This window comes from Bos grunniens, chromosome X (genome assembly GCF_055505025.1).
Source record: "Bos grunniens cultivar Pamir isolate PY7600 chromosome X, Bosgru_T2T1.0, whole genome shotgun sequence".
Taxonomy (NCBI): Eukaryota; Metazoa; Chordata; class Mammalia; order Artiodactyla; family Bovidae; genus Bos; species Bos grunniens.
The window spans coordinates 73,850,434-73,922,522 of NC_141194.1; the positions used below are offsets into that span (position 1 = coordinate 73,850,434).

Sequence of the window (72,089 nt, forward strand, 5' to 3'; positions counted from 1 at the left end):
TGACACTACACATGGACATCACCAGATGGTCAATACTGAAATCAGATTGATTATATTCTTTGCAGCCAAAAATGGAGAAGCTCTATACAGTCAGCAAAAACAAGACCTGGAGCTGACTGTGGCTCAGATCATGAACTCCTTATTTCAAAATTCAGATTTAAATTCAAGAAAGTAGGGATAATCACTAGGCCATTCAGGTATGACCTAAATCAAATTGTTTATAATTGATGAATAGATTCAAGGGATTAGAACTGAAGAATTATGAATGGAAGTTTGTAACATTGTATAGGACGCAGTGACCAAAACCACCCCAGAAGTAAAGAAATGCAAGAAAACAAATCAGTTGTCTGAGGAGGCCTTTAAAAATAGCTGAGAAAAGAAGTAAAAGGCAAAGGAGAAAGGGAAAGATATATCCAATTGAATGTGGCATTCCAGAGAATAGCAAGGAGAGATAAACAAAACTTCTTAAGTGAGCAACGCAGGAAAAAAAGAAAAAAAAGAAAACAATAGAATGGAAAAGAGATCTTTTCCAGAAAATTAGAGATAACAAGGGAATATTTCATGCAAAATTGGGCACAATTAAAGACAGAAACGGCAAAAATCTAACAGAAGCAGAAGAGATTAAGAAGAGGTGGGAAGAATACACATAAGATCTGTACAAAAAAGGTCTTAATGACCCCGATAATCACGATGGTGTGTTCACTCACCTAGAGCCGGACATCCTGGAATGCGAAGTCAAGTGGTCCTTAGGAAGCATTACCATGAACAAAGCTAGTGGAGGTGATGGAATTCCAGCTGAGCTATTACAAATCCTGAAAGATGATGCTATGAAAGTGCTGAATTCAATATGCTAACAAATTTGGAAAACTCAGCAAAAGCCACAGCAGCACATGCTTAGTCATGTCTGACTCTTGCGACTGCATGGACTGTAGCACACCAGGCTTCACTGTCCATGGGAATTTTCAAACAAGAATGCCGGAGTGGGTTGTGATTTCCTCCTTCAGGGGGTCTTCCCCATCCAGGGATGGAACTGTGTCTGCCTGAATCCAGCAGTTTCTTTATCTACTAAGCCATCAGGGAACTGGAAAAGGTCAGTTTTCATTCCAATCACAAACAAGGGCAATGTCAAAGAATGTTCAAACTACCATACAGTTGTGCTCATTTCACATGTTAACAAAATCCTTCAAGCTAGGCTTCAACAGCACATGAACTGAGAACTTCCAGATGTACAAGTTGTATTTTAAAAATAGTAGAATCAGAGATCAAATTGCAAGCATTCATTAGACCATGAGAGAGCAAAGGAATTCCAGAGAAACATCTACTTCTGCCTCATTGACTACAGGAAAGCCTTTGACTGCGTGGACAACAAGGAACTGTGGAAAATTCTTAAAGAGATGGGAATACCAGACCAACTTACATGCCTCCTGAGAAACCTGTATGCAGGTCAAGAAGAAACAGTTAAAACCAGACATGGAACAATGGACTGGTTCAAAATTGGGAATGAAGCACATCAAGGCTGTATATTGTCACCCTGCTTATTTAATTTCTATGCAGAGTACAGCATGTGAAATGCTGGGCTGGATGAATCAGAAGCTGGAATTAAGATTGTGGGGAGAAATATCAACAACCTCAGATATGCATATGATACCACCCTAATGGCAGAAAGGGAAGAGGATCTAAAGAGCCTCTTAATGAAGGTGAAATAAGAAAGAGAAAAAGCTGGCTTAAAACTCAATGTTCAAAAAACTAACATCATGGCATCTGGTAACATCACTTTGCGGCAAATAGATGGCGGGGAATGGAAACAGTGGCAGATTTTATTTTCTTGGGTTCTATGGTTTTTCCATTAGTCATATACAGATGTTAAAGTTGGACCATAAAGAAAACTGAGCACCAAAGAATTGATGCCTTTAAAATGTGGTTTGGAGAAGACTCTTGAGAGTCCCTTGGATAGCAAGGAGATCAAACCAATTAATTCTAAAGAAAATCAACCCTGAATATTCATTGGATGATCTGATGCTGAAAGTGAAGTTCCAATATTTGGCCACTTGATGTGAAGAGCTGACTCATTTGAAAAGAACTTCACGCTGGGAAAGATTGATGGCAGGAGGAGATGGGAACAACAGAGGATGAGATATTTGGATGGCATCACTAATTCAATGGATATAAGTTTGAGTAAACTCTGGGAGATAGTGGAGGACAGGGAAGCCTGGTTAGCTGCAGTCCATCAGGTCGAAAAGAGTCGAACACGACTTAGCATCTGAACAACAACAACCAAAAAATGAGAAAAGTAACAAGATTTGACACAAAGTTCTATTCCACTAGGAAACTGATTCACTAACCATTAATTTTTTACATGGTACAATCATTATTTAGGTGACAATTTTTGCTCATTCTCTATATCTGCACCTGTGGTATGTGTTTAAACTTCACTTTAATATCATTATCTGTGCAGGTAAGTTGACATTCTCACCTCAGCTAATCTGACTAACCTAATTTTCTACCAGTGTGAATGCTAACAATGGAAACCATGGTAAAATAAAAATTTGTAAATATATAAATCTTTAATAAAAAACACACTTTTTCTATACAAAAAGCAGAACAATCTAAACATTACAGAGTGTTTATAGTACCAGGTTTTAACTATTATTTATAACTTTGTATGGAACAGGATTTCTGAATTTAAACTCAAAACAAGACACCATCTCTTTCCACTTCAGTATTAGAAACAGACTCAGTCTTGGCAGATAGTAAGTGCATGTGTGCTAAGATGCTTCAGTAGTGTCCAACTCTTTGTGACCCTGGACTGTAGCCCACCAGGCTCCTCTGTCCATGTGATTCTCCAGGCAAGAATACTGGAGTAGGATGCAGTGCCTTCCTCCAGGGGATCTTCCCAACACAGGGACTGAACCCTCATCTCTTACGTCTTCTGCATTGGCAGGTGGGTTTTTTGTTTGTTTGTTTTTTACCACTAGGGGAAGCCCAGAAATAGCAAGATCTATGCTCAAATCTTATTTTTGTCACAGTTTCCCTGAAAGGGGATTCCTGAATGAATTCCACAGAAAGGAAACAGCATACAGGTGCAGTGGTTCCTGAGGAGACCCCTCATGCTAAGGATAGAAGCTAAAATATTTGGGAAAACCTACAGGGGTTCTTATATTAAGGGGAGAGATTTTCATCAGTGATGACTAGATTCCAGAATAAATGTCACAATACAAAGCAAGAAAACATTATTTGGGGTGCAGAAGGGGGTAATTATGATGGCATGTGAGTGGTATTAGGGGGACTAGTGATAGTAGTTTTTGAGTAGTATAACTGGCCTCATATTCATACATGGCTGTTCAAAAACTCCATATTGGGAAAGACATGCAGTGTGGAATTGATACTTAAATAAAACAAAATTTAGACAGACTATAGAAAGCTCACAGTAAAATAATAGAGCAATTATTTACTAATATAGTTAGCACTTAGTGAGTATTACCATATGTCAGGTACTATGATGATGATTTTGTATGCATTATGTCATTTAATTCTTATAACAATTCCATGAAGTAGGTTTTAATGCTATCCTCATTTTCCTAAGGGGTAGTCAGAATCTCAGAAATGATATGGGATTACAGCCACTTATTAAGTGATGGGTCTGAGATACATACTTGGGTCTGCTTAACTTTCAGCTCAGGTCATTTAAACTCTATTCTGTAAAGGCTTCCATATTTAGGCCCAAGGCTTGTCACAAATAGCATAATAATTTATACATTGAAATATTTACTAAGTGAATATCTTTAGATTTCTATTAGAAATAAACCAAAATTAGAATATCTACCTTTTTAAAAATCATTTTCGTATCTCGAATTTTTTAGACATTCCTGCCATCATATGCATCTATATTTTTGATAGATGATCATATGCATATATTTTTCAAGGATGAAATTTAGTTTACAAGTTCTGCAGTGTTCTCATTAAGAGCTAAGAAATATACAGCTTTTACCAATGACCATATCTTCCAATTTGAGAAAACTACAATCAGTCAGTGTTGAACATTTAAAAGTACATTTCAACATTCAATACTGTCTATAAATCATTCCATTCTTTCTTTGCCTCTCAACATTTGATAAAACATTTTACTGTAAACAAATTTGGGGGCCACTATGTGATTATTCTCAGTTGGAAAATATACTGTTTCTCCTCCATGAAACTAGAACAGAAGGTCTGAGAGAAAGGAAATGATTAAGCATTCTACTGAGTTTTTTCCCCATCAAAAACTAAGATAGAGGTCAATGAATAAGTATGTGCAGACTGGAACTTGAATCCTCTAGGGTGACTGTAGGCTAATTAATAATTAATGCCAGAGTCATGGTGTTTGAAATGCAGATTTGATAACTGAAGGCCTGGCAGTGCTGTTCAGAGGAAGCAGATTTAGATGCTATGGGGAATAGGCACTCCCTTGCCGGCTGGCTCAGAGAGTCAGCCTGGGTGCAAAGCAGGGCCTATGGTTTAGATTATATTCCCCTCAGCTGTTAATTACCTGAACCTACTTTGAAGTTTTTCTCTTTTTATCCTCTGCATGAAAAGAGATTGGTTCAGCCAAGGGACTTAGAGAAATGATCAAATACAAGGGACGGAGGGAAGGGGGGTGGAAATAGAACTTCAGATATAAGAAGATAACGAAGAAAAACACACAGTAGAACATACAAGAACATACATTATTAGGGACTATTGAATTGTGGCTCATTGTTTCAAACACACTGTATTTCCCTCAGTTGTTACAATGAAGTTGATTTTAAGTAAATATGCAAACTTTCTCTAAACAGGTATAATAAAGAATTTTCATCTGTATTACTATATAAAGTAGTGATTTGACAAGAGACACATGTTTTGTAATGTCATGTTTAATTTAACAAAGTTACTTAAACATCTTAATATTTGTACTTACTGATAAGGGCAATATTAATATAATCAGCCACAGTTGTTTCTGTATAACCTGTCTGTGTTCAAATCACTGATCCTTACAACACAAATAGATGCCATTACTCAGTGAGAAAAACTATAGGATATTAGAAAATTGTGGAAATATGCTGCAATTGAAAAGAATCTGAAAATAGATGATGGTGCAGTTTTAACTGCATTAAAAAGCAGTTTGTTTTCAAATTTGTGTATGTATGAATGCAATTGAAGAAGCATGGCCACTAACTCTCTAATAAGTGGATTACAGTATGTTTGGATGAGATGTAAATTCAAAGTTTGGGTTTTTTCCCCATTTTTAATTGTTATTTTTAGTGTAACTACTCCAAGAAAAGCATCTGAGATACACACTACTCACACAAGAAATATTTCTCTCTTCTGGTGAAAGATCATGAAGTTATGAAATAGCTAATTTTCAACTGTGAGAAGTATCTCTATCTTTTTGACAGGAAAATGACACTGAAAGCACCATCAAAGGAAAATGTGTACTTATATTGAAATTGACACCTGTGGATGCAATATCTCCCAGCTAAGGTGACATCAGATGCATACAACCAAGTGAGTCAGTAATGGACATTCAGCTCAGACAGAGCACACAGACCATGCAGTCATCTAGATTTGGAGTTCTATTTCTGTACTGTTCATTTCTGTTTAAAGTGGCAATTTTGTGAGCAAGGTCCATAAACTTTTAAGTCCAGAGGAAAAAAATAAAAATTTTCTCATTAGAATATATTGCTCAGAATGCAAATTGCAACAAGAAAAATGTAGGTCTTTCATCATTCTAGAATTTTTTTAATTTTAATATTGTTTTATTGTTCTTTTTTTTTTTCTTGGCTACACCACTAAGTTCCCACAACAAGAGATTGAACCCATGCCCTCTGCATTGGGAGTGCAGAGTCTTAACCATTGGACTGCCAGGGAGGTCCCCATTGTACAATTTACATTTCCTTAGGCAAGTAAAAAGTCATGTAACTAAAGGTCTCCTATCAAAAGCAAATCACAATGGGAATTTTTACAATTTGTCTGTGATACAGCTTTCCCAGTTGTAGTTTTTATTATAAGAACATATGTACAACACTAAAATTGTGGCTCAGATGGTAAAGGATCTTCCTGCAATATGGAAGACCTGGGTTCAATTCCTGAGTTGGGAAGGTCCCCTGGAGGAGGGCATGGCAACACACTTCCAGTATTCTTACCTGGAGACTCTCCATGGAGAGAGGAGCCTGGTTGGCTATAGTCCACAGGGTCACGAAGAGTTGCACGTGACTGAGAGACTAAGCATAGCACAGCAGAAGATTATGTAAAAATAACAAAAAGAAAATCCATCTTCATGCAATTTCAATTTTGATATACTGACATAAGGCCGGAGGACCAAATCACAGAAAGTAGAGTCTCCTTTCATACTGATTTTTATCACCAATCAACTGTCTTTGCAGTATTATATTGTTAGAGTTCAAAGTGATCATGACTATGTAGCAATTTTTTGAGGCTTTACATATAAACATTGTATGTTGAATTCCTGCCACTAAGAAAAAGAAAAAATAAAGGAAGTTCTTGAAAGTGTAAGCTGAAAACCAGAGGCAAAATTTTTAAAAATTAACCACTTAGATCCACACCTAAGATTTCCATGCCCATAGCTCTTTTCCCCTATGGGCATTCATGATTATTCACCTAGAACACAATTTTATTTATTTACTTTTATTTTGATAAAAACAGTCCCACAGCATTTATTGTCATCTGGTAATAACATAAGGGTGAGCACAACAATATGAATACATGTTTTAGAACTACATCTCTAACAAAGGGCACCTAAAAAACCAACTGTATTACCAAACGATTTCTCATTTCATTGATCACTTCTAGTTGGAGACGCTTTGGATCAGAGTAATGTTATCTCCTTTTAGCATGATCCGACCCAGTTGTTTTCTTGATTTTGTTTTAGAATGTATCTCTTCTGCATCATCTAATACAAGGTTCCTATACTCATCAAAACCAATGATACAGCCCTCTATCCGCATATTCACTTGCTCATAAAGCCACACCTGAATATGAGATCTATTTTGCAAATATCTGAAGATGAGATTGATGGGCTGCACCATCACCTTCTGCACCTTCTGGCCTTGGCCCCGGTACGTCTTGCTGGAAGCTCACAAGCATCACACCGCTCCACTGCAACACAATTTTAAAACATAAACACAGAACAAAACACATTTCCTCCATTAGAACTGCAATCGTCTTCCAAATTTGAATTTAAAATTTTTGAATCTTTGTTCCTCGTAGCAAAAGAAACTACATTTAAGACTGGTGACATTCAGGCTTCATTTATGTGTTTTTTAATTTATATTTTTGTTGTGTTAAAATATGCTAATTAATCAATAGATGTACATATACTTTCTATTTTGTTTTTACCACTTCTATCAATTGATCAATTCAGTTTAAAGAGAAAGATATTTGAAAACATTATCTCCAGCTTAATTTCAGTGTGAATAAATTCTAGCTTAGAGCTAATATGAGAAGAAATATAAGCTAAAGAGCACAATGGCATCACCAGGAGAATGAAGTAAAGCTTTCCACTTATTTCAACCTGTATGTTTACATACTCACCTCCCTTATACCCTACACTACTATTTCTTAACACTAACAATTGCCTGTTTTGTAAAGATTTATTCAATTTCTTAAAGCACATTTTCAAAAGTTTTACTGTAATCTATTAGCAAATGTTGCCTTAATCTCAAGGTCTTCATATATTTTAAAAGGCAATGTACACATGTTCCATACACCCATGGCGGATTCATGTTTATGTATGGCAAAACCAATACAATATTGTAAGGTAAAAAAAATAATAAAAATAATAATAATATAAATATTAAAAACAAGGCAATATAAAAAACAACTCTGCCTAACCATCAATATTTAAGTCATAGAAACTTTGAAGACATAATTTGTATGATTTTATATTAACTGGAACAACTAAAGCATTCTTTTGTGTCAACTCTATTTTAAATATATTTTTTCTTCTTGATAATATGCTTTCCACAGTTCAGTTTTGATCAAATGTTCAGATTATAAAAAAGCCTTTGACTAGAGGCTTCTAAACATGTGCACAATATTCTCATTCTCTCCACTGCAATCTAAAATGTGGTTAGATGATCGAGTTTGCTTTGTGTCCTTTTTACCCGAAGCTACAGAGAGACAGAAATGAAATTCTCAGTTCTTTATTAGTAAAAAGCACTGGAAAAGTGAAAAATCTTGACAGAAATATTTTTATGCCTCCAGTATGAGTAATGTATGTTGCATAAGCTATGCACTGCAAAGCAGAGGAAGACTTCTTTGCCCTGCAAAAGGAAAAGTAAAATATTGAAAAAGGATTTTAATGAAATCATAACATTAAGATAGTTTTACATTAAATCCTGCTAATTTTCTATGTGAAGGCTGTGTAGTAAATGTGAGGAAACATTAAAAGGGAATTGAATTTGCATTCCTTATGTTACAGGCACATGTTTACATGACCTTTAAAACAGAATTAAAGCTGTATCATCAGCAGCTGTAGGCAATTCACATTACTAAGACAATCAAATCAGAATGCTAAACTAACTATAAAACATAAATTAAACTGATAGAGAATGATCTCAATTTACTGGGTTTACTTGCAATATACTTGCATACAACTGGTCATTTCAAAGCAGTTTGCAGATCCACCAAGCCAGAAATACTCAAACATATTTGAAAACGGAGTGTCCAGCTGTAATTATGTAAGCTAGGGACATTTAATGTTTCTCAGAAATCATTCATCAGACCTAGCTTATTTATGATCATTATTTACTTTCAATAATCACCTCCAAAAGTAAGCATTTATCCCATAAAGACACAATTATTTTTTTTATATGTTGTACATGGCAGAGATAATTTTTATTTCCAAAAAAGTGTTTGGAAGAGTTTGTAAAGAATATTTAAAGGTTACTAAAAAGCTCAGTACACTTCTTTCTACTCTAAACTTCATTGCATTGTTCTACCATTTCCCCACAATTTCCAGTAACTATATTTTGATTTCCTTTCATAGCATGTACAGATATGACACCTTTTAAAATATTGTAGGGTAAATAATTAAATAGAGTTTTAAATCTGGTTTTCTGGGATGAGACTTGCTCTAAAGACATGTAAAGAGAAGAGTACGTTTATAATGCAAGACATCATCTTACTAGAATTGTTTTAAGAAAGTTTTGTCTATATTTTTAGTAGTAAAATCTCAGGAAAAAAAGCATATCTTTACCAAAATGTTTCTATTTGTGTGTTGTGACTTATTTTCCATCTTTTTAGAAAACTTTGCAGACTCCTCAGTAATATTGAAAACATAAGGATGTGTTTGAAAATGCAGTTCTTCAATTTGAAGGGCAAAAAAGAGGAAGAAATCAAATGTTTCTCTCTGTCACTAATGTGGGTGTTTATAAAGGACAAATTTCAGTTTTCTACAAAGCTGTGCACTAAAAGTTAAAAGAAAATCAAACTTCTACAGTTCTAAGACTCAGCTTCTGCAAAGTTCAGATCCATACACAGAGATACAGAGTTCAGGTCAATTTTGAAGTCAACTTACACTCAAATAAGTTTGTTTTTCAATATGTAAAGTTCAGCCTTGTAATCTCTCTCTCTCTCTCTCTCTCTCACACACACACACACACACACACACAAGGTATATGTGATCCATTTAAGGGAGAGTGCATATCTAATGTTTACATCAAGCACCTAGGGAAATACTGCATCTAAAGGTAAAGATGAGAGCATATATGATTGAATTATAGTTTAACTGAAAACAGGAACCCCAATCTCTCTCAGAAAGTACAAATAGTACAAGGAGGGTAGGTGGGGCAAATGAGATAACCTCATTCTCACAATGATTTGAGTACGTTAAGAGAAATGTTTAGGATGTAAAAGAAAAAATTTAGTGTTATTTAGATTACCCAAAGTGTATTTCCTTAGAAGCCTATTTCTCTTGCCCTTGTCAATTGTTATACACAGGAAATTTGTTCTTTTTAAAGAGGATTGCTGCTGCTGCTGCTAAGTCACTTCAGTCGTGTCTGACTCTGTGCGACCCCATAGATGCCAGCCCACCAGGCTCCCGCGTCCCTGGGATTCTCCAGGCAAGAACACTGGAGTGGGCCGCCATTTCCTTCTCCAATGCAGGAAAGTGAAAAGTGAAAGTGAAGTCGCTCAGTCGTGTCCGACTCTTAACGACCCCATGGACTGCAGCCTACCAGGCTCCTCCATCCATGGGATTTTCCAGGCAAGAGTACTGGAGTGGGGTGCCATTAGGGAGGTTTAAATCCCGATGCCTTCAATATGATCTGAGTTAACATTTTCATGCCTGGATAAAATATTTTAAGATGACTATCATCCCCAACACATATACACACAAGAAGAATCATAGGGTGGCTGCTTTCCTAAGCACACCTCCAAGGGAGAGTGTTACTGAGGCAGAATTCTGGTAACATAAAGTGTCTGGCAGTAAAGGGGCTGGGTTGTACCTCCAAAGATAGGGTTACCTTAATCATCTTACCTTTGTTCAGGCCTAGAGAGGGAGACACTGGGCTCAGAAATGTTTACCGGGCCCACAGTGCAAGGAACCAAGGAACAAGGACACTCAGCCTAGGTCCAGGGGATCTCAAAAAGCTAATCGCCTGCTGGCCCCCAGAATCACACAGCTCACACAGCTGCCCTGGCACCGGCTTTTCTAGATCCTGGCCACCTCTCTCCACTTCGGACCTGGGAAATTCACCCTCCTCCTTCCTATGGAACCTGTTCCAAATAAAGGATGAGAACCTGGGGAGGGCAGGACAGTCCAAGTCAAGAAGTGGGCAAAATAAGCCCCTCTCCTTAGTTGCTCGATTGTCAGAATAGGACCCATTCAGCTCAAGGAATTTTCATCTACCAACTTAGCTTAACACAGAATCTCCCAGTTGAAAGCCCCCACCCCTGTCCTGGTCCAACCATCTCTACTCAGGATGTATTTCAGAGGCTAAAGCAGGTCAAGACGCTGGGTTTCACCCAAGCATTTTAGCCAGGCTACCTCGCGGAGGTTAGGAATACTGTTGCTGCGCAGATCACGTCCCCACCTTGCAAGATCTTGTTCAGGACTTTGGGACAGCTCTTTGATTCTCTCTGGCTCTGACTCTCTGCAGGTTGGAGCTAAGGGACTTGAGTTCATAACAACACCAGAACTGAGAGCGGACTAGCTGTAGAGTTGTGGTCTAGGGAGCAGATCCAAGAGGAAAGACTTGATAAGGGCTGTTATTTTGCTGGCCTCCTGAGCAATTGAACATGGAAAAATTTTTTTCAAAAACTTCTTGGATATAAAATTTACACACACACACACACACACACAATGGCATGAATCCATAAGCACCTAGAAACTGAAATACCAGATCAAATAGATCTCTTTCCCAAGCAGGCAACCCAAATTGATTCCCCCAATGGAGACTGGGGCAAAGTGCAAAAAAGTGGCCCTAAGAAAAGTTACAGAATATGCAGATTTTTAAGAGCATTTAGGAAATTAACACCCCTCCCGGAGAACTAGCACAGCAATCACAACAGAGGAAGCTCTTATATTCTTGTAAAAAGTGGGTTCCCCAAAAGTCTTCGTAAAGTGGACTATTCCCCAAACACTTCTCTCTTATGTATTAATTATATATTTATATTTGATATATAATACTTGATTTAAAAATACTTTTTAATACATTTTTCTCTCAATCATCAGCCTGTTTCCCAATCAAATCCCTCTGGGAAAAAAATAATCACAATTTCTGAATAAATAATAGGAGGTTAAATCTGGTCATTTGCTTACTTTCAAATATGATATAGATTCTTGCTCATCATGGGACCCCAAAAATGGTAACATTAACCCCCAATACTCAACTGATTGCTTACTAAAAGCCTTTTCTTAGAAGGACCTCATATTTCAATCTGTAATCTGTAATCAAGTTTCCATAGTTCAATCACTTCACAGGGTGAGTAGGGGGGACACAGAATGCTAGCCACTTCAAATAAATACTATTCACTAAAGAAGGGAGACACACATGCAGGGAAACACAACCTCAGTTATGAATGAAACCGGAGGAGCATTCTTAGAATTTTGTATGTTAAAAGCTTAATCTGTCCATGAAGAAGGAAGTGAATTGCAGTTTGTGGCTGCTCTATTAACTAACAAAGTGATTTATAAACAGCCTCTAATGTTCAACTAGGTGGACTTATTGACGTGTCCTTATTAAATTTAAAGAATTTAAAGTAATAGATCATCTCTACAAGATCTCTACAAGATCAATTGAACAGCTGAAACTATTTTTTTTTTCTCTTTAAATGCTCCTACTACTTCTGTTTTAAGAAAAAACTAAACACTAAAAAAAAAATTACAAACCACCACAATTTATAAACACTCTGCGACTTCACTATATATAGAGAGACATACATACAGACAGACAGACACACACACACACACACACACACGGAGGTAATTCCACACTGGATCTGTATTTTTTAAAAAACAATTAACTGGACTCCTAGAAACTAGTCTTTATTTGTTGTACAAAAAAATGTGACTGGCAAATACCCATAATGATTTCTAGACACCCTAAATCCTACTACTGGGAAAAATGATAGCCACATAGAATACTGCACAATAGCTCCATCCCTATAGTGTTATTTCCCTGGGATCCTGTAAAATCTGGCAATGCCAAGGGAAGAAATAAACTGTAAACTCGGAAGAGAAACTAAGAAAGGATCAGCTCGACCTTGCCTACACAGTGGCACCGGTGGGAGCCAGTACCAGGTCTCTATTGTCCCTATCTATCTTCTAAACCTCCTGTCTCTGCCCTAGCCACAAGATACTTCAGCACTTCCCCCAGTGACAGTGGATTTTGCTAGCAAATGACTAGCATTCTTGAAGACTGTGATGAGTATTATATTAAATAACCTTGTTTCTGCTGCAGCATTTGCTGTATGTTGTCACTCCATCCTTTCCCTTTCTCCTTTTATCTAAATATCATTTTCTTCATGTTCAAGGAATGCCAACAGAGATCTTTTAAAAATGAACTAGTTCAGCTTGAATCAGTATTGGCTCATGTCTGGTAATGCCGTCTAATTTTTTGAAAACTTCTCCCTCAGAATATTAAAAGCCCCTTACCTCCTTCCGCATGCAGTTTGCCAAGAAGAACAACAACAATAACAACAAGAACTATGAGAGCAGCTGCAGTAAACTGGTGCTTTGAAGGGCAGCTGTGTCTCACATTGAGAATGTCTCATGAGCTTAGTGTACAGACATCAGGGAAAAGGTTTCTTTCTCTGTTGCTTTGAAGAGGCTGTTCAACTGTTTTCCATCCCTGAGGAGCTCCCTGGTTATAACAAGAATACGTGTACTTCTCCCCACCAAGCCAAATCTAACTCTCCCTGTTTCCAAAGTGAATTTATGTTGAAAGTAAAGTTTTCAATCTTAGGTCATGCGTATGTACTATGTCCTACCATCTGGAGCTCCAGTCTGCATTATACACATTCAAATTGGGCCATTTGAACTTCTTTCCTTAAACCCATCCACAGTCTCCACCAGCTCTAACCCCAGATAATCTCCCCCTTTCCAATTTGTACTGATGATGAAAACACTTCATAATCTACACTCAAATATGAAATCTACAAGGGGCAGAATTTCCACGGCCGGGGCATGTTCTGAACCAGCCTGAGCACGGGCTTCCCAGCCGCAACCACGCTTGGATGCTTCCACAGGAACAGGCAATCTGAACTACCTTAATCTGCTTAATTTCTTTTGTGAGTCTTTCCTTACTTAGAAAGGGAAGGGGATGGGCATGGGGTCTGTGAAGACTTTCAGGAATTGTTTTATATCCTTAAATCTTGTGAGAGAAGAAAGTCACGGTGAACCCCCACGTTACAGATAAATGAGTACAAGTAAATCAAGCTGATCTGGCTTGCTTTTGAAAATTAACTGATTTGCCCTTTTAAAAAACAGCAAAGTGATAGGTAGGGTGGCTTGTGAGTTTGGGTATGAAGGCAATCCTAGGAGGAATGAAGGTGGTGCTGTGTCCTGGCCAGGCATGGTAATTGAAACCTGTGTTGCCTTGCTGGAGATAGGTGTGTAGACTTGCTAAAATTACAGTTCCTCCAATTCTAAGTCTGGCTTTTCTCTAGGGTGACTTTTAGCTGCCCTAACCTGGCAGGGTTCACAGACATTATTATATTCAAACCATAGCTCTGGAGGGGGTGGGGTAAATCAGATCCAAGGATCTGACAGTGGACTTCAAGATCTCAGTGAGAAGAGCACCAAGCTCTGTATTTATCCCAGCTATCCAAGTGAGCAGGTTAACCAGTGGAAAATTTTGAGTTTAAGGCAAAAGGAAGTCTACGAAAAATAAGTTACCAGCTCTTTGCAACAGTAGCTTCACATGGACTTATTTTTCTCCCATGTCCAGACAAGGTCCTCTATTGAATGAGGCTCTTTTATTTTGCATGGGGCAGGGGATTTGTGACCATGGTCCCCCCTTTTATTCCTCTCTCTATGGAAACCCAGATCATGGGGAGAAATATGCAAGGCTGAATAAAGAGAAGCCACAGAAAGGAGCGCTTGAGAGCGGCATCTGTTACACTTGGGAAGTTAGACTGACAGGAGAGGGTGAAGGAAACCTCTCCAGTAGATTAGATAGAACAGGAAGAAGATTTGACTATATGCAGATATTTTCTTCAAAAACAAAGAATCTTGCCATCTTGTGTGCAAGAAATTCTGTCTCAGCTGCTAAAGGACATGTTTCCATCTGAATTCAATAAGCAGTATCTATATTCATGGGAACTAATTATTAAAACGAAGGAAGAAAGAAAAAGGAAAGGAAATAATGGAAATAGAAAGACAATTAACATTGTTTTCTTTTGCTCTTGACAGAAGCTATTCTTGTATTCAAAGACTGCAAAGCAATGGTGTGGAAAAACCTGTCGCTGGGTGCAGATGCCCACATCCTTGACACCTCCTCCCTCAACCAGCCTGGGGCAAAAGATTTGAACTACTTTTGCACCTCTGGTCAAACCCCTTCGCCCAGAACAGAAGCCACTGGCAAGAGGCACGTAGATTGTAAGAACTCAAGCAAGTCAGAATTGAAAGAGGTCCCCCTTCTTCTTCATGCAAAAGTCTTATGAATTGATAATTGCTTTAACTCCTAGAATGACCAGGCTAAGATTTGAAACCCTTTCACCAAACACAGCTGCAATTGTGGGGGTGGAGAACCCACAACAACCTGGAAATGGTCATGAACTTTTTGTTCCTATGGTTTCTTCAATGCATTTCCCTCTGACCTCTAAACTGAACCCACTTGGACTGGCAAATGGATAATTGAAAAGGCAGTCTAATAGAATGCCTGAAAACTTTTATTTTGTTTAATTTTATAAAGTTATTTTTTCTTCATGAAGCAAAATTTTAGGCACAAATGAAATTGAATTCTTGCAAAAGAAAATATACACAATTAGCAGTAAAGAAATGACATTCCTGGGCAGAAAGAGAAGAAGAAAGTAGAGGAGAGGAGGGGAGGGAGCGGAAGGTAGAGGAGGGAAAGGAAAGGGAAGGAAAAAGAAAGGAAAGGGAGAGAGGAAAAATCAATTTCTAGGTTAAAAGCAGATAAACTTTTATAATAGGACACCAGCAAATGAAAACACAATTTCAGTGGGGGAGGAGGAGGGGGAAGATGGTAAATGATCCTCTCTGCTAATAATTACAAGTGGTTATCATTTTTTTAAAAGACAGAGAAAGAAAGAAATAGATCTCAACCACATGCCAGTCTTTCTTGCATAATAGACACTGTTCACATTTCCTAACATAAGCTCTTACTGCTCTGTGCTATCATAAGAAATTACTCTTTTTACAGGAAATATACACTCTGTAGCTACATAAAGGAATGGCAGAATAAGCTCACCTTGTTTATATTTTTTCTCATTTTCTTGCATTTTCTTCAGATCTGTCTTCTTAGAGAAACTAATGCCTTGATGACTTTCTGGTAGCTGCAAGCCTTCTTTTATTTCTGCTAAATATATGAAAATGTATGCAAATTTAAATCAAGCTTAGCCTAGGCGCTCTTGCAATATATTTAATGGAATTTTAAACCAATAAGGGAAATCTGATGCTGTCTTCTGCAAGTGCAAATATAATTATGCAACTAGATTATCTCCAAAATTATGCAATGAAAGGTCATTTTTTAACTTCAAAGATCATGCTAGGTATCCGATGTTGATGTTGCCTTTTCTTAGCGAGAGCAAATCTAAAATCTTTGCATTTCACCGTACTCTGCTTGCAAGCAATACCTTTGCACTGGGCTGTGGAGCACATAGACTCGTCCTTCCCTAACTTATAAAAGCTTAGGTGGAGTACAAGTCTTTCCTCTATTTTCCTCTTACTAAAATGTAAAAACAGTCCCGTCTTCCCAATCTGAAAGTAAATTCAAGCTTGAAGGGAATGTCGGGGATGGGAGTGGGGGGTGGGGGGTGGGAGTTGGGGGAGGCGGTACTTAACGCCAAACAGACCACCAGCCATCTCTCTCTCTCTCTTTTTGAATTTCCAGGGCGCACTAAATGATTTCCATTTTCTTCAATTTGTGTGGGATTCGGGGTGGTTTGAAGATGTGTGTGTTAAAAACAATTTTCCTAGGGGACAACACTGGGCTCCGGTAGCCAGGAACATTCGCCTGTGTACCTACTGGGACTGGAAAGGCTCGCAGTGTGTCTGGGGTGAATGCGTAGGAGGGTTACCCTCTTCAGCAAGAGTTGTCTCTGACAAAAATTGTGAGACCTGTGATGGGAGCTGACACGGAGCAGTGAAAAAAAAGCAAATCTACTAATTAACCAACCAAATTGGGAGACAAATTTCAAAATAACTGATTTTTGCCGGTATCACATTAAATTTTACTTTCTCGGAATTTTCCAGTGCTTCATGCCTTAAAAACCAACATGGTTTTGTTTGTTTGTTTTCCAGAAGATTTTGAGCATCTTTTTCTTAGATGCTTTTTTTACTTGGTATCGAGTTTCTTATAAATGAAAAATAAAATTAAACGCATTGAAATATTTCTTATTGGGATCATGGGCTTCGATACTACAGATTTAGGGTCATACCGAAGACGTTCCATTGCTCAAAGCCTAGAGCGGGGTTTTGTTTTTCACTCTCTGGCACCCAAATAATCCAGAGTGCCAAATTTATCTGAGAAAAATCCATATCCGCTAAGATCTGGATGGCATTTAAACTGGTTATATTGTTTTCTTAATATTCTTCTTTATTTGGGTTAATCTAAACCTAAAAGAGTTCTAAAATCATATCCCGCACCACACACACGCACACGCACACACTCCCTCTCATCCTTCCCGCTCCTCTACAAACATCTGCGAAGTCCAAGACTGGTGGGAGGTTGGGGGAAGGGTTAACCAAATAAGCTCCTGCCACTCAGCGCCAGGCAGCCAATGGAGCCAAAAGATTGATTCACTTCCTGCTTGGGTCTCACCGAAACTCTCAAGCTTCGCCCTCCTGATTTGGAAAGCTAGCTCGGCCTCTCGCTCCGCCATTGGTGGAGTTCGTGGCAGGCCAGGTCAAGACGCGATGCAATTGGCCTCAGCGGATGCCGGTAACCCGCTCTCGCTGCTTTGGCTCCCCGCATAGTAGATGTCAAAGACTGAAGCTGCTCCCTGTGCCACATTATAACTAGTAGGGGATCCTCACCGACCATGGCCACAGCTGCCTCGAATCCCTACAACATTCTCACTTCCAGCTCTCTAGTCCATGCGGACTCTGCGGGCATGCAGCAGGGGAGTCCTTTCCGAAACCCTCAGAAACTTCTCCAAAGTGATTACTTGCAGGGAGTTCCTAGCAATGGGCATCCCCTCGGGCATCATTGGGTAACCAGTCTGAGCGATGGAGGGCCATGGTCCTCCACACTGGCCACAAGCCCCCTGGAACAGCAAGACGTGAAGCCTGCGCGCGAAGACCTACAATTGGGCGCGATCATCCATCATCGCTCGCCGCATGTCGCCCACCACTCTCCGCACACTAACCATCCGAATGCCTGGGGAGCGAGCCCGGCTCCGAATCCGTCCATCACGTCGAGCAGCCAACCCCTTAATGTGTACTCGCAGTCTGGCTTCACGGTGAGCGGCATGCTGGAGCACGGGGGGCTCACTCCACCGCCGGCCTCTGCCTCAGCTCAGAGCTTACATCCAGTGCTCCGAGAAGCCCCAGACCACGGCGACCTAGGTTCGCATCACTGCCTGGACCATTCGGATGAGGAGACACCAACATCGGATGAGTTGGAACAGTTTGCCAAACAGTTTAAACAAAGAAGAATCAAGTTGGGCTTCACGCAGGCTGACGTGGGGCTGGCGCTGGGCACATTGTATGGCAACGTGTTTTCGCAGACCACCATCTGCAGGTTCGAGGCCTTACAACTGAGCTTCAAGAACATGTGCAAGCTGAAGCCGCTGCTGAACAAGTGGCTGGAAGAGGCTGATTCATCCACAGGGAGCCCAACCAGCATTGACAAGATCGCGGCACAGGGTCGCAAGCGGAAGAAGCGAACCTCTATCGAGGTGAGTGTCAAGGGCGTACTGGAGACGCATTTCCTCAAGTGTCCGAAGCCTGCGGCGCAGGAGATTTCCTCGCTGGCAGACAGCCTCCAGTTGGAGAAAGAAGTGGTGCGTGTCTGGTTCTGTAATCGAAGACAGAAAGAGAAAAGAATGACTCCACCAGGGGATCAGCAGCCACATGAGGTTTATTCGCATACGCACACGGTGAAAACAGACACGTCCTGCCATGATCTCTAACTGCCAGAAGCCAGGAAGCGGCCTCCCTCACTGGGAGCAGCGCGGATTTCTCTTTCTCTTCCACTCTCCTCCTTTAATTCCAGCTTTATTATTGCTATTTCTCTCTCTCTCTCTCTCTCTCTCTCTCTCTCTCTCTCTCTCTCGTTTGTTCTTTCTTTTCTCCTTCCTTCCTTTTTTTTTTTTTTTTTTCTTTTCCCAACAGAAGAGGATAACACGCTAAGAAAGGAAACACACGTAGGCATTCAGGCTTAACGCGGATACACAGTTGCATTAAGCATCCAGGCAGGGACCTCATATTCCCTGCGTCAAGAAAAACACTTCCCTCCAACCTTTTCTGCTGATCAAATACGCTGTTTACTTTAAGTAAGGTTTTTGTTTGGTTCGGTTTGGTTTGGTTTGTTTGTTTTGTTTTTTGGTCGCTCTTCTCTAGGAAGAGAAAGGAGTGGAGTAACTTGGGGACGGGGTAGGGATGGGGAAGGGGTTGGGAAGACAGATGTGTGCCTCTGAATAACCTTTCAGCGCCTTGGTTATAGCAGCTGTATTTCAGGTGAAATCTGTTTTACAATAGGCTAGTTTTGCATTTTTTAAAACTTCTATAGCGTTTCTAATGTCTGCGGTGTTTTACTACAACTGTACACAATATTTGTGAGATGATTTGTATCTAATCGACCACTTCATATTGTTATTGCTATTATTATTTTTCCTTCATTGAGCTGATGGTTTTTTAATTACTTAGAATAGGAAGGAGGGAGAGATGTCTACCCATCCACCGATCTCCTATCCCAAATCTTTGTGGAGAAGAGAGAATAAAGTAGAGAGAGTTGTTGATGATATTGGATATATATATATATATATATATATATATATATATATATATATATATGTTTATTTTGTTTTTGTTTTTGTTTTTTTCCGGGAGACGGAGTTCCTAGGGTAGGCAAAATAGGCAGCCGATTTTTTGCAAACCAGCGCACAGGAGGAAAGGAGATTTTGAAGGTTTCTGCCCTGCATCCCGCGACTATGGAACCCCCATAGGCTTCTACAGTGCACCTGGATGCCCTAGAAAGAGTCCACTGCGGCGCCAGGCGAAAGAGGTCGGCTTGAGGAGCGGAAAGTGCTCCTCACCTCCGAAATCCGGGGATGCCTGCACTTACTCAGAGCTCCCCACCCGCGCCGCGCCTTGCCAGGCCAGCTGCTAGCGCGACCCTACTTTAGCCCTTATAGGCAAAGAATTTTGCTTTTATACGCGATTGCTTTAACTGGAGACGACGACCTGACCGGGACACGCTGGCGACGGACTGGGTCAACGCTTTCCAATTCGTTTCACCTCCAGTTCACCGCCTTCTCCGTAAGTGAGAAACCCTCAGGGAAGGGTGGCGAGGGAGTGGTGGACAGGCGTTCTCTGCTTTGTGCAGAACATCAATGAAATGATAGGCAAAGTTTACAGGGATTCTGGTCTAGCCACGTACCATCTCCTCTCGTGTATATACCATTGCCTCTGGGTGGACTCCATGGGGAGCCATCTCCGTGCCTCCAACAACCACAGCTGGTAGTAAGCCCATGGCGAAGACTGAGTGAGCTAGCGAGCTCCTGGGAGGCTGGGTTTTTTTCCTCTTCATCTTTTTGTCTGTGTGTGTCTGTGTGTGTGTGTGCGTGCGCGTGCAAACGTGTGTGTGTTTGTAGACAGCTATGTGTATCGTAGTATTATTTACAAAAAAAAAAACTGCAAAAAATCTCACTGGTCTGTGTAGAGATCCAAAAATTATGCAGTTTCTGTGGCTTTATTGCTAGCTGTCATGTCTACATGCCAGGTCCACAGGCACACCTCATTCCCAAGGAGCACACATTCTGGACCAGACGTGCACCCATGCACCCAGTCCCTGCTAGCCAGACCTTGCTGGGGGCTCCATAAGTCCGGGACGCAGCCTAGTCCGACCTCCAGAGGAAGCTGCGGTAGACAAAGCTTCACACTACCTATAAGGACCTGAAAGCCTATGGCCCCCTTTTGAGGATCCCTAGTATGGGCTGCGGAGAAGGCAATGACACCCCACTCCAGTACTCTTGCCTGGAAAATCCCATGGACGGAGGACCCTGGTAGGCTGCAGTCCATGGGGTCGCTAAGGGTCCGACACGACTGAGCGACTTCACTTTCACTTTTCACTTTCCTGCATTGGAGAAGGAAATGGCAACTCACTCCAGTATCTTACCTGGAGAATCCCAGGGACAGAGGAGCCTAGTGGGCTGTCATCTATGGGGTCGCACAGAGTCGGACACTACTGAAGCGTCTTAGCAGTAACAGCAGCAGTATGGGCTGCCAGGGCCCTGGTGCACTGGTGCACTGTGTCTCCCAGCTGCAGGTCGAAGAGCCTGTTTTAATTTGAATCCCAGACCTTTTTTTTTTTAACCTTTTTCTGCTAAGCTTCTGCATTCTGTTGGTAGTTGGGATTTAGTTCTGGGATTTCTAAACCCCCCCCCCCCAACACAAGGAGTTCACGTTTTACAACTGTTAGGGTTTTCTTTGTTTGGATTTTCTTTTTCTTTGCATTTAACGCTCTGGTTCAAACCTGAGTTAACCCAAATATTTCTGCCAACTTTATAATTGTACAGTTTTGTATAAAACATTTCTGAAGTTATTAATTTAAAGAAAAATCATTTAGTTTATTCATTTAGTAACTGATGTATAATAAATGCTATTTTCATTAAGAGTTGCTTTTACAACTATTTTATTCAAATTGCCTATTGAATTTTCCAGCAATTATTTATTTTCAATAAATTCTGCATTGTGATTAGAAGGAAATTCTTTCAAAGATGCGTTGGGTGTCAAAAATAAAACAATTTGCTGTAATGTTTGTTGTGAATGGTTTCAGTCAAGGGGTTTATATTGACACAATATTTTATTGTTGTATAAGATTTAAAAGGTTTAAATAAAACATTTTTCAAAAAAAATGTCTTTTTCTCCTGGTTTTTATTGTGTGGTACATGAAATGAAGCATTTAAATAGAAGCAGGTTCCAGATAAGCATCACATCCGCTTTGCTTCAGGTTAGAAATCATTAGTAATTTTTTAATTTTGATTTTCTCTCACTGAATTTTGGCCTTTCATACACTCACACAACAAGGCCTGTTATCACACCCAGGATCATGCAAACACACACCCAGTATTGGGGAAAGCTAGTGGGGCAGGGGGTTCATTTCAGGAGGTGAAATCTTAATAACGTTCTACAAAAGGAGTGTGTGATCCCTCTTGTCCAGTAGATAGACCCTTCTCTGGAGCTCCCTTTCATGAAACTGGACCCAGTCCTTCGTTGAGGCTTTCATTTCACCCAGCTGCAGCAACCCCACTTCCTCTTCTTCTTCATTCCTATCTGGTGATGCCCTTCTAGTAGGTGAGCCCCCATTCCTCTGATGAGGAATGGAAGTACTCTCTTTCTTAAGGCTTTCCCTGGGCCCAGAAACTTGGGTAAACTGTTGTACACTTAGTATTGCCCATTAAAGGCTGAATTCTGTCCATTCCTATGTGAGTTTGGGGGGAATAAAAATAGATTACATGGAGATATTTGGAGTAAAAGTTTGGTGAATTACTCTTCTTCTCACTCATATATAATATTTCACCTCTATTGTTTTATCAAAAGGCCTTAAATAAAATAAGGGACAGTTACCTGTAGTGATGGCTGAAGAATAATGCACTAAATTATAAGCAGTTTTATTTTAAAGCTTTGTATGTACACATATGCCTTACACAACATTTATGTAGATGCATTTTAAAGTAATAGAAAAGACATTTAACTATAATTTTCCAACAGTAAAATCCTCTTCAGTTTATACTCTGAAGCATTTTTTCATTAGACAGAGCAAAATTATTTCTTTTAATAGATAATTATTATAATTTTTCAGATTGCCTAATAAATTAAAGTTTTACAGTGCACCATACAAATATGGTTATGTATGTTACATGCATACTAATAGGCCTATCTCTCTTTATAAATGATACCGGTTTTATAGAGATGTAACTACAAGCACAAAAGCCATAGTCTTAAACCTGTTGGTTCTGTTTCCATTCTTACCACCTAATTTATTTCTCTTTCAACATCCTATGAACAATTTTGAATTGATTAGAAAGTTATACCTTTGCTTACTAAAGTGCACAGAAATCAACTAGCAGTACATTCTGAACATTTTAATGGAGCCACAAGCAGATATTTCAGGAAATACTTGTATAAATATACACATATAGACACAGTATTTTATCAGTATTTTACTATGTATTATTGATTACATATATTTATGCATATTTATGAGACTTGGTTCTTTTACTGCCTTTCTTTCTCTTAACATATAACTAAGCCCTAGTTGGCTTTTCTGATGACCTCCTTATCAACCTTGTTATATCTTAAACATGATATTTTCATTAAAATTCAGGGGATGTTGGTGCCTCTGCCTGGGATATTCTTTGTATTAAGGTTGACACCACCCAATTCCAAACCAAGACCTTTGTAGGAGAAGCAGCTTTAGTCTCAGTTACTTTCAATTCTTCACAGCAGTGTCTTTCCCTCCCATAATAAGAATTCATGGGTGAAAAAAGAAAAATAATGGTTAACTATATTTAATGGTGTGAAAGCAAACATGTTTCATTTCCATTACCTGGTTAGAGCAGTAGACAATAAAGTGAGTATGGGGGTGGGGGGTAGATGTGAAAAGAATAATTGTTTAGGTGTTGCAGATAGGTAAACAAAGTCAAATATGTGAATTAAGTATGCATTTGTATGTAGACATAGGTTGATAATCTGTTTGTGGATTTCTGCATACATAACAAATTTCTGCATGCATACGAAATTTCAGCATATCTTTCCAACAATAAATGAAGAGAATATTATACCTGAAAATTGGTTTCTTATCTTTAAAACAAAAAGAGTAGGGGAAACTGTTGCCTAAATTAGTACATAAGCTATGTGTTTCTTTAATAAAATCAAACACTGCTCTTTTGGAAGTATTTAGCATTTAGATATTTCTTTTGCTCCCAAGTCAGTATGCTGTTGTTGATTTAATTGCATATAAGCTATAAGTCGGAGAAGGCAATGGCACCCCACTCCAGTACTCTTGCCTGGAAAATCCCATGGACGGAGGAGCCTGGAAGGCTGCAGTCCATGGGGTCGCTGAGGGTCAGACACGACTGAGCGACTTCACTTTCACGTTTCACTTTCATGCATTGGAGAAGGAAATGGCAACCCACTCCAGTGTTCTTGCCTGGAGAATCCCAGGGATGGGGGAGCCTGGTGGGCTGCCATCTACGGGGTCGCACAGTCAGACACGACTGAAGTGACTTAGCAGTAGTAGTAGCAAGCTATAAGTAGAAACATAATTTTATGTTTTTATACAAAATATATTTTTAGTAAGGAGAGAGGAGAAGGGGAGAATACAGAAATAGAAAATGGTCAGAGGTTAAAACATAGTTTTCTAAAGGAAAGAATGTGTTTTTCTACCTGTCAGATATTTTTAAAGATGCATATAGAAGCTCAGAATTGTGAATGTTATTTCTATGACTTGATATTTAAAAAGCCAAACATGTGACCCTTTCAAAAAAGTCTTGAAGAAAAAGTAACAATGCAAAACGATACTATGTGAATAGACACCACTCATCTATTCTGTAAAATAAAAGGATATAACATTCTTTATGTATGTCCTAAAATAGTAGTTTCAAAAATAACAACCCTCCAACTTACTCATTTGTAGATGTTAACTTTTAAAACACTAAGAATAGTGAACATATATTGAAATTGATTAACATTTTTTTAATAAGATGAAATAAAAGTATCTCTTCTCAAGGGCACTCCTGATGAGACATTTCCAAAATGAGAGGCTTATTTAAAGAAATACAATCTTGAAAACAAAATCCAGTTAACTTCTCCTACCTCTAAAAAGGTGGAGACAGAAGGATCATATACAAAGACCCTAGACTATTTTTCTTGTAAACAGAATCCACAAAATCAAAACTTTGCACTTTCCAGTGAAAAATACATTAGATCACTATGCTTTCTTTCATAGATATGATTATATTAATAGAACTTATACCTATTCACACATTATCTTACTCACTACCTGGAACACTGGGTTCTCTTATCAAGGAAGATTGAGTAAAAGATGTGCTCATCTTGGATACTTTCTAAGTCAGTTCAGTTCAGTCACTGTCATGTCCAAGTCTTTTCAACCCCATGGACTGCGGCCTCCCAGTCCATCACCAACTCCCAGAGCTTGCTCAAACTCATGTTCATCTAGTAAGTGATGCAATCCAATCATCTCATCCTCTGTCGCCCGCTTCTGCTCCTACCTTCAAACTTTCCCAGCATAAAGGACTTTTCCAATGTGTCAGATCTTTGCATCAGGTGGCCACTTTTCCAATGGGTCAGATCTTTGCATCAGGTGGCCAAAGTATTAGAGCTTCAGCTTCAGCATCCATCCTTCCAGTGAATATTCAAGACTGATTTCCTCCAGGATTGATTTGCTTCAGTTCAGTTCAGTTCAGTCACTCAGTCATGTCTGACTCTTTGTGACCCCATGAAACTTATATAGGTATAGAACTTACACCTATTCACACATTATCTTACTCACTACCTATAACACTGGGTTCTCTTATCAAGGAAGACTGAGTATAAGATGAGCTCATCTTGGATACTTTCTAAGTCAGTTCAGTTCAGTCACTGTCATGTCCAAGTCTGTTCAACCCCATGGACTGCGGCCTCCCAGTCCATCACCAACCTATACCCCTGGCGCAGCACATCAGGCCTCCCTGTCCATCACCAACTCCCGGAGTTCACTCAGACTCACGTCCAATGAGTCGGTGATGCCATCCAGCAATCTCATCCTCTGCTGTCCCCTTCTCCTCCTGCCCCCAAACCCTCCCAGCATCAGAGTCTTTTCCAATGAGTCAACTCTTCGCATGAGGTGGCCAAAGTACTAGAGTTTCAGCTTTAGCATCATTCCTTCCAAAGAAATCCCAGGGCTGATCTCCTTCAGAATGGACTGGTTGGATCTCCTTGCAGTCCAAGGGACTCTCAAGAGTCTTCTCCAACACCACAGTTCAAAAGCATCACTTCTTCGGTGCTCAGCTTTCTTCACAGTCAAACTCTCACATCCATACATGACCACTGGGAAAACCATAGCCTTGACTAGATGGAACTTTGTTGGCAAAGTAATGTCTATGCTTTTCAATATGCTATCTAGGTTCATCATAACTTTTCTTCCAAGGAGTAAGTGTCTTTTAATTTCATGGCTACAGTCACCATCTGCAGTGATTTTGGAGCCCAAAAAAATAAAGTCTGACACTGTTTCCACTGTTTCCCCATCTATTTCCCATGAAGTGATGGGACCACATGCCATGATCTTCCTTTTTTTGAATGTTGAGTTTTAAGCCAATTTTTTCACTCTCCTCTTTCACCTTCATCAAGAGGCTCTTTAGTTCCTCTTCACTTTCTGCCATAAGGGTGGTATCATCTGCATATCTGAGGTTATTGACATTCCTCCCAGCAATCTTGATTCCAGCTTGTGCTTCTTCCAGACCAGCGTTTCTCATGATGTACTCTGCGTATAAGTTAAATAAGTAAGGTGACAGTATACAGCCTTGACGTACTCCTTTTCCTATTTGGAACCAGTCTGTTGTTCCATGTCCAGTTCTAACTGTTGCTTCCTGACCTGCATACAGGTTACTCAAGAGGCAGGTCAGGTGGTATGGTAATCCCATCTCTTTCAGAATTTTCCATAGTTTATTGTGATCGACAGAGTCAAAGGCTTTGGCATAGTCAATAAAGCAGAAATAGATGTTTTTCTGGAACTCTCTTGCTTTTTCCATGATCCAGCGGATGTTGGCAATTTAATCTCTGGTTGCTCTGCCTTTTCTAAAACCAGCTTGAACATCTGGAAGTTCACGGTTCACGTACTGCTGAAGCCTGGCTTGGGGAATTTTGAGCATTACTTTACTAGCGTGTGAGATGAGTGCCATTGTGTGGTAGTTTGAGCATTCTTTGGCATTGCCTTTCTTTGGGATTGGAATGAAAACTGACCTTTTCCAGTCCTGTGGCCACTGCTGAGTTTTCCAATTTTGCTGGCATATTGAGTACAGCACTTTCACAGCATCGTCTTTCAGGATTTGAAATAGCTCAACTGGAATGCCATCACCTCCACTAGTTGTTCGTAATGATGCTTTCTAAGGCCCACTTGACTTCACAGTCCAGGATATCTGGATCTAGGTGAGTGATCACACCATCATGATTATCTGGGTCGGGAAGATTTTTCTTGTACAGTTCTTCTGTGTATTCTTGCCACCTCTTCTTAATATCTTCTGATTCTGTTAGGTCCATACCATTTCTGTCCTTTATCGAGCTCATCTTTGCATGAACTGTCCCCTTGGTATCTCTAATTGATTGGCTTTTTAATTATCAAAAAGGTCTTATTATGAGGTGGCTTCACTCTGTAAGGGAATCATGGGACAACTTGCTTGTGATGGAAATTCTACAGTATTAAATACATGTGCATATACACATACAACTGAAAACATGCCCCGTCTTCCTACACCCTCCCTCTATCCCTTCACTTGCACACAGACAAGGTGATTTAACAGAAAACAGACTGTGCTCAAAGACAGGAAAGAAATTAACTCATTGACCAACTCATTAAGTAGGTCTTTTCATCTTTCCACCTACTCAATGTCCATACTTTTCTGGTATAGCCAGTTGAAAACAACAGCAACAAAATCACTCTCTATCAAAATTTGCTTTTTTTTATAATGTCAAAAAAGACTAATTTGGGTGAACTTCCCACAAATTATGATACACACACACACACTGAACTGACCTCTTGCTTTTTCGTCTTGTAAACAATGTCTTTTTTATAAAAAGAGATTCTTGGCAGGAATGGGGGTCATAAACGTTTTTCATATTGATTGCTTCTCATCTTCCCAGTCATTTTTCACATACAGAACAATATCATTATAATGTGACAGATTACCTTCCAGATTTGCCAGATTTGAGGCCAATCTTTGCTCTGTCCCTCTTTCATAAACATGGAAAACTTCCTATAAAAGTGAGCATGGAAAGTAATGTCTGTATCTCCCCACTAGATCAACATTAAAAAGAGATTTGTTATATAGAATGAATATCTGTTGAAAGATTATCTCTTCCTTAATACTTGCAATCTGAGCACAGAAAATCACATACATACACATCCTACATGCTAAAATCCCTGCCTGATGTCACATTTTTAAAGCACAGAAAATAGAAGACTATGGACCAGGGGCAGTTGTTTATTTGACTTCAAATGGCATATGATTCCACATTGTAGAAAGAAAGCTATTTAAGTGCATGTGTTGCACAGAGATGTGTATATCATTTATATATGTGTATTGGAGAAGGCAATGGCAGCCCACTCCAGTACTTGTACACATATATAAATCTCTTACTATCCACAGTCTACTTGTTGTGGTGTTGGTGATATTCATATTTAATTAACATCTGTTTTTTTTTTTTTTTCTTTACTGCCACAGAAGTGCATGTATATACACATGTAGAAAAGACCAGAATCAAAGAGAGGTCTGTCTTGAACCTGTGATGGCCTACAAAAATAACAACAACAAAAAAAGTCAGATTTGTTATATTTGTTGCAATAATCAGGGACTATGTTCAAAATAGAGTACAACAGGCACTGTTGAGAGATAAGGATTGACTTGCTCAATAGTAAACAGCAATACTCTACAAATGAATTTATTTCATCATGGGAAGAGGAGCCAAGAATATTTAACCCAAAATTCTGAGCCTTTAAGGTGAGAAGGGTTGAAATTCTAAAACATATTTTCCTTAATAAACTGCATTTTTCATGTTGTATCCTGGGAGAGAAAAGCCTAACTTCTCCAGATTTTACATTAAAAGTGAAACTACAGTGACTTTACAAAGTAGCTCTTTCATCCACTCTGAGTTCTCCTTTCATCCCTGTACATGGATTAGTGGATGATATGGGTTCTTTTTGGTGCACCTCACTAACCTCCTTGGGGCAGAACTAAAGAAGTAGGTATAGAAGGGACCTCAAGAAAAAGGTTCACACTGAGAATTCCAGTCTCATCCAGAGTGAAATTTCAAGTCCTATTTTCGCTTCTCCCCCTTAGTTCTCTGCGTCTGCATATGCTACTTTGATGTTGTCTGTTAAGCTATAAAATGAACTAACTTGTTTTCAATGGATTAAAAATACTTCTACAAGTGGATAATTTCAAAATTGTTGATTTAAAATAATTTTACTTCTTGGAGTTTTCTCTGCATATCTTATTTTCACTTTTTACTATATTTAGGCATGATTTAGAAGACTCACAAATAGAAGCATTTAAAATAAAGAGTAATAATATTTTCAATTTATGTACTACTTTCCTCTGTTAAGATCCCTAGGCACTTTAGAAATGATATATACACTATACTCTGCAGCAACTAATATGCAAATCACAATAAAATGACCACTTCAGGCCACATAAAATGACTATAGTTAGTTCAAGCAAAAATTCATTAATATCAATAAGAGTTCTGTGCACAACTGAAGGGCAGTATATGCCATGGGTCTCATTCATTGCTGTACGACAGTATGAAAGTATATGGGCTCACACTGCAGAAGAATAAACCTTACATTCTACACTTGTGTCTTACAGGAGGAAAAAAAGATTAAATTAACTTATGTATATTTGATAATTGATGGTTAAATTTGTCTTCAAGAGTTTCGTAGAAAAATAAGCTATTCAGGAAATGAAAGACCAGTGATACTCAAAAGTAATTATGTATTTAAGATGCGTAATATTTCAAATTAAAATTGTTATTCACATCTGTTAAAAATGCTTAAATAGAAGACTAGCCAATTTCAAAATCACAGTCTCTTGGCTGCTTCTAATTATACACAAATGCGAGCACACACACACACACACACACACACAGTTAGAACACACACTCTGGAGTAACTGTTTTAAAAGTAACCATTGAAATGGTTCTTAAGCTTAAAATCACCATGGCAGTAACTCCTCCCACCCCTCCACTAACACCACATACATTTAAGTCTGTATTTTGTAAAAATGACCAAGCTGTTCAGATGAAGAGAGGTGGATTTGATAGGTCTTAAATATATTAAAGGGTACTTTTATGACAAAGATCCTTAATACTTAAATAAAAAGCAATTTATTTTCTGGCTCACTTGTAACTCTTTTGACATGAGATATGTGATATAAATGGCAACTCTTTTTTTTAGTAAAAGCATCACAAGCTATATTATCATTACCTTCTGATAGTATGAAAACATTTTTGTTTTAAATTTTCTGGAAAACACACCAAAAATAATCAACTTACCTGCAAAGAAGCTGTGTATTTACTGGAAAATATCTATTATTCTAAACTCTTTGTGCCTTCCCTGACCCTGTTCCATGCCTCTGGCTGTCAGAATTGTGCAGTGCCTGCTCAAAGCTCAATGTCAAATTAAAAAGTGACAAGAACGAGGCAGCATAATAATAGCTTAAAGCTATTCTCCACCTTTCAACATACAAACATTTGAATTTCAAAACCCAGTAATTTTTAACTGAATAAATATTTTCAGATTTTATGTGTAATTTGGTATAATAGAAATAGCAACAACATTTAATTTAATAAATATTTTATTGAGTGTATACTATTTGCAAGGCATTTTATTGCTATTGGATAGTACTGTCCTAGTGGAAACATTTTATTTGCAGATCACTTTCTGGGACAAAGGGGTATCATGGGTGCGGAGTAAGTATATACCTTGCTTTGAGGAGCTAATAATCGCTAAGAAAATAAAAATAAGATAGAAATATGCACAATTAACTATTAATTAAATAAGAACTGAGAGTGCTGCAGATATGTACTATTGCCTAATTTGGAGCTACTTTATATTTTTATTGTTACTTTTTTGTAGTACTCAAGCACAGCAGTTATTTGTGCTATTTTGATAATATTGTGCATCTTTGTTGAACCACAGTAAATGCAATTGTTAGTTGATTTACATATATAGACACTGAGTGTCAGCATTATTTGCAAATTTCTAAAACTGAATTAAATCCTAGTGAGCTTGAATTATTTTTGTAAGGTAAATTTTACACAGGTATAAAGTGCAAAAGGAAAAACACATTGAAAGCTTCTGAAATTTTCTTTTTTGTCCCTCCTCTATACATTGAAAACTTGGAATAAATGACAGGTAACATGAGGAATGCAAAACATTTCCCTACTCTTATTTTCATCACCTCCACTATTAGAGGATTAGTCTATGCACAGTTCAGCAAGTTGTGCTTGAGTTAAAAAGAAATGAAAGTCTCACAAGCAGGTTCTTAGAGTCATACTTCAAAATGAGATTCTGTGCAACTGTTCTACTCTCACTATGGGTTTCATTGTATGAGATTAATGACATGGTAAAAACAATAGGCAAGAGCATGGAAGATACATTTTCAAACTGGAAATTTCTGTTGGTAAATTTAAGGATATGGTGATTTAAACAGGGAAGGGAGAAAAAAAAAAAAAAAAAAAACCCTACAAGTGTGGCAAGCACGTTTTGTAATCAAATTGTTCCCAGCTAAAACCAGCCTCATTGAGCTTTTCTGTAGTGCCTTTTGGTTGATGAGCAATGGAAAAAAATCATTTTTTATGAATTCAGAAACCTGTGGCGAAATGACACTAATGTTTAAAGCATGACTGTTTAGTTGACTTGTTAGGATGATTTTCAGAGTGTGAAGAAATCTGAATTTAACAAAAACACATTAAGTGTGGAGTGTCTTCTGTTTTTTTTTAAATTTATTTTATTTTTAACTTTACAATATTGTATTGGTTTTGCCATATATCAACATGAATCCGCCACAGGTATACACGTGTTCTCCATCCTGAACCCTCTTCCCTCCTCCCTCCCCATACCATCCCTCTGGGTCATCCCAGTGCACCAGCCCCAAGTATTCTTAAATTCATTTTCCTATCTTCCAAATGCGTTCAGCAAAGTGAAGCTTGTAGCACTATTTAAAATTTTCAATTATCTAGAGTCAAGTATGGTCAATGTAAAATATATTCCCTCAGTTCAGTTCAGTCGCTCAGTCGTGTCCGACTCTTTGTGACCCCATGAATTGCAGCATGCCAGGGCTCCCTGTCCATCATCAACTCCCAGAGTTCACCCAAACTCATGTCCACTGAGTCAGTGATGCCATCCAGCCATCTCATCCTCTGTCGTCCCCTTCTCCCCCACCCCCAATCCCTCCCAGCATCAGGGTCTTTTCCAATGATTCAACTCTTTGCATGAGGTGGCCAAAGTATTGGAGTTTCAGCTTTAGCATCAGTCCTTCCAAAGAACACCTAGGACTGGTCTCCTTTAGCATGGACTAGTTGGATCTCCTTGGAGTCCAAGGGACTCTCTACAGTCTTCTCCAACACCACAGTTCAAAAGCGTCAATTCTTCCATGCTCAGCTTTCTTCAAAGTCCAACTTTCACATCCGTTCATGACCACTGGAAAAATCATAGCCTCGACTAGATGGACCTTTGTTGGCAAAGTAATGTCTATGCTTTCCAATATGCTATCTAGGGTGGTCATAGCTTTCCTTCCAAGGAGTAAGTGTCTTTTAATTTCATGGTTGCAGTCACCATCTGCAGTGATTTTGGAGCCCAAAAAGTAAAGTCTGACATGTTTCCGCTGCTTCCCCATCTATTTCCCATGAAGTGATGGGACCAGATGCCATGATCTTCGTTTTCCGAATGTTGAGCTTTAAGCCAACTTTTTCACTCTCCTCTTTCACTTTCATCAAGAGGCTCTTTAGTTCCTCTTCACTTTCTGCCATAAGGGTGGTGTCATCTGCATATCTGAAGTTATTGATATTTCTCCTGGCAATCTTGATTCCAGCTTGTGCTTTTTCCAGCCCAGCATTTACCATGATGTACTCTGCATATAAGTTAAATAAGCAGGGTGACAATATACAGCCTTGACGTACTCCTTTTCCTATTTGGAACCAGTCTGTTGTTCCATGTCCAGTTCTAACTGTTGCTTCCTGACCTACATATAGGTTTCTCAAGAGGCAGGTCAGGTTGCCAGGTATTCCCATCTCTTTCAGAATTTTCCACAGTTTATTGTGATCCACACAGTTAAAGGCTTTGGCATAGTCAATAAAGCAGAAATAGATGTTTGTTTGTTTGTTTGTTTGTTTTGAACTCTCTAATATATATTCCCTAACACTTATTAAATAATCAGAGGACCAACAAAATTATTCTCTGTGGGTCTACATTTGTACTTTCAAATGAGCACAGAGTAATGGGAGACAGGAGCATAATTATCTAAAGGGAAAGGCCTGGGAACACTGTACAGTCTCAAGACCATGCTCTTTTCCTGCCTAACTGTTATAGGATGCACTGCCACTGTTGTTCATGATCTTCAGGGAACAGAGATAAACTTTGGGTAGAGTCACATAAATGCAATGACAAGCAATTCTCCAAAGGGACCCTAATTGACCAAACAAATGGATTTTGAGTTTGTTGAAAGCCAATCCAGATATATCTATGTCAACATCTTTATTATGATATTGCAGTATAGTTTTGCATATCAAATATTGTTGGATGAAACTAGGTTAAGGGTACACCGGTCTTTCTATAGTATTTCTTACAACTTCATGTGACAAGTGAAAGTGTTAGTCTCTTAGTCATATCTGACTCTTTGCAACCCCATGGACTTCAAAGTTTCTTTTGTCTGCCAGTTTCTTTTGTCCATGGAATTCTCCAGGCAAGAATATTGGAAAGGGTAGCCGTTTTCTCCTCCAGGTGACTTTCCCAACCCAGGGATCAAACCAGGGTCTCCTACATTGCTGGCAACTTTTTTACTGTCTGAGAAATCAGGGAAACCCACAACTTCATGTACATCTACAATTATCTCCATAAAAATTTTGATATTTGGCAAAACTAATACAATTATGTAAAGTTTAAAAATAAAATAAAATTTAAAAAAATTTAATTTCAAAAACCAAGGCACAATTTTCATAATTAAAAAAAGACTTGGTACTAATTATATTCTTGTCATTCAGTAATTTTCATGAATCTAAACTTTAATTTTTTCTGTTTTTTTTTTTTTTTTTTTCTTTTTGGTATTGAGTTTAGCAGTGTCTGAATAAAACTTGCCTGTTCTAAGTTTTCTTTAACCAGAATTAGGCTCCTGTCTCTGGTGCTGGTAGTGCCTCTAAACATACACTCCGACTATGGAAACTCTGGTTATCTACCTGGGATGTTTTCTGGTTTGGTTTACAATCTTCTCCCGTAAAATGCTTGCTTACAAAACCAGCCCCAGATCCACCCAGGGAAAGATGATGCAATTAAGTGGGTACACAAGGGATAATTCCTTAAAAGCTAGGTATGGATTTCCTGGGGAGATATGTTTTTAATGACTCAAAACCTATTCATTAGCTCAAAAAACATTTATTGAGTACATTCCACATCCAAGAATTTTAAAATCACTATTGCTTTTGGAGATTTTTTTTTTTTTCTTGTATTCTGGATTTTGAGCTGTTGAGTTCTGAGTCTGCAGATTAACTACCTCTGGGACATTGAACAAGTCTTTTAACTTGTGTTTAATTTTTTCATTTGTAAAATCAGAATAATAATAATTGCACATTCTAATACAGTTGTTATTATGCTAAATGCTTACCTTAGTTCCTGACACATGAGAAGTACTCATTAGATACTAGCTCTTATTGCTTTGTTCATTTCTCCTCATTTTCCACATTCTATACAAGAAATGTTTCAATATGGTTGAAATGTATCTAAACCGAGTGAAAAGAAAATTCCCTTTTTATTATCTACTATTGCAGTGCTTTACCCCCACTATAATACACGTGGCAGTTGACACTTAAATGAGCAGATTATGTATAATTCCCTGGATGTTAACTATAATGCAAGAACTTAAGAGTGATATCATCAAGACAACCTGGAGTCTATTCTGATTTGTTTTTGAAAGAGGCAAGTGATTCATATACTTTGATATTACAACTACCATTAGTAACATTCTTTGTGACACACCTCACAGTACATGGAAAAACAGTAACATCTTCTCACACTGACTTTGAAAATTGCCTGCACACAGAGATGTGCAAGGATTTCCTAACCTAAGGCATAGGCACATTACACTGCTAGTCTCTTGGCTTAAGTATTTTAACCATTAATATGTCTTATTCTCATTAACGGAGAGAATTTAAAAGTAACTCTACTATAATAATGCAAGTATTCCTAGAAAAGAGGGTTAAATACCTTCTTTGTGCTCACCATCACTTAAAAAAAATCACATTATCCTATGTCTATATTCATCTCTGATTAAATCCAATAAAATTTTCCCTGAAACTGTGGAGCCTTATATATTCCAGGTGAAAAAACAACTTTGACCTTTCCAAGGTTTGATTCAGTTTGATTCACCATCCATTCTTTTTCTTCCTGTTTACAGTCTCAGTAACCTGTAAGGATAAAGTAGTATGAGCAGTCAATAAAAATGCAGAATATTGAAAAGGTTGAAGTTTGTTTTTATGAGTCTATTAAATGTTTACAGTCTTTCACAGACTGAACTGGACATCAAAACTATTGTATTTCATTCTGGCAATAAACATTGCAACAAGAAAGAAGTGGGCAAAATAATTCCATTCTTAAGGCAAAATTTGTAATAAGACAATAAAATGGCATAATACATATTCATTCATTCCCATGACAAAAACTTTACTTTTATGGAAAATAGTACAAACCTAAACCATCATTATGGTGGAGACAGAAATTATTAAGGAACTGAAAAAAAAAATCACGGAGTCTAGTCACGAGTGACATCTTGCATTTGATGCTTTGGGGAAAAGTAAGATATTTCTGAACTTACCATAAATGCATAACCATGAACCAACTGACTCCTTTCTAGGTAAAGACTGATAACTGATGTGATTTTCTTTTGTCATACAACTGATATAGTTGAATGTGCTATTATTTGCATGTCTCTTTTATATTTAAAAAATATTTCTGTTTGCTTGGATGAAATCTTTGCACATCTAGAGTTTCATAACTTAATATGTTATGCAAAAACGTGCTTTTGTCTTAACATTAGGTCAAATATTTGTTTTAATGAAAAGTCTCCTATGTATTATATTCATTCAAATCAACTATATTTAGGACTCTTATTTCAAATAAAGCTAAAACATAATGTAAATAAAACAGACTGCTAGATGTCAGCTGTTGTCATACTGGTCTTGGTTAAAATACATTAATCCATCTCTTTTGTTTTGAAAGTGAATTTAGTAAGATTTTTCAATATTACTACAAACCTCAGCAAAATCATCAACAGAAAAATACTGTTACAAGTGAAGTTACTTCTGCCAAAGAGAAAGAGAAATGAAGAAATATTTTAGGTTCTCTGGAACTACAATTTTATTATATAAGACTAATGAAATATATGTTAGCAGTTTGACCAACATATACTTAAAATTATGTCATTTTGAGGATATCATTGCTATCCTCTTTCATTTTGGAAAAAATTGAGTACTGAGCATTTAACAAAATTTAATCTAGTTGTTAGCACGTAATTTCAAAAGATAGTAATATAAGCTGCTTTTAAATTCTGTCATTTTCTTTTTCTGTTTCCAGCAGTTTTGGAGACAACCACTCAAGTCAGAATAGAGGTCAGAAAGAAAATGAAAATGAATATATGACTATCACAATGACACAATTTTAACACGTTGTTTCCTAAAACAAGACCAGGAGCTGACTGTGGCTTAGATCATGAACTCCTGATTGCCAAATTCAGACTTAAATTGGAGAAAGGAAGGAAAACCACTAGACCATTCAGGTATGACCTAAATCAAATCCCTTACAATTACACAGTGGAAGTGACAAATAGATTTAAGGGACTAGATCTGATAGAGTGTCTGATGAATTGTGGATAGAGGTTCATGACATTGTACAGGAGATAGGGATCAAGATCATTCCTAAGAAAAAGAAATGCAAAAAAGCAAAGTGGCTGTCTGAGGAGGCCTTACAAATAGCTGTGAAAAGAATAGAAGTGAAAAGCACAGGGGAAAAGGAAAGATATTACCATTTGAATGAAGAGTTCCAAAGAATAGCAAGGAGAGATAAGAAAGCCTTCCTCAATGATCAATGCAAAGAAATAAGAGGAAAGAGATAGACTGGGAAAGTCTAGAGATCTCCTCAAGAAAATTAGAGATACCAAGGGAATATTTCATGCAAAGGAGTCAATAAAGGAAAGAAATGGTATGGACCTAACAGAAGCAGAAGATATTAAGAAGAGGAGGCAAGAATACATGGAAGAACTATACAAAAAGCATCTTCACCACCCAGATAATCACAGTGGTGTGATCACTCACCTACAGCCAGACATCCTGGAATGTGAAGTCAAGTGGGCCGTAGGAAGCATCACTACAAACAAAGCTAGTGGAGTTGATGGAATTTCAGTTGAGCTATTTCAAACCCTAAAAGATGATGCTGTGAAAGTGCTGCACTCAATATGCCAGCAAATTTGGAAAACAGCAGTAGCTACAGAACTGGAAAATGTGAATTTTCATTGAATTCCCAAAGAAAGGCAATGCCAAAGCATGCTCAAACTACCACACAATTGCACTCATCTTACACATTAGTAAAGTAATGCTCAAAATTCTCTAATGTAGGCTTCAACAATACATGAACCATGAATTTCCAGATGTTCAAGCTGGTTTTAGAAAAGGCAGGGGAACCAGAGATCAAATTGCCAACATCCGCAGGTTCATTGAAAAAGCAAGAGAGTTCCAGAAAAATATTTACTTCTGTTTTATTGACTATGCCAAAGCCTGTGAATGTGTGGATCACAATAGACTGTGGAAAATTCTTCAAGAAATGGGAATACCAGACCACCTGTCCTGCATCTTGAGAAGTTTGTATGCAGGTCAAGAAGCAACAGTTAGAACTGGACATGAAACAGCAGACTGGTTCCAAATAGGAAAAGGAGTATGTCAAGGCTGTATATTGTCACCTTGCTTATTTAACTTATATGCAAGGTACATCATGAGAAATGCTGAGCTGGATGAAGCACAAGCTATAATCAAGATTTCCAGGAGAAATATCAATAACTTCAGATATGCAGATGATACCACACTTATGACAGACAGTGAAGAAGAACTAAAGAGCCTCTTGATGAAAGTGAAAAAGGAGAGTGGAAAGGTTGGCTTAAAACTCAACATTCGGAAAACTAAAATCATGGCATCTGGTCCCATCACTTCATGGCAAATAGATGGGTAAACAGTGGAAGCAGTGGCAGAGTTTTGTTTGTTTGTTTGTTTTTGTTTTGTTTTTTTTTGTTCCAAAATCACTGCAAATGGTGACTGCAGTCACAAAATTAAAAGACGCTTACTGCTTGGAAGAAAATTTATGACCAACCTGGACAACATATTCAAAAGCAGAGACATTACTTTGCCAACAAAGGTCCGTCTAGTCAAGGCTATGGTTTTTCCAGTAATCATGTATGGATGTGGGAGTTGGACTAGAAAGAAAACTTAGCGCCAAAGAATTGATGCTTTTGAACTGTGGTGTGGGAGTCCCTTGGACTGCAAGGAGATCCAACTAGTCCATCCTAAAGGAAATCAGTCCTGAATATTCTTTGGAAGGACTGATGTTGAAGCTGAAACTCCAATACTTTCGCCACCTGATGCAAAGAGCTGACTCATTTGAAAAGACCCTGAAGCTGGGAAAGATTGAAGGTGGGAGGAGAAGGGGACGACAGAGGATGAGATGGTTGAATGGCACCCGACTCAATGGACATGAGTTTGAGTTGGTGATGGACAGGGAGGCCTGGTGTGCTGCAGCCCATGGCGTTGCAAAGAGTCGGACACTAGTGAGCAACTGAACTGAACTGTTTCCTAGAACACTTCCATCTTTAGAAGCTTCATTCTAATAGAAAAATATTTAGTATATTGAATGAACTAATAGCAAAATTTTCACACTAAGGGCCAATAGATTCCCCTAAGAATGGGTACCAGTGGGGAAATGAAAAGAAGAGGGACAATATAGGGGTATGGGATTAAGAGATACAAATGACATTGTATAAAATAGATAAGCAACAAGGATATATTATACAGTACAGGAGATTATAGTCATTATCTTAATAACTTTTAATGAAGTATCATCTGTAAAAATGCAGAACCACTATGCTGTACTTCTGAAACTAACATAATATTGTAACTCAACTATACTTCAATTTTTCAAAACCTTAAAAAAATATTTTTAAGAGGGTAAAATTCATTGTAGGCATTTATTTCTGGGCTTATTGAATGGTTACTCTTGAGTGTCCAAGCCTTATACTAACATGCCAAGGCCTATCACATAAATGTTTCTTCCACTCTCCTCATCACTCCATTGAAAGACCATCCCTTCATTGAATCTACTCATCATCTTAGAATCAGATATCCTCTTAGTATTATGCCCATTTTCAAGGAGGATTCTCTATATCTTTCTGCCCCTGCCTCGCAAGCCCACCTGCTCTCCAATTAGGAATAGTCAGAAAAGATTCCTATTTTTCCACTTTAATATCAGATATTTATCAAAGGGGTGTGAATTTAGTTAAGTCATGTTGTTGTTGTTATTTAGTCGCTAAGTCTTGTCCAGCTATTTTGTGACCCCATGGCCTGTAACCCACCAGGCTCCTCTGTCCGTGGGATTTTTTAGGCAAGGATATTGGAGTAGGTTGCCATGTTCTTCTCCAGGGCACCTTCCTGACCCAGGGTTCGAACCCGCATCTCCTTATGCATCTCCTGCATTGGCAGGCAGATTCTTTAACACTGAGCCATGAGGGAAACCCAGTTAATTCATATTTACCTTATACTTCTTATATAACCAACAATAGCTATGCTTTTATAACACATTATGAACCATTAAGTACTTTACATATATTGATTGATTTAATTATCATAACAATCCTAGAATATAGGCATTATTAATGCTATTCTCATCTTACAGATAAAGAAACTTATGTTAGAGAGACTGTAGAAAATGCCTAAGGTCATATAGCTAATACATGCTAGAGTGAGCTTCAAAGTTGGACATCTGGCTCTATAGTGTGTGCTCATAAATATTGTACTACACTGCTTTCCAACAGTAAGTGTACTCACACAAACTAGATGAGTTCAGTTTGAGTCTTCAACTGTTCCTGTTGATTTTTTCTTTGAGTGGAGATATTTTCCTCATATATGCATATTAGGTGTATATGTGTGCTTCCTATAATACAGGGTATCCTAAATTTCCAAGATTGAGAAATGATATAATTAATTAAAAATTAGAAAGTTCTTATGCTTGAGACCTGTGTTGCTGACCCAAAGCCTAGAAGCTGGGGGTTTCCCAAAGTCTATATGTGTTGTATCTTTAATTGAACAACTTCAAAACTTCCATTTGAATTTTTAGATTTGGAAGATACAAACATCACATTTAATAAATCAATTTTTAAATGATTAAGTAAATATGATCTAGTTTTATTTGTTACAGAATTATTTTTAACTTCTTATCAATGCTAAAACAATAAAGTTTCAGTTACTTGTCTCAGGTTAGATAATCAATACTAGATCTGAAGTAACTTATTTCTCCAGAATCTAGAGTCATGACTGAGTCACAATAGATATACATAATAGATACTCAATAAGTACACTGAATAAGTGTATTCAATAAGTACACTGAATAACAAAACAATGTTCTAGTAATGCTTCCTACTTAGTATTAGTCACTGTGCAACATGATTTAGATACATTATATTGAATCCTTTAACAACCTAAATATAAGCTAGTTATCATTATCTTCACTTTAGAAATTGAAAAATTGAGGTTCAGAGTTTAATTTATGTATGCAAAATTTAATTGGCATAAAAATGAAAGTCAGTCAGTCATGTCTGGCTCTTCGTGACTCCATGGACTCCACAGTCATGGAATTCTCCAGGCCAGAATACTGGAGTGGGTAGCCTTTCCTTTCTCCAGGGGATCCTCCCAATCCAAGGATCAAACCCAGGTCTCCCTCATTGCAGGCAAATTCTTTACCAGCTGAGCCACAAGGGAAGCCCTTAATTGACAGAATCATCATTCAAGCTTACATTATATTCCAAAATCTATGTGCTTCTCATTACATTATTTTGCAAAGGTGGATTAAAGTCTAAATGATCAATTTTCCTCCAACCTGGATGAGCAGGTTTGACCAAGTTTATTCTCTTAGTTCTGATTCTGAAATATTTCTCAGTTCTAAATAGATATGGATGATGAAAAGAGAAAGAAAAAGAATAAAGTGGAAAAAAAAAACCAGATAAACATTGTTGGGGATTCTCTAAACTGAAAAAAAAAATGTTTGATCATGTGAATAAGGTAATTCTAGCTATATATGTGAATGATAGCATTGTGTTAAGCTTTCTGAAATCATGAACTTTGCATTTTATTTCCTCTTTTCAACAACAATGACTTATAAGTAGCAGCAGCTCAATAAATGCTTCTATAAAATCTAAGGTCCTTAAAAACATTTCTCTTCCCTGGCCTACTTACACTTTAATAGAACAACAAATGCGTTGGAAGAATATTCCAAGAGACTGTTCTTGTGATATTAGCATCATAATACAGTCTCCCTGAATGATGGGTATTATGAGCAGAAGAAAGTGATTCAGAATTGCATGATAAGTTACTCTCTGTCTACTAAAAAAAATGCACAACCCGTGAGAGTTGTGAGCTAAGGTTTTTTTTTTTTTTTTTTCTTGATTAATAATTGGTTTACAATATTGGCTTCTGTCATACATTTTTTTAAATTGATTAATAATTGGTTTACAATATTTGGCTTCTGTCATACATCAACATAGATTAACTATAGGAATACATATGTCTCCTCCCTCTGAATCTCTTTCCCACTCATCTACGTTATTACAGAGGCCCCATTTGAATTTCCTGAGACATACATCAAATTCCCATTGTGTATGTATTCACATATGTTAACGGTTGTGAGCTAAATTTTATTAGGAGCAAAATAAGGACAATAGCCTGGGAGACAGCATTTCAGACAGCTCTGAGAAATTGGTTCAAAGAGACAGAGGAGAAAAGTCAGCAGGTATGTGATTTTGGTGAAGGAGTCAGTTCAGTTCAGTTCAGTCGCTCAGTCGTGTCCGACTCTTTGCGACCCCATGAATTGCAGCATGCCAGGCCTCCCTGTCCATGACCAACTCCCGGAGTTCATTCAACTCACATCCATCAAGTCGGTGATGCCATCTAGCCATTTCACCCTCTGCGTCCCCTTCTCCTCCTGCCCCCAATCCCTCCCAGTATCAGAGTTTTTCTCCAATGAGTCAACTCTTTGCATGAGGTGGCCAAAGTACTGGAGTTTCAGCTTTAGCATCATTTCTTCCAAAGAACACCAAGGGCTGATCTCCTTTAGACTGGACTGGTTAGATCTCTTTGCAGTCCAAAAGACTCTCAAGAGTCTCCTCCAACACTACAGTTCAAAACCATCTATTCTTCGGCTCTCAGCTTTCTTCACAGTCTAACTCTCACATCCATACATGACCACTGGAAAAACCATAGCCTTGACTAGAAGGACCTTTGTTGGCAAAGTAATGTCTCTGCTTTTGAATATGCTATCTAGGGTGGTCATAGCTTTCCTTCCAAGGAGTAAGTGTCTTTTAATTTCATGGTTGCAGTCACCATCTGAAGTGATTTTGGAGCTCAAAAAAACAAAGCCTGACACTGTTTCCACTGCTTCCCCATCTATTTCCCATGAAGTGATGGGACCAGATGCCATGATCTTCGTTTTCTGAATGTTGAGCTTTAAGCCAACACTTTCACTCTCCTCTTTCACTTTCATCAAAGGCTTTTTAGTTCCTCTTCACTTTCTGCCATAAGGGTGGTGTCATCTACATATCTGAGGTTATTGATATTTCTCCCGGCAATCTTGATTCCAGCTTGTGCTTTTTCCAGACCAGCGTTTATCATGATGTACTCTGCATATAAGTTAAATAAGCAGGGTGACAATATACAGCCTTGACGTACTCCTTTTCCTATTTGGAACCAGTCTGTTGTTCCATGTCCAGTTCTACCTGTTGCTTCCTGACCTGCAGATAGGTTTCTCCAGAGGCAGGTCAGGTGGTCTGGTATTCCCATCTCTTTCAGAATTTTCCACAGTTTATTGTGATCCACACAGTCAAAGGCTTTGGCATAGTCAATAAAGCAGAAATAGATGATTTTTCTGGAACCCTATTGCTTTTTCCATGATGCAGCAGATGTTGGTAATTTGATCTCTGCTTCCTCTGCCTTTTCTAAAATCAGCTTGAACATCTGGAAGTTCATGTTCACGTATTGCTGAAGCCTGGCTTGCAGAATTTTGAGCATTACTCTACTAGAGTGTGAGATGAGTGCAATTGTGCGGTAGTTTGAGCATTCTTTGGCATTGCCTTTCTTTGGGATTGGAATGAAAACTGACCTTTTCCAGTCCTGTGGCCACTCCTGAGTTTTCCAAATTTGCTGGCATATTGAGTGCAGCACATGCAATCAAACATATATTTTTTAAAAAATTAATTAATATATTTTAATTGGAAGATAATTACTTTGCAATATTGTGATGGTTTTTGCCATACATCATCATGAATTGACTGCAGGTATACATGTGTTCCCCACACAACCTGAACCCTCCCCACCCCATCCCTCTGGGTTGTCCCTGAGCACCAGCTTTGGGTGCCCTGTTTCATGCACTGGTCATCTATTTTACATATGGCACCCTATTATACAGAATGAAGTCAGCCATAAGGAGAAAGACAAATACTGCATATTAACACATATATATGGAATTTAGAAAGATGGTATCAATGATCCTATGACAGCACAGGAGACCCAGATGTAAAGAATAGACATTTGGACTCAGTGAGAGAAGGCAAGGATGGGATGATTTGAGAGAAAAACATTCTCTCAAAAAAGCACACATTTTTTTGTAGAAGATTTCTGCTAGTCTCTTGAAGATTATTGCTAGTCACAAGGAACAGATGTCACCATGAAGCATTTTAATTCTTTTCTAGATATGATCAGATACAAGAGTTGTGCTGTGTTGTGCTTAGTCACTCAGTTGTGTCTGACTCTTTGCAACCCTTTGGACTGTAACCCACCAGGCTCCTCTGTCCATGCGGATTCTCTAGGTAAGAATACTGGCGTGAGTTGCCAGGCCCTCCTCCAAGGGATCTTTCCAATCCAGGGATCGAACCTAGATCTCCAGCATTGCAGACAGATTCTTTAATGTCTGTGCCACCAGGGAAGCCCATGATGGGATACAAGAGCTGGGCTCATAAAACTGTTTCATGAATTTCTAACTATCTAAAGACCTTACAGTTTTTTCCCAGAGCACAGAGTGCCTCATTTCTGATCTCTACACTGAACTCTTTTCAGGGGGTGTTGAAGGTCAGCAGGTTATAGCAGCTCATAATTTAATCCTTGTGGAGGTAGATGGCAGGTGCCAATTTGCAGGTGGCACCTCTAATAACTCAGAAGCTTTATATGCACTGCTTGTAATTACAGGTTGGTTGTCACATTAATCAAGATTTTAGATTAAATTAACGAAGGGACCAGTAACAAAGCAACTTTTGTTTCTGACACTAAAAAGTTAAATTTTAAAGGAACCCATAGCTTCTTGAGTGCCTGCTTGCTCTGTTTTGTGCTCTATATGATGTTTTAAGTATTTTTTCAAGCCTTCTAAATGGAATGGAAAATAGGTTTTATTCAATATCAAAGAGGGGATGGATAAGAGGCAAGAATATGCAATGGAAGAAGAACAACATCTTCAATAAATGGTGTTGGGAAAATCGGACATCTACATGCAAAAATGAAACTGGACCATTTTATTACACAATAAAAAAATGAACTCAAAATAGATTAAAAACTATTATACAAGATGTGATACCACATAACTTCTAGGAGAAAATATAGACAATATGCACATCAGTCTTAGAAATGAATTTCTTGGACCTGTCACTTCAGACAGGGCAACAAAAACAAAGCTAAACAAATGGGCAATATCAAATTAAAAAGCTTTTTACAACAAAGGAAATCATCAAAAAAAATGAAAAGGCAATGTTTTGAATAGGAGGAAATATTTACAAATGACACATCTGATGAGGGATTAATAACCAAATTATGTAAAAATATCATAGAAGTCAATAAAAATCTAATTTAAAAATGGACAAAAAATTGGAAGAAATATTTCCCCAAAGAAGACATAAAAGTGGCCAGCGGATGTGAAAAGATGCTCAGTATCACTAACTGTCAGGGAAATGCAAATGAAAACCACAATGACATAATCGTCTCACATCAGAAAGACAACAAGTAACAAGTGTTGGTGAGGGTATGGAGAAAAGAGAAGCTCTTTGCACTCTTGGTAGGAATGTAAATTGGTGAAGCCTCTATGGAAAACAGTATGGAGGTTCCTCAAAACTTTAAAAATAAAACTATCATGTGTGTGCTCAATAGATCAGCATATCCAACTCTTTGCAGCTCAATGAACTGTAACCTGCCAAGCCCCTCTGTCAATGGAATTTTCCAGGCAAGAACACTGGAACAGGTTGCCATTTCCTACTTGAGGGGATCTTCCCAACCCAGGGATCAAGCCCACATCTTGTCTCTTGAATCTTCTGCATAGGCAGAAGGGTTCGTTACCTCTAGTGCCACCTGGGAAGCCCCAAACCACCCTATGATCCAACAGTTCCACTTCCGACTACTTGCCCGAAAAACACAAAAAGGCTAATTTGAAAATATATATACACACCCCCATGTTCAGTGCAGAATTGTTTACAATAGCCAAGACATGGAAACAACCTAAGTGTCCACTGATAGATAAATGGACAAAAAGGATACGATCTGTAAATGTAAACATAAATGTAAACAAACTCAGCCATAAAAAGAATGAAATCTTACCACTTGTCACAACATGGATTATACACAACATACAGTGTATAATGCTAAGCAAGATAAGACAGACAAAGAAAATACCATATGATCTCACTGATATGTGTAATATAAGACATAAAACAAGTGAGTAAACAAAACAAAACAGAAAAAGACTGCAGATCCAGAAAGCAAATTAGTAGTTACCAGAAGGGAGGGATGTGAGAGGTTTGGTGAAAAAAGTGAAGGGCATTAAGAAGTAAAAGGTTCCAGTTATTGAAAAGATAAGTCAATAGAATGTGCTATACAGCATAAGAAATATAATGAATAACATGATAATAATTTTGTATGGTAACAAGTGGTTATTCAACTTATACTGGTGACCATTTCATAATGCATGTAAATGTTGAATCACTACATTATACACTTGACAATAACATAATATTGTATATCAACCATATTTTGATGTATAAAAATAAGTAAAGTAAAATAATAATTCTCTCTCTTTCAAAGTCCTTAATATCTCTCTATTGTTTTGTAAAGACATACATTCCAAAGGAGTAAACGAATACAAACAATGACCTATTGTGGAGTGACTGGTGATGGAAATAAAGTCCAATGCTGTAAAGAACAATATTGCATAAGAAACTGGAATGTTAGGTCCATAAATCAAGGTAAATTGGAAGTGGTCAAGCAGGAGTTGGCAAGGGTGAACATCAAAATTTTAGGAATCAGTGAACTAAAATTGATCAGAATGGGTGAGTTTAATTCAGATAACCACTACATCTACTACTGGGGGGCAAGAATCCCTTAGAAGGAACAGAGTAGCCCTCATAGTCACAAAAGAGTCCAAAATACAGTACATGGGTGCAATATCAAAAATGACAGAGTGATCTCTGTTTGTTTCCAATGGAAGCTATTCAGTATCACAGTAATCCAAGTCTATGCCCCAACCAAGAAAGCTGAAGAAGCTGAAGTTGAACGGGTCTATGAAAACCTACAAGATCTTCTAAAACTAACACGCAAAAGAGATATCTTTTTCATCATAGGGGACTGGAATATAAAAGTAGGAATCAAGAGATACTTGGAGTAATAGGCAAATTTGGCCTTGGAGTACAGAATGAGGCAGGGCAAAGGCTAACACAGTTTTGATAAGAGAAGGCAATGGTCATAGCAAACACCCTCTTCCAACAACACAAGAGATGACTCTATACACGGACATCACCAGATGGCCAATACCGAAATCAGATTTACTACATTCTTTACAACGGAAAATGGAAAAGCTCTGCAGAGTTGGGAAAAACAAGAGGGGAGCTGACTGTGGCTCAGATCATGAACTCTTTATTGCAAAATTCAGACTTAAATTGAAGAAAGTAGGGAAACCACTAGACCATTCAGGTATGACCTAAATCAAATCCCTTACAATTTACAATAGACGTGACAAATAGATTCAAGGGATTAGATCTCATAGAGTGCCTGAAGAAGTATGTACTTCACAACATTGTACAGGATGCCATGATCAAAACCATCTCCAAGAAAAAGAAATGCAAAAAAGGCAAAATGGTTGTCTGAAGAGGCCCTACAAATAGCTGAGAAAAAAAAAAAAAAAAATAGAAGTGAAAGGCAAAGGGAAAGATATACCCATCTGAATGCAAAGTTTCAAAAAATAGCAAGGAGAGATAAGAAAGTCTTCCTAAGTGATCAATGTAAAGAAATAGAGGGAAACATTAGAATGGAAAAGATTAGAGATCTCTTCAAGAAAATCAAAGATACCAAGGGAACATTTCATGCAAAGATGGGCACAATAAAGGACAGAAATTGTATGGCCCTTACAGAAGCAGAAAATATTAAGAAGAGGTGGCAACAATATACAGAAAACTATACAAAAATATCTTCATGACCCAGATAACCACAGTGGTATGATCACTCACCTAGACCCAGACATCCTGGGATGTGAAATCAAGTGGGCCTTAAGAAGTATCACTATGAACAAAGCTAGTGCAGGTGATGTAATTCCAGTTAAGCTATTTCAAATCCTAAAAGAGGATGCTGTGAAAGTGCTACACTCAATATGCCAGCAAATTTGGAAAACTTAATAGTGGCCACAGGACTGGAAAATGTCAGTTTTCATTCCAGTCCCAAAGAAAGGCAATGCCAAAGAATGTTCAAATTACTGCACAATTGCACTCATCTCACATGCTAGCAAAGTAATATTCAAAATTATCCAAGCTAGACTTTAACAGTTTGTGAACAGAGAACTTCCAAAAGTTCAAGTTGGGTTTTGAAAAGGCAGAGGTACCAGAGATCAAATTACCAACATCCATTGGATCATAGAAAAAGCAAGGGAGTTCCAGAAAATCATCTGCTGCACTGACAATAATAAAGACTTTGACTAACCCCGAGTCCCTGAAGGACAAGGCAAGAGGCCAATGCCTAATCTGTAGACAGGTGGGGCATTGGGCCAAAGAGTGTCCAAACGGTGACAAGTCTCCTAAAATGGCTTGCTAAAAATGCCATCAACTGGGACATTGAATGGCACTCTGTCCTCGGGACCCAAGAGCCTCAAGGTCAAGCACCAAGCTTTCCCTCATGATGGTTCAACAGGACTGAAGCGGCCCACTCCAGTCAGCCGGCCTGTCACAGATAACCATCAGTGGGCTGGAGCCAAGGGTGTAACTGGATGTGGCAGGTAGGTCCTAGAATTTCTTGGTTGACACGAGGGCTACCTACTCTGTCTTGATCTCCTACTCTGGAGCCTTCTCCTCCCAAACCTGTACCATTTTGGGTGCTACAGGGAAAACAACTACTACAAGATTCACCCAAGTACTTCTTTGTTTCTGGGATGGACAAATATTTTCCCACCAGTTTCTGGTGGTCCCTAGTGTCCTACTCCCTTATTGGGAAGAGATATACTCAATAAACTGGGGACCACCCTTGTGGTTGGAAACTTTTCAGCCCCTAGAGCCCTAGAGCTTCTGGTTACTACTGAAGAACCCATTACACCTTCTCCAATAGAGATGGACCAAAAACTATGGGAGGACAAAATTAACCCCCAGGTGTGGGACCAGGGGATTCCTGGAAGAGCCCACCAAGCTGAACTGGTCATCATTGTACTCTGAAATCCCACTCGGTTTCCTAACCAGAAACAATATCCCCTCAGAAGAGAGGCTCGGGAGGGACTACAGCTTTTAATAAATAAATTCCATACTTGTGGGCTATTGGTCCCCACCAATTCTCCATGTAACACCTCAATCCTCTCAGTAAAGAAAAAGGACAGAACCTAGCGAATGGTTCAAGATCTCTGGATTGTAAATGAAGCTGTAGTCCCCCTCCATCTCAAAGTACACAATCCCTATGTAATTTTGGGAGAAATCCCACCCAATGCCAAGTGGTTTACAGTCTTGGATCTCAACGATGCATTTTTTTTTTTTTTTTTTTTGCATACCACTGGCTAAAGAATCCCAATAACTTTGCCTTTGAGTGGGAGGCTTCAGGAGAAAAACACCAACAGATGACTTGGACAGTATTACCTCAGGTGTTTAGAGATAGCCCCCATCTGTTTGAACAGGCCCTTAGCTGAGATCTACTAGATCTGGATCTGGGACCTAATGGGAAAATATTACAATATGTAGATGACCTACTAATCTGCTCTCCAGATGAGAAAAATGCCGAACAACATGCAACTCAGGTTCTAAACTTTTTGGCGGAAAAAGAATATAAAGTCTCCTATGCTAAGGCACAGATTGTCGAGACAAAGGTCACTTACCTGGGAGTTCTGATTACACATGGGTCCAGGGGATTGTCCTCTGGTCAGGTACAAGGAATCCTCCAGTTGCCCTCCCCCATGACTCAAAAATAATTGATAGCTTTCCTGGGGCTAACTGGGTATTGTAGAATCTGGATACCTAACTATGGTCTAATTGCCCAGCCGTTATATGAAAGCTTAAAGGGACGGGATGAATCAATCCCACCAATGTGGGGAACTCCTCAAAAGAAGGCAGAGGCTACACTAAAACAAGCCTTAACTCAGGCACCTGCCTTGAGGTTGCCAGAACCAGAAAAAAAAAAAAAACAAAAACATTATAACTTTATGTCCATGAAAGAGGGGGAATAGCCTTGGGAGTGTTAACTCATAGGCTGGGATCTGAGCCTTAGCCTGTAGCTTACATATCCAAGAGGCTCAATCCAACTGCCCAAGGCTGCCCCCCACCCCACCCCCCCGCCTTCGAAATCTTGCAACTATTGCAATCATGATAGAATATGCTTTAAAACTTTCCTTTGGGGGCAAACTAACTATTTTTACCAGCCACCAAGTAAAACAACTCCTAAATGGGGGAGGCCATTTATGGATGTCTAATCAAAGAATCCTCAGATATCAAGTAGTGCTGTTGGAAAATCCAGGCCACTATATCCCCTTGTGAGGCTTTTAACCCAGCCACCCTCCTGCCTACCCCCGAGGGTTCTCTCCCCTTTCACTCTTGTCTAGAAACCTTGGACCACTGGACAAAACCACAGAAGGGATTGTTGGAAGATCCTCTGACGAATCCTGAGGAAATCTGGTACACTGATGGAAGCAGCTTTCTCTCGGATAGAAAAAGAAGAGCCAGATAGGCAGTAGTCTCCAATTTTGAGACCATAGAAGCTAAGCCTCTGCCATCAGGTACTTCAGCCCAATTATCTGAGCTCATAGCCCTGACTCAAGCTTTAGAGCTGGGAAAAGTAAAAATAATAGCCATTTACACTGACTCCAAGTATGCCTTTCTGGTGCTACATGCACATGCTGCTACTCAGAAAGAAAGGGGCCACTTGACCACCCAAGGGTTACCAATCAAATATGGTGATCAAATTTTTAGACTCTTGGAGGCAGTCCATCTGCCCATTGAAGTTTCAGTCTCCCACTGTAAAGAACACCAAAAAGGGAACATGGAAGTGGCTCGAGGGAACCAAGCAGCTGATCAGGCAGCTAAGAGAGCAGTATTACAGAACAATGACCTAATAGGGGTTGCCACCCTAGTTCCACAGACTAATTTGCCAGAAACTCTTTCATATATTGAAGTTGAGACTCTTAAAGCTAAAAGTGAGGGCTTTTAAGAAGATCATATGGGGTGCTTCCAACAGGAAGGACTCCTTTTTCTGCCTTGGAACCTGCAATGGAAGTTGATTAACTCCTTACATGTCACCACTCATTTAGGGGAAAAGGCCCTCCAAAGATTACTAGAAAGGTCCTTCAGAGGAACAAGTATCCAAACAACTATAAGGCAAGTGGTCTCCTCTTGTCCCACTTGCCAATTAAACAACCCCCAAGGAGCTCGAAGACCCCAGCTTGCCCAGCCCGTCCAACAATGTGGGACCTACCCAAGAGAGGACTGGCAGATGGACTTTACCCAGATGCCAGTTTCTCAAGGGTATAAACACCTATTAGTCATGATAGATACATTCAGAGGATGAATTGAAGGCTTTCCCACCTGGACTGAGAAGGCTGAGGAGGTGGTAAAAAAACTGCTCCATGAAATCATTCCAATATTTGGTCTGCCCACGTCATTACAAAGTGATAATGGGACATCATTTACTTCTAAGGTCACCCAAGGGGTCTCTAAGTCATTGGACATTACTTATCTCCATTATGCCTGGAGGCCTCAGTCTTCAGGAAAAGTAGAAAGAGCCAACCAATTCTTAAAATCAGTGATAAAAAAGATAACCCAGGAGACCTCTCTGGGATGGAAGGAGGCTTTACCAATAGCTCTCCTCCACACCCGTATTGCCCCTAAATAACAAGTTGTTCTTAGTCCTTATGAGATGCTATATGGGAGACCTTTTATTTATGTCAATGACCTCTTCCTAGATTCAGAGGTTCAGACCCTCCAGTCTTATACCATGGCAATTTGGCAATTCCAACAGGATATACACTTGTGGGGTGTGAACCAGGACCCAGAAGATTCTAAGGAGTCACCACTGTATGCTCTAGGGACGCAAGTCCTAATTAAAGTCTGGAAAGATGGGTCCCCAAAGGCTCAACTCCAGTCCACATGGAAGAGACCCTGCCCTGTAATACTTTCTACCCCCACAGCAGTCAAGGTACCATGACATGACTTCTGGATTCACTACTCATGAGTCAAGCCATGGAAGAAAACAGAAGAGAACACTCAATATACCTGTGAACCCCTGGGAGATCTCAGATACCTATTCAAAACTACTTATGAGTGTGACGGCACACAAGGGAGGCTGAGAGGAGCTACCCTACGTCTGATGTCAGGGGAAGAAGCCGGGAGGACTCCATGCCCGAGCGGTGGTGGCCAAGAGGAGCTATCCCACGTCCAAGGTCAGGGGCAGTGGCTGAGAGGAGCAACCCCACGTCCAAGGAGTGGTGGCTGCATGGGCGCAGGAAAGCCTAGAGGAGCTATTCCACATTCAAGGTCAGGAGGGGGAGCAGTGAGGAGATACCCCTCATCCAAGGTAAGGAGCAGCAGCTGTACTTTGCTGGAGCAGACGTGAAGAGATACCCCACATCCAAGGTAAGAGAAACTCAAGTAAGATGGTAGGTGTTGCGAGAGGGCATCAGAGGGCAGACACACTGAAACCATACTCACAGAAAACTAGTCAATCTAATCACACTAGGACCACAGCCTTGTCTAACTCAATGAAATTAAGCCATGCCCTGTGGGACCATACAAGACGGGTGGGTCATGGTGGAGAGGTCGGACAGAATGTGGTCCACTGGAGAAGGGAATGGCAAACCACTTCAGTATTCTTGCCTTGAGAACCCCATGAATGGTATGAAAACGCAAAACGATAGGATACTGAAAGAGGAACTCCCCAGGTCAGTAGGTGCCCAATATGCTACTGGAGATCAGTGGAGAAATAACTCCAGAAAGAATGAAGGGATGGAGCCTAAGCAAAAAGAATACCCAGCTGTGGATGTGACTGGTGATAGAAGCAAAGTCCGATGCTGTAAAGAGCAATATTGCATAGGAACTTGGAATGTCAGGTCCATGAATCAAGGCAAATTGGAAGTGGTCAAACAGGAGATGAAAAGAGTGAACGTCAACATTCTAGGAATCAGCGAACTAAAATGGACTGAAATGGGTGAATTTAACTCAGATGACCATTATATCTACTATTGCGGGCAGGAATCCTTCAGAAGAAATGCAGTAGCCATCATGGTCAACAAAAGAGTCCGAAATGCAGTACTTGGATGCAATCTCAAAAACGACAGAATGATTTCTGTTTGTTTCCAAGAAAAACCATTAATATCACAGTAATCCAAGTCTATGCCCCAACCAGTAATTCTGAAGAAGCTGAAGTTGAATGGTTTCTATGAACACCTAAAAGACCTTTTAGAAGTAACACCCAGAAAAAGATGTCCTTTTTATTATGGAAGACTGGAATGCAAAAGTAGGAAGTCCAGGAACACCTGGAGTAACAGGCAAATTAAGCCTTGGAATACGGAATGAAGCAGGGCAAAGGCTAATAGAGTTCTGCCCAGAGAACACATTGGTCAGAGCAAACACCCTCTTCCACCAACACAAGAGAAGACTACACATGGACATCACCAGATGGTCAACACCGAAATCAGATTGTTTATATTCTTTGCAGCCAAAGATGGAGAAGCTCTATACAGTCAGCAAAACAAAACCAGGAGCTGACTGTGGCTCAGATCATGAACTCCTTATTGCCAAATTCAGACTTAAATTGAAGAAAGTAGGGGAAACCACTAGATCATTCAGGTATGACATAATTCAAAGCCCTTATGATTATACAGTGGAGGTAATAAATAGATTTCAGGGACTAAATCTGGTAGACAGAATGCCTGATGAACTATGGACAGAGGTTTGTGACATTGAAGAAGAGACAGGGATCAAGACCATCCCCATGGAAAAGAAATGCAAAAAAGCAAAATGACTGTCTGGGGAGGCCTAACAAACAGCTGTGAAAAGAAGAGAAGCAAAAAGAAAGGAGAAAAGGAAAGATATAAGCATCTGAATGCAGAGTTCCAAAGAATAGCAAGAAGAGATAAGAAAGCCTTCGTCAGAGATCAATGCAAAGAAATAGATGAAAACAACAGAATGGGAAAGACTAAAGATCTCTTCAAGAAAATTAGAGATACAAAGGGAACATTTCATGCAAAGATGGTATCGATAAAGGACAGAAATGGTATGGACCTAACAGAACCAAAGGATATTAAGAAGAGGTGGCAAGAATACAAAGAAGAACTGTACAAAAAAGATCTTCAAGACCAAGATAATCACGATGGTATGATCACTCACCCAGAGCCAGACATCCTGGAGTGTGAAGTCAAGTGGGCCTTAGAAAGCATCACTACAAACAAAGCTAGTGGAGGTGATGTCATTCCAGTTGAGCTATTTCAAATCCTGAAAGATGATGCTGTGAAAGTGCTGCATTCAATATGCCAGCACATTTGGAAAACTCAGCAGTGGCAACAGGACTGGAAAAGGTCAGTTTTCATTCCGATCCCAAACAAAGGCAATGCCAAAGAATATGCAAACAACTGCACAATTGCACTCATCTCACCCGCTAGTAAAGTAATGCTCAAAATTCTCCAAGCCAGGCTTCAGCAGTACGTGAACCATGAACTTCCAGATGTTCAAGCTGGTTTTAGAAGAGGCAGAGGAAGCAGAGATCAAATTGCCAACATCCGCAGTTTCATCGAAACAGCAAGAAAGTTCCAGAAGAACAGCTATTTCTTTTTTTTGACTATGACAAAGCCTTTGACTGTGTGGATCACAATAAACTGTGGAAAATTCTGAAAGAGATGGGAATACCAGAGCACCTGACCTGCCTCTTGAGAAACCTATATGCAGGTCAGGAAGCAACAGTTAGAACTGGACACGGAACAACAGACTGGTCCCAAATAGGAAAAGGAGTATGTCAAGGTTGTATATTATCACCCTGCTTATTTAACTTATATGCAGAGTACATCATGAGAAACACTGGGCTGGAAGAAGCACAAGCTGGAATCAAGATTGCCGGGAGAAATATCAATAACCTCAGATATGTAGATGACACCACCCTTATGGCAGAAAGTGAAGAGGAACTAAAGAGCCTCTTGATGAAAGTGAAAGAGGAGAGTGAAAGTGTTGGCTTAAAACTCAACATTCAGAAAATGAAGATCATGGCACGCGGTCCCATCACTTCATGAGAAATAGATGGGGAAACAGTGGAAACAGTGTCAGACTTTATTTTTGGGGGCTCCAAAATCACTGCGGATGGTGGTTACAGCCATTAAATTAAAAGACACTTACTCCCTGGAAGGAAAGGTATGCCCAACCTTTATAGAATATTCAAAAGCAGAGACATTACTTTGCCAACAAAGGTCTGTCTAGTCAAGGCTATGGTTTTTCAAGTGGTCATGTATGAATGTGAGAGTTGGACTGTGAAGGAAGCTGAGCGCTGAAGAATTGATGCTTTTGAACTGTGGTGTTGAAGAAGACTCTTGAGAGTCTCTTGGACTGCAAGGAGATCCAACCAGTCCATTCTGAAGGAGATCAGCCCTGGGATTTCTTTGGAAGGAATGATGCTAAAGCTGAAACTCCAGTAATATGGCCACCTCATGCGAAGAGTTGGTTCACTGGAAAAAAGTCTGATACTGGGAGGGATTGGGGGCAAGAGGAGAAAGGAATGACAGAGGGTGAGATGGCTGAATGGCATCACCAAATCAAGGAACGTGAATCTGAGTGAACTCCGGGAGTCAGTGATGAACAGGGAGGCCTGGCGTGCTGCGATTCATGGGTTCACAAAGAGTTGGACACGACTGAGCAACTGACTGAACTGAACTAAATGAGTGCCATTCTAATGAACACCCCCAAAATCTAGTTTCTGGAAGTAAGATTTCTCAGGACAGCTCTAAAGAGCCAGCACAGCTTGGTAGGGATTGTACTCCAAAACAGACAGGAGCTAGATCTTCTGATCCCTGAACAAGGAGGGATTTGAGCCATCCTGGTGATGGGAATTTGGAATTGGCTAATGCCCCTACTAGTCCTTGTTATGCCATGTTTGTGCTGCTTATAATTGTTCCATGTATTGTCAATTGTCTAATCTGTTTTGTCTAATCTGTTGTGTATTAATGTGAGATTTGTACCATAAAGGAAGTTGAGTGCTTAAGAATTGTTGCCTTTGAAGTGTGGTGCTGGAGAAGTCTCATGAGAGTCCCTTGGATTGCAAGGAGATCAGACCAGTCAATCCTAAAGGAAATCTGTCTTGAATATTCTTTGGGAGGATTGATGCTGAAGCTGAAGTTCCAATACTTTGGCCACCTGATGGGAAAAACTAACTCACTGGAAAAGATCCCGATGCTCAGAAAGATTGAAGGCAGGAGGAGAAGGGGACAACAAAGGATGAGATGGCCGGATGGTATCACCGACTCAATGGACATGAGTTTGAGCAGTCTCCAGGAGTTGATGATGGACAGGAAAGCCTGGCATGCTGCAGTACATGGGGTCACAGAGTCAGACACGACTGAGTGACTGAACTGAATTGAACTGAAAAAAACTCAGGGAAGGTTCCAAAAAAATTAAGTTTTAGAGACCACAAGGTTTCCCTATTTTTCTTGTAAATTGTCAAGAATGTTTCAATCTAATTTGTGTAAATAAATAAATATTGCTTTCAAATTACAGAACTTATGCATGGTTTGGAGCAGTATATAATTCTTAAACTAATAGTGGACATTGAATGCTGCTAATTTAAGACACCTCAGTATCTCATCAAATCTCTATGTTTCTTGAAGCAGAAACAGAGTCTATTTTGCCTTCCAGAATCCATAGCACAGTGGTTAATTAAAAAACAAAAACAAATGCATACATGTTATTTTTCAGTTGCCAAGTCGTGTCCAACACTTTGTGATCCAATGGACTGCAGCATGTCAGGCTTCCCTGTCCTTCACTCTCTCCCGGGATTTACTCAAACAAATATTCATTGATTCAGTGATTCCATCCTCTGTCACACCCTTTTCCTCCTGCTCTCAGTCTTTCCAACGGTTTTATTCAAATTTATGCTCTTTCCAAGAGCATCAGGGTCTTTTCCAAGGAGAAGGCTCTTTGCATCAGGTCGCCAAAATATTGGAGCTTCAACTTCAGCATCAAGGCTTCCAAAGAATATTCAGGGTTGATTTCCTTCAGGATTTATTGGTTTGATCTCCTTGCTGCCCAAGGGACTCTAGAGAGTCTTGTCCTCCAGCACCACAATTCGAAAACATCAATTCTCTGTCCCTCGGCCTTCTTTATGGTCCAAGTCTCACATTTCTGCATGACTACTGGAAAAGTCATAGCTTTGACTATACAGGTCTTTGTCGGTAAAGTGATGACTCTATTTTTTAATATGCTGTCTAGGTTTGTCATAGCTTTTCCTCCAAGGAGCAAGTGTCTTTTAATTCCATGACTTCAGTGACTGTCTACAGTGATTTTGGAGCCCAAGAAAATAAAGTCTGTCACTAATTCCATAGTTTCCCCATCCATTTACCATGAAGTGATGGGACCGGATGCCATGATCTTAGTCTTCTGAATGCTGAGTTTTAAGCCAGGTTTTTCACCCTCCTCTTCATGTTAAACCTTGTCATGAGGCTCTAGTTCCTCTTTACTTTCTTTCATATTCAGTGGCAAAACGCAAGTACACTTTTGGGACTAATAATTAGTTGCCTCTGAAATATAAATGCAAAAAAAATAGAAGCCTAATTGTGATCTTGCAATTATTTGGCTTTTGGTATTATATATATAATATCAAAAGCCAAATAATATATATATATATATATATATATATATATATATATATATATATATATATATTGGGTTGGCCACTCTTTATTATTCAGCACTAGCTATGGGAAGGTCAAAGGGCACATTTTAATAGAACAATGGAGAATTTGAATAAATCTGTCATAGGTACTCTTTCTTACTGCCTTTGTAATCAAATCTTCTTTAAAATTTTCCCTTAGTTCCATTGTCAGAAATTGTATGGAAATTTGTAAAAGTTAATTTGGTCTAAAATACAACTATAGTACTTAAGTAAAAAAGAAAATAAAAGAAAAATAACTTGAAATCAATTTCTGCTGAAACTATATCAATGTGCAATGAAAGATTCAAAGTAGACAATGACGATCTCCCTTTTATAAAACACTTTTATACAGAAACTTTCTATTTGGGTGAGTTTACATTTTGTATTGTACTATGACAAATTGTGTAAGATTAAGTCAGGAGTCCAGTGGGGGATCTTTTTAGCCCATGAAAAGTTACATATAATGAACACCTATGAAGTGGAAAAATGTAGTTTTGTAATTTGGATTTTTGTTTGTTTGGTTGATTTTGAGTCATAGAAGTTTCTTATATATCTTAGATATTAACTTTTTATCAGCCATATGGTTTGAAAATATGTTCTCCCATCCTGTAGGTTTCCTTTTCACTTTGCTGATTATTTCCTTTGTTGTGCAGAAGTTTTTTCATTTGTGTGGTACCACTTGCCTATTTTTGCTTTTGGGGTCATATCCAAGAAACCATTGCCAAGGCCAATATCAAGAATCATTATCCTTGTTTTCTTATAGAAGATTTAAAGTTTCATGTCATGTTTATGCCTTCAATCCATTTTGATCTGGTTTTAGTGTATGGTGTAAAATAAAAGTACAATTTTATTATTTTGCATGTGGATATCCAACATTCCTGACACCACTTAAGGAAGACACCATCCTTTCCCTTTTGTGTGTTATTGCCCTGTTGATAAATATCCATTTATCATTAATGTATGGATTTATTTCAAAGCTCTCTGTTTTATTCAATTGATTAATATGCCTGTATATTTTTCCAGACCATATTATTTTGACTACTAGAGCTTTGTGATATATTTAGAAAGCAAGAAATGTGATCCCTTCTGCTTTGCTCAGGTTGCTTGTGCTTCCATACGAATTTTAGGATAATATTTTTCTATTTCTGCAAAAAGTTCCATTGGGACATTTAAATAGGGATTGCGTTAAGTCTCTAGATCATTTTGGGTAGTAGTGACACTTTGCTCATATTAATTCCTCCAATCCATTAAGATAGATGTCTTTCCATTTACTGTTGCTTTTAAAATTGCTTTCACTTATGTTTTAGACTTTCCTGGTGACTCAGATGGTAAAGCGTCTGCCTACAATGTGGGAGACCCAGGTTCAATCCCTGGGTCAGGAAGATCTCTTGGAGAAGGGAATGGAAACCCACTTCAGTATTCTTGCCTGAAAAATTCCATGGATGGAGGAGCCTGGTGAGCTACAGTTCACGGGGTCACAAAGAGTAGAACACAAGTGAGTGACTTCACTTTCTTTCACTTTGGGTTGATTGAGCTTGGTTAGATCAAGGATTGTATTTAAGTCTGTTCCTCATCTTCTCTATTTTTCTTGTTGGACTGGAAGATACTCAGGGCATATGGTTCTCAAGACTTATCCCAGGAGGGCAAGAGGACAAGCCAATTTATGCCCATGCGTTTTGAACATTTACTGGCATAAATTCTAGTAAACTTTAACTGGCCAAGGCAAACCACTAAGCCAAGTATACTTCACCCATATTGGGAGGATACTATAAATGTACCTGGCAAAGTATGTGGATGCATGATTCCACTAACAAGAAAAGGAAATATCAGAACCAATATTCAGCTATATTATAGTTGGGTATATCAATATCAACTCTGCTTAATTACAGTATTACTAGAAGTTTCAAAAGAAACATAAAATGAATTGTTGAAAGAATTGAAATTTTTTTTTTTTTTTTTACACTCAGCATCTTTTAATTTTCTGGTTCTCTTTGTCTACAATGCTCTTTCCCAAAACAACAAGATCCACAGACACTTCTTTTTTTTTTTTTTTTTCTTCCCACCCTCTCCCTCTCCCACAGAGTCCATAAGACTGTTCTATACATCAGTGTCTCTTTTGCTGTCTCGTATACAGGGTTATCGTTACCATCTTTCTAAATTCCATATATATGCGTTAGTATACTGTATTGGTGTTTTTCCTTCTGGCTTACTTCACTCTGTATAATAGACTCCAGTTTCATCCATTTTTTAGTCTTCACAAGATAAAGTCTGTTAGAGATGGTAGAAAAATAATTGCAGTTTGGGCAAAATTTTGGGTAAAGTATCATCTAGCTCTAGAAGAGTGTATGATTATTTTAGAAATTTCCTTGTAGGGAATATTGTTTAACAGACTGGGGAAAAGGGGATGTGGTGTTGCTAGGGCAGAGATGTCTGAGTCTTTGTTCATAGGGAAGAGTTTCTATGAGTTGTAAAGGATGGTTTTGGTTGTTTTGCTTTTAAGAGATCAGGTCAGATCAGATGAGTGGCTCAGCCGTGTCTGACTCTTTGTGACTCCATGAATCGCAGCACGCCAGGCCTCCCTGTCCATCACCAACTCCCAGAGTTCACTCAGACTCACGTCCATCGAGTCAGTGATGCCATCCAGCCATCTCATCCTCTGTCGTCCCCTTCTTCTCTTGCCCCCAATCCCTCCCAGAAACAGAGTCTTTTCCAGTGAGTCAACACTTCACATGAGGTGGCCAAAGTACTGGAGTCTCAGCTTTAGCATCATTCCTTCCAAAGAAAACCCAAGGTTGATCTCCTTCAGAATGGACTGGTTGGATCTCCTTGCAGTCCAAGGGACTCTCAAGAGTCTTCTCCAACACCACAGTTCAAAAGCATCAATTCTTCGGCACTCAGCCTGCTTCACAGTCCAACTCTCACATCCATACATCACTACAGGGAAAACCATAGCCTTGACTAGATGAACATTTGTTGGCAAAGTAATGTCTCTGCTTTTGAATATGCTATCTAGGTTGGTCATAACTCTCCTTCCAAGGAGTAAGCGTCTTTTAATTTCATGGCTGCAGTCACCATCTGCAGTGATTTTGGAGCCCCCAAAATAAAGTCTGACACTGTTTCCACTGTTTCCCCATCTATTTCCCATGAAGTGATGGGACCAGATGCCATGATCTTCATTTTCTGAATGTTGAGCTTCAAGCCAACATTTTCACTCTCCACTGTCACTTTCATCAGGAGGCTTTTTAGTTCCTCTTCACTTTCTGCCATAAGGGTGGTATCATCTGCATATCTGAGGTTATTGATATTTCTCCCCACAATCTTGATTCCTGCTTGTGTTTCTTCCAGTCCAGCATTTCTCATGATGTACTCTGCATACAAGTTAAATAAACAGGGTGACAATATACAGCCTTGACATACTCCTTTTCCTATTTGGAACCAGTCTGTTGTTCCATGTCCAGTTCTAACTGTAGGAAATATATATAAGGGAACATATATACAAAAGAAAGGGAAATATATATAAGAGAAAATATATAAGAGAAAGACAATATATATAAGAAAACATATATATAAACATATATATATATACCACATGCTGATTTTAATATATGCTGATTTCATATATATATATATATATATATGAAAAAGAAAATATGTAACATAAAGGGAGCTCTCACTATTCATGTTGTTATATATCCCAAGCTCTCCTCTCAACTCTTAGGGTCGACTTGTTTGTTTCTTTTTTTTTTACTTTTTTTTTTTAATTTTATTTTTAAACTTTACATAATTGTATTAGTTTTGCCAAATATCTTGGAGAAGAACATCATCTGAATCTTCTGAGACATTTGATAGATATTCTAATTCCTATTCAATCAGAAAATTATCTTTATAATCTTTGCATGTTATTCGCTTTCATTTCCTTTTTTGCAAAACTGAGTGTGGCAAGGGGGAGCATTGAACTATGAAATCTCAAAGGAAGAAAGCAAGGATGCTTGCATTTATTGAGTGTTTTCTGTATACCTGACACTGTGTTATATGTATCCACATGTTTTTGAAGCTCTGGGAGTTGATGCTTCTGTGATTTTATATTGTCAGTCAGCACCTATATGTAACACTACTAAAAAGCAGAATATCTTTGTGAACTACAGTTGACATCTAATGGCTTTTTCACAAAACTTCCCATAAAATTAATATCTGTGTCCTTTCTCATAACATCCTTTCTGCATTTTCTTCCCCAAAAGGTAATAGTCACTGATTTATTCAGCCTTAAAATCAGCATGGTAAAGGATGATCTAAAATCCTTTAAAAGAGCTCAGTTCAAATTATTCCCAAAAGATGACCCAGTGGTCAGAAAGTGCATTACCCACTAGTCACTGAGGTTTAAAAATACTTCAATATTAATAATGACTATCAGTTGTTGAACATATATTTTATTCCTGAAACTATGCTAGATGCTTTATATAAGTAATTTCATTTAAGCAAAGATCTCTTCAGTGTGTATTTATAGTCATCACCTCTTGGGCTGCAAGACTAAAGGCATACAATTACAAAAACATTGTGTATTGAAGCTTACTACTAAAGTTCAACCTAATTTAGGATATTTTTGCTTCAAATTTAAATACTTTTCAAAACTGCATGTTCTACATAGTGCTCCTACTATATTTTCTTTACGAAAATGTATTACCTGAACTGTGTATTCCATGATTTATTATGCATTGGAAACATTTTCTGGGCAACTATTTTTTTTAATTTATTTATTTTAATTGGAGGTTAATTACTTTACAATATTGGTTTTGCCATACATCAACATGAATCTGCCACAGGTGTACACATGTTCCCCATCCTGAACCCCCATCCCTCCTCCCTCCCCGTACCATCCCTCTGGGTCATCCCAGTGCACCAGCCCTAAGCATCCAGTATCATGCATCAAACCTGGACTGGCAATTCATTTCATATATGATATTATACATGTTTCAATGCCATTCTTCCAAATCATCCCACCCTCTCCCTCTCCCATAGAGTCCAAAAGTCTGTTCTATACATCTGTGTCTCTTTTGCTGCCTCGCTTAAAGGGTTATTGTTACCATCTTTCTAAATTCCATATATATGTGTTAGTATACTGTATTGGTGTTTTTCATTCTGGCTTACTTCACTCTGTATAATAGGCTCCAGTTTCATCCACCTCATTAGAACTGATTCAAATGTATTCTTTTTAATGGCTGAGTAATACTCCGTTGTGTATATGTACCACAGCTTTCTTAATTAATAACAGTGTTAGTAAGCTTGTATACTTGAGATATTTAAAGTTCAAGTTGAAGCTAATAGTACTTTCAGACACAAGCTCTGTGATAATATTTATTAATTATACTATAGAATTGCCCTCGTATGTTGGGTCCATAACTATTCAAAACAGTGAAATTTACTGAGTACTTATTAAGTATTGGGCAATGTTCAGAGCATGTTTTGTAAATATATGATATATATATCATATATTTACATAGATCAATTCATTTTATCCTTATAACAATTCTATAAATAAGTATTATTATCATCATCCTTACACTTAAGGAAGTGAAAACACAGAGATGTTAACTTGCTCAGGGATGCACATCAAAGAAGATAGGATGTGAACTGAGGCAACTGGTTTTAGAATCTGCACTCAAAATCACTATGCTATGATGCTTCTGGATAGTTAGTCATGGAGCTTAAAGTAGCTGCTTTAATTACATAGGATAGTATTAGTTATTTTTTCCCTTGGATAGTGTCTGAGATAGCTGGACTACAGATAATGTTTTTATCACTTTGTTAAGCAGTTAGTTTTGGCACATGGAAGCTCTGTTTGGCCCAATGCAACATTCTTAACAACTATTCAGCACAGGCTACCTACTTTTCAGTAATCAAGAAAAATGAACATGAAAAACCCCTTGTTCAAACAGTAAGGGGAAAAGTATTCATAAGCATATGAAACTAAAATATACATTTTCTTTTGCTTTTGCAGTCTCTTCTGCAAACTGATTCATTTTTTATTTGTTATTGAATATCACGCTTCCTCAAGCACAGAGATATTTATAAGGAAAAGGGCTTCCCAGGTGGCTCAAAGTTAAAGAATCCCCCTGCCAAGCAGGAGACATGAGTTCAATCCCTGGGTCAGGAAGATCCCTTAGAGGAGGAAATGACAACCCACTCCAGTATTCTTGCCTGGAGAATCCCATGGACAGAGGTCTGGTGGGTAACAGTCCATGTGGTTGTAAAATATTTAGATGGAGGAGGCTAGGTCACATATGAGCTTAGATTCCAAGCCCTTAGCACAAGCTACATTGCCCCACTGGATATAACTTCCAAAACATAAATTCAAAGAGAAAGGTTTTAATAATCTCAAGACAATATCACAGAACAATAAACCTCAAGAATGAGGAACTTCCACGCTTATTGCCTTGTATGACTGTATTGATCATGTACACATGAAGCTGGCTTTGCAACTATTTTACAATAATGTTTTAGAAAGTATTGTGTAGTCATTGATTCAGAGTACATGTGTTTAAATCTTGACTACCTAACTTATATATTACCTTGATCAAGTTATTTTTACCTCTTAAATACTGAGTTTGCATGCATGCATGCTCCATTGCTTCAGCCGTGTTTGCCTCTGTGTGACCCTATGGACTGTAGCCTGACAGGCTTCTTTGTCCACAGGATTCTCCAAGGCAAGAATACTGGAGTGGGTTGTCATGCCCTCCTTCAGGGGAGATTGAGTTTGCTTATCTATAAGTACTGTGGTTATAAAATAACACTCTTCAGAGGACTCTGCTAAAGTTTAGGTGAGACAAGTTATGTTTGTACACATTGGTTTGTATTTATCCTTCTATAAATGTAAGGTATGTCATCTAATTTCAAAGTGGATTCAATGAGGCCATAGGAATGGTTTAGAACTGTCTATGTTCAATAGACAGCTTTTCCCAGTATACTTCTCCCCTATGGCTATAGAATGTTTTCCTTCTGGAAATCGCCACTCCATCCCAACACCATTCATAGCAGCTGAAAGTGCTGACTTATGAGCATAATGTATATCTCCTTTTCTAACCATACATAATCTAGGACAAGCACCAACACAAAATAAGGCCCAGTTTTGGGGAGTCAGAAGAAATGAAACTGGGTTTCAAGAATCACTAGAACTGGAGTCTGAAACAACTAGGATGATCCTTCTCTACTCTCTGCTTCTTTCTACACATATGCTCCATTTTTCTTCAAGTTTTGTTCTCAGTTTCTTTGAAATATCCCAGGATTCTTAATAAAAACTGTTCTCCAATCTTACTTTAGTTTGATTTGGGCTTCTAATAGTTGTAATAAAAAAAGCCCTGTCTATACACAACCTCATTAAGGAAAGCTGATTGATCACGAATAATGTGTTGCATTTTTTACCTTCCTCACTTGGGTATTCACTACATGCCAGGTCATAGAGCTATTCAAATTCTACTATGTGAATAAAATGCAGATCAATAATCACCAATTACACAAAGACTCCCTCACCACCCCTATCAAAAACAACCTCTTTTTTCCCTGTATGCCTAAAGAACTCTCTCTTTTGTTTACAACCTATGGCACTTATTCCACCCTTTCTTTGTAGCTATCACTTCATATATTACAAGTTTTGTTTAGTTGTTGTGTATACCTCACAACAACTATTGGGATGCAAACAAAGACCTATTTAGAGTTATGATTAGTAGTAGCATTAGTTACTGTATTCTATAAAATCATGAAAATTGCATATTCCTAATAAAATTATTTAAAAATGAATGTATCAATGAATTAATTAATAAATAAGTCTTAGAGTGAGTCAGTAGTAACTGCCTTGTAATTCCTTGTGCTATTAGTGATGGCTAGCTTTCTTAGAATGCTCTCTGCTTATTTCTTATGTAAAAATATGGTTGCTGCAAAGAAATCATCACCTTCAACATTCTACCAACATAAAAACGTTCATCAGTGGGAAAAATTGCTTTAGCTATTAGCCTAATAAAGCAGTCCTAACTTTTTATTCTTCTGCAGAATTTATGCATGAGAGAGCTTTATAACTACACTTAATTACTATTTTCTTCCTATATTGGGAAACAAAAGATTATAGGAGACAGATGTTCCTGTTTCCAGAGGCCAGAATCTGATAGGGCTTTAGTCAAGATCTTTTGTGTTTTTATTTGGTTATTGGGCCTTGATTCTAACATTATCATGCCTTACCCCATAGTTAAAGGAAAAAAAAAAAAAAAGTGAAATTGATAGAAACCCAAGGAGACAGCATGTCTTTCATACAGACCGGGAGTTCTTAACTTTGGCACTCTTAACATCATGGGCTGGAAAACTCTTTGTTGTATGAGCTTTCACTGTGCATTGCAGGACAGCAACTTTAGCAGTATTCATGGCCTTCCAGCTGTGACAATAAAACCATGTCTTGTTATTTCTAAACATTCTTTGGTGGGCAAAATTGCCCCTGTTGAGATCCACTGATATAGAGATAATATAATTACTATACTGTCCTTTGGCTCTTAAAGCAAAATTATTTCTGACAAAATGTTCACAGAAAGCACAGAATTTTAACATTGGAAGGATGTAGAAAAACACAGAAAATAACCTTCTCATTTTACTAATGAAGACATTAAAGATCAGATAATAATCTTTTTCACAATCACACAGTGATGTAATTGACAGAGTTGTCTCATATCCAGATCTGCTGACTCCTGCATAAGATTTGAACCACCATAGCATGTTCAATCAGGAAATCTTATTAACATGGTCAAAACTTGCCAATTAGTCAGTTAGACTACCACCTAAAATTTGATGGTTTGACTACCTCTTCAGCAGGACAGGCAGCATAATTTGTGGGTCCCAGTACAAAATTAAAATGTGAGAATTCTTGTTTAACAGTGGGAAAATATGTTGTTAAAGCTTATTTCTTTATCTCTCTTGACCTATCATGGTATTTTCCTATTTAACTTCTAATGTTGCAATGCCTAAGAGTTGGAAATACTTGTGGGGTAAGTGCGCTACTTGGTAGAGGCCCATCGGCTGCAGGGTCTTCCTACTGCTAGCCTCTAAATCAATGTGCCATATGTTTTGTAGAGAGAGGAGAGTCCAGCAATGCATATTTCTTTCCTAAAATCTTACCTTCAGTGAGTAAAGGACTTCCAAAAGTGACTGAGCACTAGGACTTATTCCTGAGTTGGGAGAGGTGGATGGGCTAAAGTCTCACTTTAAGCAAAGTCATGATATCATCAGCCCAAGGAAAGTATGGCTGCCACCATGCCCTAATCTAAGAATTACAGAGGCCTTAATCTTTTCCACAAGGTCAGAGGGTAACAGTGGCTGTTGGGCAGCCATGGGTACTGAGAACTCATCCTGGGGAGGCAGAGAAGCACTGAGAAGAATCATTACAATATGAAGCCAAGCTCCAAACTCCTATAACATATTCCACTGTTTCTTTGAACTCTATGTACAAAACACAATTTAAAGGTAAAATTACTTAGACTTTTAAGACAGTTTTTTCAGTGTGTTAAACCCTAAGTGCTGGGAACTTTCTGAGTGTGGTGTCCTGTACCACTATACTAGTAGCATGCATATAATGCCTTCCCTGTTCCTAGAATCAGAATGAAAAAGTTACCAATCCATAGTTGCTTAAAGTGAAGATTTTATAAAAATTTTATCAATGTTATATTTCATCAAAGGAAAACAATTATTGCCACTTTCTCATGATTATCCAATCCATAGTGATGTTGATCTTTTAAGGTATTGGGGAGATTCTTTGTAAAATAATTTTACTATGTCATTTGATTCCTTACAAGATTTTGAACTCTAGGAAAATACACCAACTACCACTGTATATCATCCACAATTATAGATGCCTTTATTTTATCTAATAGTAGAGGGATACATTACATCTTGTTGTTGTTCAGTCACTAAGTCATATCCAACGCTTTGAGACCCCTATGAACTGCAGCATCCCAGTCTTCCATGTCCTTCACTATTTGCTGGAGTTTGGTCAAACTCAGGTCCATTGAATCCATGATGCCATCCAACCATCTCATTCTCTTATAAATTTGTAACAAGAAAAATCTTTCAAACTCTGTGCCTCATGGTGAGAGTATAAGACAGGAAATACGAAAAGCTGCATTTTTGCCTTTTCTAATCTGGAACTTACCTCTGAATTTCAATTTACCATGGAGAAAATATTAAAAAAAGAACAAAAAGTTTGGAAAATGTGATCATATATTCAACTATCTGTTCAGACAACATCATGAATCATTTGCATGTGGTCTGAGGATGTCTCATCAACTTCCCTTCCACATCAAAATGATTCTAAGATGGTTAAGACAATGCCTACAAATATAGCTATCAACTCAGTTCAGGAAATTCTATTAATATGATTATAGTTCATCAACAAGCTAATTAACATATCACTTAAACAAGTTGAACCTAGGGAGAGATAATTGGTTTAATGACTATCTTTTCAATGTAAAGGTGAATAATCTACAGATACAGTATTCTGCTAGAAAGTGAAATATACTTCAGTTGTTGAATCTGCTTGGTTCCATAATAATAAGCAGTTGATAGTGTTTACATAAAAGTCTAACAATAAGCTACTGTAGAAACTTAGACTCCAAATAATTAGCACAAAAAATGAATTTAACCCATTAACAGGTCTCTGAAACAGAGCCTTCTAAAAATCAGCTTGACAGTTTCATTTAATAAGTATTTGACACCTCCAGGAACTCTACTTGATTCACTTTTTATTTTCCTCTTTGTGTTCCTTGTAGCCAGCCTCTGCTACTTCTTAACATTCACTGTTCTGGTGAGGAAATGCTTTGCAGGAACAGCAAGAGCAGCAGACACTCTAATGTATGTATGCACAAACACAGGATATTTTTTCTCTTGAAAATGATAGCCCTTTCCTAGACAAATTTCAGAGCAGGGTGGCAGCCAGAAACTTTCTATAGCAAGGGAGTGATTGTTCCTGGAAGAGCAGCTCTGGAGATGACAATCCAGCCACAGATTGTCAGTTTCCATCACCATCAATGTGAATGTCAGCTGTATGGACAGAAGTGACCTAACACTAAGCTTTGCTGTTTTTTCAGACTTATCTAAGACTAGTTTGATTAAACAAAATCATTCATAGAATGTTTGAACTGAAAGAGTCCTATGAGATTATTAAATTTTCCTTAAGGTCTTGAGAGATACCATTAACTACCCAAGGTTACATTGGAATTCAAATCTCTAAGTCTGAAACAACTTACAATTATTTCTGAAGACTATTTTCCAAAAAGGCAGACTAATGGAAAAATAGGTATATTAAATGGAGTAAACAGTAGATTTGGGGGGTATATTCATCAGCTTAGCACCCTAGCAATGTGGCAGCACCCCACACAAAGTGAAGTGGAAAAATTGAAGCAATTAGATAGGCAATTTAATTCAAAACACACTCATCTGAAATAGGTAATTGAAGCAATATTTTTTTTTGCCTTGAATTATCTTGATAGTTGTCTCAATTATCCACCTCACTGTGTGTGTAGACTCAGTCTTTCAGAGAGATCATAATTATCGCTACTTGACTTTAATCTGATCTCTTCCCTTGTAAAATAGTTCCAGTAACATGCGAAGAATTGATTCATTGGAGAAGACTCTGACTCTGGGAGGCATTGGGGGCAGGAGGAAAAGGGGAAGACAGAGGATGAGATGGCTGGATGGCATCACCGACTCAATGGATGTGAGTTTGAGTGAACTCTGGGAGATGGTGATGGACAGGGAGGCCTGGCATGCTGTGATTCATGGGGTTGCAGAGTCGAACACGACTGAGCAACTGAACTGAACTGAACTGAAACGTGAACCTAAAGGCAGCTTAAGAGAGGTACAGTAGAGAGATTGGAATGACTTTTAAGTATCTCCAGAAAGAATAGAAAATGGTGAAATGGAGTGTGTGACTTGTGTGTGCATGAAATCAATTTAAATCAAGCAATTACATATGTCATAGAAATCAGCCATCGGAGTCCAAGCACTACCTAAATACAAGAGAGCAAGATGGCTTTGTATGTTCTTTGATTGAAGAGATTCAGTTTAGTTGCAAATATTTTTTGTTATGAATAACCAAGACCAATGGCTTTTTTAAAAATGGTTAAAGATATGTGGCTTTTACACATCACACGTTATACACTGTGGCCTATTTTTAGACAAGAACTCACCTGCAAATAGGCATGTTGCTAAGTCACTTCAGTCATGTCCAACTCTGTGCGACCCTATAGACAGCAGCCCACCAGGCTCCCCCGTCCCTGGGATTCTCCAGGCAAGAACACTGGAGTGGGTTGCCATTTCCTTCTCCAATGCATGAAAGTGAAAAGTGAAAGTGATGTTGCTCAGCCGTTTCCGACCCTCAGTGACCCCATGGACTGCAGCCTTCCAGGCTCCTCCATCCATGGGATTTTCCAGGCAAGAGTACTGGAGTAGGGTGCCATTGCCTGTTAGCCATATCTAAACAGTAAACCTATTCTCTGTATAAGGATGTGGCTATTTACAAATGGATGGATAGAATCTGACCTGTATAATCCAGTCCCTTAAGAGTTTTACTGTGTTCCCATTAAGGCAGATTTGAAAATGTAAAACACACAGACAAAAGGTTCAGTAATGCTGATTGCTTTTCAACTTTAGGGAAAGGAAAGCAATGCATAAATACTTCGACATTTGTGTATCCCCTGGAATTCTGTGAAGAGAAGCGGGTTTGTGAAAATTTGCTATTTGACATATAATTTTGCCTTTTTAAATCAACATTTGTTATGTTTTCAAATACTATTAAGAAGTGTAGTCAGTATAGTATAGTAGTTGAATGCAGAGTCTCTGGAGCCAGGTTGGCTAAGTTCAAATTGTAACTCTACCACTTATTAATTATGTGAATTTGTGCTTTAGCCTCTCTTATGGGAGTGGCTTTCCTTTTCTATAAAACAAAGGTAATGATGGTGACTATCGCCTAAGCTTGTTGTCTCAAATGCATAGAAATTTATTTAAATGATGCTTGCTACATAATGAAGGTCACTCTAATTATTAGCTATTATTATTATTATTTCATTTTCCTTGGTGATATGTGTGTGTAAGGGCACAAATTGACATTAGAAGGTGAAAATTCAATACAAGTTAGAGATATTCATAGTTAATTCTGTGCTGGAGCTTACCTTAACATTAAGAACCACTAGATTCATGTGTTTGAGAGACTTTTTGATTGGCTGTTCTAACAATCTCATTTATCAAAGAGGAAAAGAGTCTAAAGTGAATTTGCTAAAAGTCATACAGTTATGAACCAGCAGAGCTGAACCAAAGGACTGGGACCTAGAAAAGCTTAAGTGGCCAGCTTGAATTTTATAAAAGAAGTATGGTTTTTAGTTCTGTCACATAGCATATATAAATATTAACCTGTATAGGGTCATTTCTTCCTCCTTCCTTTTATTTGAAACTTCATAACTTTTTCACCCTTTTTTTTCTTTTGTAAGAGGGTTGGAAAAAGTAAATAGGTGGCAATTGAGGGATATTCCCAGAGGCAATCACTTAAAACCTGAAATCATTTGAGAAAAATTGTGACATCCTGAGAATTGAGGTAGGAGAGTGGGGAGATTAGATTAAAACACACACAAAAATATCAGTGAATTGGAAAATACCAATGAAGACAAAGCCCACTAACCAAGCAAGAGTAGGGTTAAGAAATGGATTTCCTCTATGGCCCAGTAATGTTTTCAGTTTATATAGCTAATGCTCTGTCTTCTGCCCCTGAGACTTCCAAGACAACACTTATCAGGGGCATTTTTCCGATTCCTAGCAGCATGCCTCTTCTTAGTCTCTTCACCTCCAGAACATGTCGAGAAAATTAAAGAGTTAATTGAAAGAACAACAAATTCAGGACTTCTTAGATGCTCTCCTCTTCCTTTAAGTCAACATATTTGAGTCATTAACAGCATAGCATACTTTGATTTAAAGGAAATTATGTGATGAAAGCAAGCCAACATCTATAGCACCCTCTACTTTTTTCTTCCATAGCTATACATTTACCTAATCAATGTTTTTTTTTTTCTAATATCATGAGGGCTTCCCTTGTGGCTCAGCTATTAAAGAATCTGCCTGCAATGTGGGAGACTTGGGTTCAATCCCTGGGTTGGGAAGATCCCCTGAAGAAGGGAAAGGCTACACACTCCAGTATTCTGGCCTGGAGAATTCCATGGATTATAGAGTCCATGGGGTTTCAGAGTCGGACACGACTAAGCAATTTTCACTTTCATTTATGGTCTTTCAAGGAAGATGGTATAGAATGGTAACTAAAAGTACAGGCAGGCTCTGAAACCATACTGCTTGAGTTAAAAATCCCAGTTTTGTCACTTATTTTTTGCAACCTTGGACAAGTTATGTTGTTCTAAAATTGCCTTCCATAAACATCTGACAACATAAGAACTTGGAGGATGCAGAGATTAATGAAGGCTGGGATGGTTAGAGAAGTTTTCTAGGAAGAGGTGAGACTAAAGGATAATTGGTATTTGGATATGTATCTCTTTTGGACAAAATTGATCAAGCTACATGC

General features: G+C 38.5%; 1 protein-coding gene and 1 pseudogene across 1 annotated transcript; one reads left to right on the forward strand and one right to left on the reverse strand.

Moving 5' to 3' along the window:
* Positions 1-6,806: 6,806 nt before the first annotated feature.
* Positions 6,807-7,112, reverse strand: LOC147340711 (small nuclear ribonucleoprotein E pseudogene; annotated as a pseudogene).
* A 10,445-nt stretch (positions 7,113-17,557) lies between these two features.
* POU3F4 (POU class 3 homeobox 4) lies at positions 17,558-19,090 on the forward strand. The gene has a single exon (XM_086389398.1). The coding sequence runs from the start codon at positions 17,704-17,706 to the stop codon at positions 18,793-18,795; it is 1,092 nt and encodes a 363-aa protein (XP_086245524.1). The 5' UTR covers positions 17,558-17,703; the 3' UTR covers positions 18,796-19,090.
* The last annotated feature ends 52,999 nt before the right edge of the window (positions 19,091-72,089 follow it).

Coding starts and splice junctions, on each gene's coding strand:
- POU3F4 (XM_086389398.1), top strand. CDS start 17,704: ATGGCCACAGCTGCCTCGAATCCCTACAACATTCTCACTTCCAGCTCT.